The sequence below is a fragment of the Salvelinus sp. IW2-2015 genome, linkage group LG6.2 (genome assembly GCF_002910315.2).
Source record: "Salvelinus sp. IW2-2015 linkage group LG6.2, ASM291031v2, whole genome shotgun sequence".
Taxonomy (NCBI): Eukaryota; Metazoa; Chordata; class Actinopteri; order Salmoniformes; family Salmonidae; genus Salvelinus; species Salvelinus sp. IW2-2015.
The window spans coordinates 12,324,413-12,396,501 of record NC_036846.1 but is presented as its reverse complement, the minus strand read 5'-3'; the positions used below and the strand labels follow the sequence as shown (position 1 = coordinate 12,396,501).

Genomic DNA, 72,089 nt, shown 5'->3' with positions numbered 1-72,089 from the left:
TAGCTTGTTCCATCTCATCCCACAGATGCTCAATTGGATTGAGATCTGGTGACTGGGCATGCCACTGTAGTAAGCTGAATTCACTGTCATGTTCGTGGAACCATTCTTGGACAATCCTAGCCTTGTGGCATGGGGAATTATCCTGCTGAAAAAAAATTATTTGCAGAAGGATACACTGCTGCCATGAAGGAATGCGCCTGATTGGTAATGATGTTCAGATATCCTAAGGCATCCAAATGTTGCTCAACTTCTCTTTTTTTGTATTTTACCCACTTTTTCTCCCCAATTTTTTCGATCTTGTTTCATTGCTGCAACTCCCCAACAGGTTCGGGAGGCGAAGGTTGAGTCATGCGTCCTCCGAAACATGACCCGCCTAACCACGTTCCTTATTACCCGCCAGCTTAACCCGGAAACCAGCCGCACCAATGTGTCAGAGGAAACACTGTTCAACTGGCGACCGGGGTCAGTCCACAAGGAGTCGCTAGAGCGCAATGAGCCAACTAAAGCCCGGGCGATGTGGGACTTCTCCATACCCTAGTCCTCCCATCAGTGTGAAACAGCAGGAACAGGGATTCATCAGACGAGACAATGTTTTTCCAGTCCTCCAATGTCCAGTGCTTTCATTCCTTAGCCCACCGCAATCGCAGTTTCTGTTTTTTCGCTGAAAGAAGTGGGACTTTTTAAGGTCGTCGGCTGGCATACCCCATTCGTGTCAAGGTAAGACGAGTTGTGCATTCTTTTATTGGTGACACTTTTTCAACCACTGGCCTGCTGTTGGCTGGATGTTCTTTGGGTGGTGGACCATTCTTGATATACACAGGAAAYTATTGAGTGTGAAAAACCCAGCAGCTTTGCAGTTCTTCACACACAAAAAAATGTGTGCTCCTAGCACCTACTTCCATATCCCGTTCATAGGCACTTAAATATTTTGCCTTGCCCATTCACCCTTTGAATGGCACACACAATGTTGACGCTACCACCTATAATGACCGAAAATAACTTCTAGACATCAGGACTGCGATTACTCACCACGGACTAGCAAAATAATTTTTTCCCTTTCATGACTCTGACGAGCTGGAAGCGAAGGATATACTGCTTCCTCGGGAACAAGCCCTGATCCCCGTGATCTGCGTGAAGAGGAGGCGGAGAATCAGTGGCCGAAGGTCGTGCTGCCTTCTTAGAATTTGTAGGCGATCGAATAAACCCCACTTCCCGCTATTCTGCTAGAAAACGTGGAATCTTTGGAGAAGACAATCGATGATTTACGCAGAAGATTGAACTACCAACGGGACATTAAAAATTGTAACATCTTATGCTTCACGGAGTCGTGGCTGAATGACGACAATATCAACATACAGCTAGCTGGTTACAGTGGGGAGAACAAGTATTTGATACACTGCCGATTTTGCAGGTTTTCCTACTTACAAAGCATGTAGAGGTCTGTATTTTTATCACCTAGGTACACTTCAACTGTGAGAGACGGAATCTAAAACAAAAATCCAGAAAATCACATTGTATGATTTTTAAGTAATTCATTTGCATTTTATTGCATGACATAAGTATTTGATCACCTACCAACCAGTAAGAATTCCGGCTCTCACAGACCTGTTAGTTTTTCTTTAAGAAGCCCTCCTGTTCTCCACTCATTACCTGTATTAACTGCACCTGTTTGAACTCGTTACCTGTATAAAAGACACCTGTCCACACACTCAATCAAACAGACTCCAACCTCTCCACAATGGCCAAGACCAGAGAGCTGTGTAAGGACATCAGGGATAAAATTGTAGACCTGCACAAGGCTGGGATGGGCTACAGGACAATAGGCAAGCAGCTTGGTGAGAAGGCAACAACTGTTGGCGCAATTATTAGAAAATAGAAGAAAATAGAAGAAGTTCAAGATGATGGTCAATCACCCTCGGTCTGGGGCTCCATGCAAGATCACACCTCGTGGGGCATCAATGATCATGAGGAAGGTGAGGGATCAGCCCAGAACTACACGGCAGGACCTGGTCAATGACCTGAAGAGAGCTGGGACCACAGTCTCAAAGAAAACCATTAGTAACACACTACGCCGTCATGGATTAAAATCCTGCAGCGCACACAAGGTCCCCCTGCTCAAGCAGGCGCATGTCCAGGCCCGTCTGAAGTTTGCCAATGACCATCTGGATGATCCAGAGGAGGAATGGGAGAAGGTCATGTGGTCTGATGATTCAAAATAGAGCTTTTTGGTCTAAACTCCACTCGCCGTGTTTGGAGGAAGAAGAAGGATGAGTACAACCCCAAGAACACCATCCCAACCGTGAAGCATGGAGGTGGAAACATCATTCTTTGGGGATGCTTTTCTGCAAAGGGGACAGGACGACTGCACCGTATTGAGGGGAGGATGGATGGGGCCATGTATTGCGAGATCTTAGCCAACAACCTCCTTCCCTCAGTAAGAGCATTGATGATGGGTCGTGGCTGGGTCTTCCAGCATGACAACGACCCGAAACACACAGCCAGGGCAACTAAGGAGTGGCTCCGTAAGAAGTATCTCAAGGTCCTGTAGTGGCCTAGCCAGTCTCCAGACCTGAACCCAATAGAAAATCTTTGGAGGGAGCTGAAAGTCCGTATTGCCCAGCGACAGCCCTGAAACCTGAAGGATCTGGAGAAGGTCTGTATGGAGGAGTGGGCCAAAATCCCTGCTGCAGTGTGTGCAAACCTGGTCAAGAACTACAGGAAACGTATGATCTCTGTAATTGCAAACAAAGGATTCTGTACCAAATTTAAGTTCTGCTTTTCTGATGTATCAAATACTTATGTCATGCAATAAAATGCTAATTAATTACTTAAAAATCATACAATGTGATTTTCGGGATTTTTGTTTTAGATTCCGTCTCTCACAGTTGAAGTGTACCTATGATAAAAATTACAGACCTCTACATGCTTTTTAAGTAGGAAAATCTGCAAAATCGGCAGTGTATCAAATACTTGTTCTCCCCACTGTATATGATGTACAGGCAGGATAGAACAGTGGCGTCTGGTAAGACAAGTGCCGGYGGTCTATGTATTTTTGTAAACAACAGCTGGTGCATGATATCTAAGGAAGTCTCGAGCTATTGCTCGCCTGAGGTAGAGTATCTCATGATAAGCTGTAGACCACACTACCTACCGAGAGAGTTTTCATCTGTATTCTTTGTAGCTGTTTACATACCACCACAGTCAGAGGTGTCAGCTGTATTCCACCATAAGCAAACAAGGAAACGCTCGCCCAGAGGCGGCGCTCCTAGTAGCCGGGGACTTTAATGCAGGGAAACTTAAATTAGTTTATCCAAATTTCTATCAGCATGTTAAATTTGCAACCAATGGAAAAATAACTCTGGACCACCTTACCTCCACACTCAGAGACGCATACAAAGCTCTCCCTCGCCCTCCATTTGGCAAATCTGACCATAATTCTATCCTCCTGATTCCTGCTTACAAGCAAAAATTAAAGCAGGAAGCACCAGTGAGTAGATCAATAAAAAAGTGGTAAGGGGAAGCAGATGCTAAGCTACAGGACTGTTTTGCTAGCACAGACTGGAATATGTTCTGGGATTCCTCTGATGACATTGAGGAGTACACCACATCAGTCATTGACTTCATCAATAAGTGCATCGATGATGTCGTCCCCACAGTGACCATACGTACATACCTCAACCAGAAGCCATGGATTACAGGCAGCATCTGCACTGAGCTAAAGGCTAGAGCTGCTGCTTTCAAGGAGCGGGACTCTAACCCGGAAGCTTATAGGAAATCTCACTATGCCCTCCGACGAACCATCAAAAAGGATCGAATCGTACTACACCGTCTCTGAAACTCATCGGATGTGGCAGGGCTTGCAAACCATTACAGACTACAAAGGGTAGCACAGCCGAGAGCTGCACAGTGACACGAACCTACCAGATGAGCTAAACTACTTCTATGCTCTCGTCGAGGCAAATAACACTGAAACATGCATGAGAGCACTAGCTGTTCCGGAAGACTGTGTAATCACGCTCTCCGCAGCCGATGTAAGAAAGACTTTTAAACAGGCCGCAGGGCCAGACGGATTACCAGTACGAGTACTGCGAGCATGTGCTGACCAACTGACAGGTGTCTTCACTGACATTTTCAACCTCTCCCTGTTTGAGTCTGTAATACCAAAATGTTTTAAGCAGACCACCATAGTTCCTGTGCCCAAGAACACTAAGGTACTACCGACGCGTAGCACTCACGTATGTAGCCGAAAAGTGCTTTGTAAGGCTAGTCACAGCTCACATCAACACCATCATCCCAGAAACCCTAGACCCACTCCAATGTGCATGCCGCCCCAACAGTTTCACAGATGATGCAATCTCATTTGCACCCCACACTGCACTTTCCCACCTGGACAAAAGGAACATCTATGTGAGAATTCTATTCATTGACTGCAGTTCAGCGTTCAACACCATAGTGCCCTCAAAGCTCATCAATGTGCTAAGGACCCTGGGACTAAACACCTCCCTCTGCATCTGGATCCTGGACTTCCTGACGGGCCTCCCCCAGGTGGTAAGCGTAGGTAACAACACATCCGCCACGCTGATCCTCAACACGGGGGCCCCTCAGGGGTGTGTGCTCAGTCCTCCCCTGTACTCCCGGTTCACTCATGACTGCACGGCCAGGCACAACTCCAACACCATCATTACATTTTCCGATGACACAACAGTGGTAGGCCTGATCACCGAAAACAACGAGACAGCCTATAGGGAGGAGGTCAGAGACCTGGCCATGTGGTGCCAGGACAACAACCGCTCTCTCAATGTGATCAAGACAAAGGAGATGATTGTGGACTACAGGAAATAGAGGACTGAGCATGCCCCCATTCTCATCGCTGGGGCTGCAATGGAGCAGGTTGAGAGCTTCAAGTTCCTTGGTGTCCACATCACCAACAAACTAACATGGTCCAACCACACCAAGACAGTCGTGAAGAGTGCACGACAAAACCTATTCCCCCTCAAGAGACTGAAAAGATTTGGCATCGGTCCTCAGATCCTCAAAAGGTTCTACAGCTGCACCATCGAGAGCATCCTGTGGGTTGCATCACTGCCTGGCAAGGCACTACAGAGGGTAGTGCGAACGGCCCAGTAYATCACTGGGGCCAAGCTTCCTGCCATCCAGGACCTCTATACCAGGCGGTGTCAGAGGAAGGCMCTAAAAATTGTCAAAGATTCCAGTCACCCTACTCATAGACTGTTCTCTCTGCTACAGCACTGCAAGCGCCAAGTCCTGGAGCGCCAAGTCTAGGCCCAAGAGGCTTCTAAACAGCTTTTACCCCCAAGCCATAAGACTCCTGAACATCTAGTCAAATGATTACCCAGACTAATTGCAGTGCCCTCCCCCACCCCCTCTTTACACCACTGCTACTCTCTGTTGTCATCTATGCATAGTCACTTTAATAATTCTACCTACATGTACATACTACCTCAACTAACAGGTGCCCCCACACATTGACTCTGTATCGGTACCCCCCTGTATATAGTCTTGCTGTTGTTATTTTACTGCTGCTCTTTAATTACTTGTTACTTTTATCTCTTATTCTTATCCGTATTTTTTTAAACTGTTGGTTAAGGGCTTGTAAGTAAGCATTTCTCCTCCCCTTCATCTATACTGATTGAAGTGGGTTTAACAAGTGACATCAATAAGGGATCATAGCTTTCACCTGGATTCACCTTGTCACTCTACGTCATGGAAAGAATACTGTCCACTCAGTTTAATGTGCACTTTTGAAAACTATTATTTAAAGGACCTTCTCTAATAGAAACATTTCAAACAAGCATTGACATGATTAGGTTCATGTTTAAGTTGATGATTTAGTTCAAAAGTGCAAAAGTTGAACATGATTTGCCTAAGTTCTAAAATGTAAAAGTGGACAACAGCAGCAGGATGTGAATATGAAAATGTGTAAAAAGCAAACTGGGAACATTGTGTTCAAGGTTATGTGCCTATTTAAAATATGTCACTATTTTAAACTTCTGTTGACCTTCTGAAATGCAATCACTCCATATTACCACAAAGAAGAATGAACATGTCATTTAATGATGGTGGCTTCAAACACATCCCGGTTTTATCTCCACTTGCAGCTGGTAAGCTACAAAGGCTTCCAAATTATTGCGTTGCTACTTATTTCCACACATTTCCTTTCTCCATATCGCCTCAAATACATGGCCTCACTGAGGCCTGACCCAGAAATCTAATTCAAACACTAAAACACTAATGGGAATACATACAGTGTGTTGTTATACATGAGTTTGAGAAAGCAAACATACACATATTGCAGATACACACCCATACACAAACACACACATCTACACAGGTATTGTCAACCTGGCCATATATAATGAGTGCACAAAACATTAAGAACACCTTGCTAATATTGAGTTACACCCCCTTTTGCCTTCAGAACAGCCGCAATTCGTCGGGGCATGGACTCTACAAGGTTTTGAATGCGTTGCACTGGGATGCTGGCCTATGTTGACTCCAATGCTTCCCACAGTGGTGCCAAGTTGGCTGGATTTGGGTGGTGGACCATTCTTGATACACATGGGAAACTGTTGAGTGCGAAAACCCAGCAGCGTTGCAGTTCTTGACACACTCAAACCGGTGAGCCTGGCACCTACTTCCATACCCTGTTCAAAGACACTTAAATATTTTGTCTTGCCCATTCACCCTCTGAATGGAACACATGCAAAATCCATGTCTCAATTGCCTCAAGTCTTAAAAATACTTATTTAACCTGTCTCCTCCCCTTCATCTACACTGACTGAAGTGGATTTATCAAGTGACATCAATAAGGGATCATAGCTTTCACCTGGATTCACCTGGTCAGTCTATGTCAAGGAAAGAGCAGGTGTCAATGTTTTGTACACTGAGTGTACATGCATAAAACAGTGTCACTGACCACGTTTCCATCCATAGCTTTTATGTGAGTAAAGTCATACCATATAAAATTACGACAGCTGTGATGGATCAGAAAGTGTCGGTACGATTGTTTAAATGCCGACAGGTAATTTGTCCGTTCAACATGGTGTTATATTTTTGTAAAATGAATTATGTGAGAAATGGCGGTTGAAATGCCTTTATGCTAAAATATTTGCATAATAACCATCATATTGAAGTAAACTTGGAGTGATGTGATGATATGGTGTGTGGTCCTCCCACTACGACTCGGGAAACCATGCAGTTCTTAGGCTGCAGAGTACAAACAAAATAAGTTATGATGAACTTCACAGGGTGGTGAAAGTACACGGTGATGAGATTCACGCTCCTTTCCAATAAATATTGAGGGTCTTATTCTGGTGACATGATGATCAATGCTTGACTTGCGTTTGAAACATTTTAATATTCTTGCTCACAGTATCTGCGAGCTGATAGCTAGAGCAGGGGTTCCCAACTTTTTGGAGTCGGGGACCCCTTTTGTGATAGCAAATTCATCAGGGACCCCCTCATAACTCAATTGTGATAAAAAATAGCATAAAAGGGATTTTACTATGAGTTCGGCAGTGCATGGCCGGATGAACCAAGTCTCAGGCCCTGGGAAGGAACATTTTATAGGCATTGGAGAGAAACATTTTTAAGCAAATTTCATGTAATTCTACACATTTTGCCATTAGACAGAGAGAAAATATTTCAGTTTTAAAGCTTAAATTACAGTGCATTTATGTAAAAAAAATGTTTAAACAGTGTTAAGTTGAACATTTGTTAATTGGTGGAGTACAGTACTGTGGATACCAATATCCCTACGAGATCCCAGGCCCATGTTGCCCAGGGTTAAAGAGCGACTGTGCCTAAAAAACAACTCATCCCTTTGAAAACACCCAATGTGGCATCGATATGAGTCAGAATAATTTATTATAGTGTCAAAATTGACTACAAAGTGTAAATAGTATAATTTTGGTCATAAAGTCAGTCTCGCATAAAACGGAGTTTGGAACCTGAGTCGTCACGAGTAAATTAAGGTTGGTTTTGGATTACAATTATGTCAACAATTCATGCCCCCCTTTGCCAAGCTCCACATGCAAATCGCCGCTCCGCTTCCCTTCATTGAATGAGGCTCCTTTGTTTCATTGCCCTCAACATGTTTAAAGGATCCTGGCCGTTTGAGACCGTAAAGCCCTATATGGATTTGACCAGTCAAATGTTGTTTGCATGCCCTGCTGAAGGACCCTAGTACCCTACCATGCAGAGTAGGTGGTTGGAGTTCATTGGTCCCCAGTAGTGGTAATTACACCACTAGCTAGACCATAGACTGCTGGTTTTTGTAGCTTGTTATGTATGTTTTGACAATCATTACCACTATCATCAGCTGACATTAGTTAGCTAGTTACCTAACTAACTCGCTACCTACCTACCCCTTGATCATGACTCTCAGTTCCATTGCATTAGTCAGTGGACGAAGGAGTCTTCTGTACGGTGGAATTTTGTTAAAAGCCCTGACGCTCGGTCTGAACATTAACACGCATCACTTGCGGTATGGTTTTCGAAGCATAAGGACCTTATCTTTCATATCAGTGAGAAATAATAATACAAAAAAAGGTTAAATTGATACATGTTTATAGGGTTAGGGGATCCATATCTCAGCGCATGTTTACAGAAAACAGACAGTGGACTACCTGTGCTAATTAATTATCTGCGTCTCCGAACACCTGTGTGTAAATGGAAGACGGACGCCACAAACGTGCTTAAGTATTTAAAACAGTGTACAGTAAGTACGGTTTTATTTTGATGTGTAATGAAAGTGCAGGGATGTACTGTATGTTTCTAGAACCGTACAGCAACCAAGAATCGATTCACGTTTAGATGGAGTATTTGGCTGTTTCGGCTGCCAGAGCCAATTTACCTTTAAACAGAACAGTAAGGTCCTTGGACTATAAGGATTAATTTTAGGCTCCTTTAGTCTAGCTAACATTAACCTACCTCAATACAACTCGGATTTGGCTTGGAAACAAGATAACATTTCAAAAGAAGGCAAATAATTAGTAGGAAAACATTTTGTAACGATTGTGGTGTTGACTTTAGATGCAGTATAACTTTAGCCAGCTAACTAAGATTGAGGAGGCCTCCCGAGTGGACGCAGAGGACTAAGGCACTGCATCTGCTAGCTGTGGCTCTAGAGAACCTAGTTTGAGTCCAGGCTTTGTTGCAGCTGGCCGCAACCGGGAGACCCATGGAGCGGCGCACAATTGGCCCAGTGTGGTCCGGCTTAGGGGAGGATTTGGCCGTGAGGGATGTTCCTGTTCCATCACGCACTAGCAACTTCTGTGGCGGGCCGGGCGCAATGCACGCTGACACGGTCGCCAGGTGTACGTCACTTCCTCCGATACATTGGTTCGGCTGGCTTAAGCGGGCATTGTATCAAGAAGCAGCTTGGCTTGGCTGGGCTGGGTTATGTTTTGGAGGACGCACGGCTCTCGACCTTCGCCTCTCCCGAGAGTTGCAGCGATGGAAAAGAACTGTTATTACCAATTGGATACCACGAAAAAGGGGGTAATAAAATAAAATAAATAAGATTGAGGGGACCACTGCATTTTTGCTAGCAAACATTAGCATTGATAGCTATTTTGAAAAGCTTTGCTAGTAACAGTAATGGAAACATTTCCATCTCTCTAAAGTCAATTTTACGACATCATAATATGGCAAAGTTGTGTCGTACAAATGATTTSCCTACTTTAGCGATGTCATCGCGATGTCACCATGACCACTATAAGTTTGTGTAATTTAGACATAACCTCTGAGGTGCAACCCATGTCTAGGGCACAAATAAACATTGGATGCAGCTATGGTGGAAATAGCTAACTCATGTCTGACTACAACAGCATACTAACTACCTGTCATTGTTGATGAAGCCAGATCACTATCAGAGGCGGCAGGTAGCCTAGTGGTTAGACTGTTGGGCCAGTAACCGAAAGGTTGCTGGATTGAATCCCCGAGCTGACAAGGTAAACATATGTTGTTCCCCGGTAGGCCATCATTTTAAATAATATTTTTTTCTTATCTGACTTGCCTAGTTAAATAAAGGTTCAATTTAAAAAAACAAATATTTTTTAATAATAGCAACAAGCCCAAAGCAAAACATGTCACGGTTGGTTGCGTAGTTTAACGGCGTCACCGGCCTGAATTTAATCCAATCTGGAGCCAGTCAGCCTAAACATACATTTAGCTTCCAAACGAGATTACTTTATTTCTCAAGCTATGTTCATAATTGAGGGATGATCATGCCAATGCCTGAGCCTGTTTTACTGCTAGACAAAGTGCACAGATGGGTGCCAGACTGATCCCCTGGTCATGAACGGATGCCAGGACCTACCAGAAGAATCAAAGGTGCGTATCATAACATCTCCAGCAATGTAATTGCAATGGTTTAGTGACATCCAAAAATAATTTCATTCACTGTTCACTTGCCATTTTCACAGCTTGTCAGGCAACATCTCATGCGACACAAGTACCCTTATGACACCTCCTCTGTTCTTGTCAGTACCAATACCACATAATGACAATACCACATCATGTCAAAGTGGAATTATGTTTTTAGAAATATTTCCACATTTATTAAAAATAAAATGTTGAGTCAATAAGTATTCAACCCCTTTGTTATGGCAAGCCTGAATAAGTTCAGGAGTAAAAATGTGCTTAACAAGTCACATAATAAGTTGCATGGACTCACTCTGCGTGCAATAATAGTGTTTAACATTATTTTTTAATGACTACCTCGTCTCTGTACACCACACCATATAATTATCTGTAAGTATCTCAGTTGAGCAGTGCATTTYAATCACAGATTCAACCACAAAGACCAGGGAGGTTTCCAATGCCTCGCAAAGAAGGACATCTATTGGTAGATGGGTTGAAAAAAAGCAGACGTTGAATATCCCTTTGAGCATGGTGAATTTATTAATTACACTTTTGATGGTGTATCAATACACCAAGTCACTACAAAGATACAGGCATCCTTCCTAACTCAGTTGCGGGAGAGGAAGGAAACCGCTCAGGGATTTCACCATGAAGCAAATGATTTTAAAACAGTTAGAGTTTAATGGCTGCGATAGGAGAATGGATGGATCAACAACATTGTGGTTACTCCACAATACTAATACTAATGACAGAAAGAAAAGAATAAAACATATTCCAAAACATGCAAAAAGTAAAACTGCTATTTTTTTWAAATAAAAAATGTACTTTATGTCATGAATACAAAATGTTATGTTTGGGGCAAATCCAATACATCACTGAATACCGCTCTTCATATTCATATTTTCAAGCATGGTGGTGTTAGGGGTATGCTTGTCATCGGCAAGGACCTGGGAGTTTTTTGGAGGGGAAAAATAAAACGGAATAGAGCTAAGCACAGGTACATTTTGTACAATCCTGGTGTGCAAAGCTCTTAAARACCTGCCCAGAAAACCTCACAGCTGTAATCTTAAAAAAAAAATGATTTTAATATATTGACTCAGGGTGTGAATACTTATGTAAATGAGATATTTATTTTCACTTAATCATTATGGGGTATTGTGTGTAGATGAGTGAGACGTTATTATTATTATTTTTACATTTTGAATTCAGGCTGTAAGACATCAAAATGTGGAATAAGTCAAGGGGTATGAATACTGGCCCTGTACATCACTTCTGTAATTGTATTATTGTCATATTACTCTGTARGCTACTGACCTATTCAAAGCTTCCTTTGGCATCTCACCATACATCTGCCTGTAGTTACTGAACTTTCTTTTCTTGTGATTGAGTGGGGGTAACAGATGGCTTCTGACAGATGGGCGTCTTCGTGGTGACAAGGACACACCCAAGAAACACCCACATCAAACCACAACCCCAAGACGACTCACGTTTGGCTAAAGGAGCAAACCCAACTTTTTTGCCAAATCAGCAGGTGCAGTTCCCCTTTAAGAACATCATTTGTAGATTAATAATATTACATTGTGTTGTTTTCTACGCTTTAAACTTATTCCATGGTTCCCTTGGCCAAATGCATTACATCTGTGGTTGTTAATAAATAAATAAATACAAATGTAATGTATTTCTTTTTAATAGTATATGTCAATATTTTGAGATCAGGCTGCGGACCCTGCAATACTTCCGTGGCCAGTTTGAGAACCCCTGGGCTAGAGACCAGGTGCCGAGACCAGAGTAGGCACAAGTGCTATTTAACGCAACAGTTTTTGTGACAAAACTATCCGTAGAGTTGAAAATGCAATAGAAACACATTGAACTTTAGATTTTCATTCGGTACATGAACATTTAAGCGAAAAATATAATTTTGTGAGCACTACGTCATCACACACCGATATTTAATCTGCAACAAGTCAGACGGTGGAAACACACCACTGGTGGGAAAATGCGCATATTGTCAAATTTTCTCATGAAAATCTGTCGCCTATTGGATGGAAACCTATCATTCAGTCTACAGTATGTTCCTCGTTGATATAGAAAACCCATCTTTCCATACAATTAATGGTGAAGTGCGAGTGGTCATTTCAAGAAATTTCCCTGCTTTCTTATTCTTTCTTACATCATTGTACTATTCCAGTTACCTTCCAAAATATTTACAGCTTATGGTCCATGATAAACTGCGGTCATTGTCAGAAAAAACTGTCTGTGAGGAGAAAAAAACTGACATGTTTTAAATGGGGATGACGTCTTCATAACTAATTTGACTAATTTYCAAGAACTTTGAACATAATCATGATTTACCAATAAGAAATATGATGTGATTAACAACTAACAGTTGGACTAAATATACATGTACAGTATAACCCCAAGCCACCTGGCATAGAGCTAACCCGTAGAAATGCAACACATGCCCACCTAACATTCGTTGACTCTAAAAACTGAATTGACAGTAGCATACGGTGTTATGTAACTAATGTCACTGCCAATCCATACATCCACACACATAAATGACACATTGGTTGTTCTAACCCCTATATTTACTTCCAACAGTAGCTTTGTAAGTGCTGCCAGGACATGTACTTGTCAATGCTTCAGGTAACACCCTCCGGTATACCTTGTTGAGGGTATTGATTGAACACAGCTGTAAGCCCTACCTACACTGTGTCTTGTCAACAACTATTATGTATAGGGACATCTATGTTATATCTCCCCCTGAGGCCCTGCAATATGATACACTGCGTGTGTTGATGTAGAAGTTGGAGGTGAGGGGTCATTATGTTGCCATACCATGGTACTCTCACCTTGCATGTACTATAACTAGCTACCATCACTGTTCCAGTCCTGTACTGTATGTACTATAACTAGCTACCATCACTGTTGGCGGCTTTCCTTTAAAGGATACTATGTGGATTGGAGCACATTGGGTCCTCTCTTCATCTCATTACCCACCCCTATGGACCCCGTATGGCCATGTTGCTGGGATACAAACAGATCCATGGTAAATGTGTTTCTCCCTGTCCTAGCTCTTTCGACGGAGATGTACACGTGTATCGGAAATGTGATGTGTGGGCTATTACGGAATATAGATGTCCCCACGCAGCAGCCAATCTCCAGCCCTTTCACTCCTTCTAATACAATACACCTCTTCTCTCCCYATTTATAGAGGTACAGGCCCCTCMATTCCAGAGTATCCTCCCCAAGCTATCGCCTCGTCTTTTAGTGGTTGCATAATGTGTCCTGTTGGGTCATTGTAGTTGCAATTCAAGTTGAGTGGTTCAGTGTTCTTGTTTGTATTCAGGTTCACCTTCCATATTTCGCCCTTGCTACGCAGATCTAAAAAGTGTGAAGGTTGGCAAATATTTGCAGTTTTTAGTATGATAACAGATGATCAATGGGCCACACCCTGCTTACTATAATTTTAGATAGCTGGCCACTAGACTAATTTACCAACATTTCTGGGCTGACCTGGGCTAATTGAGTGACTTTGGATGCACAACCACATTTAGAAATTGCACCTTCTGTATTTTATTATTCTAACTCTCAACAGTAAGTTGAGACCTAAACTGAGTTCCCCCAAAATTATATATACAGTACCAGTCAGAAGTTTAGAAGATTTTAGATTCTTCAAAGTAGTCAGCCTTTGCCTTGATGACAACTTTGCACACTCTTGGCATTCTCTCAACYAACTTCACCYGGAATGATTTTCCAACAGTCTTGAAGGAGTTCCCACATATGCTGAGCACATGTTGGCTGCTTTTCCTTCACTCTGCAGTCCAACTCATCCCAAACCATCTCAATTGGATTGAAGTCAGGTGATTGTGGAGGCCAGGTCATCTGATGCAGCACTCCATCACTCTCCTCCTTGGTCAAATAGCCCTTACACAGCCTGGAGATGTGTCGTGTCATTATCCTTTTGAAAAAAAACAAATGACAGTCCCATTAAGCGCAAACCAGATGGGATGGCATATCGCTGCAGAATGCTATAGTAGCCATGCTGGTTAAGCGTGCCTTGAATTCTAAATAAATCACAGACAGTGTCACCAGCAAAGCACCGTCACACCTCCTCCTCCATGCTTCACGGTGGGAACCACATATGCAGAGATCATCTGTTCACCTACTCTGCGTCTCACACGGCGGTTGGAACCAATAATCTCAAATTTGGAGTCATCAGAGCAAGGACAGATTTCCAAAGGTCTAATGTCAATTGCTCGTGTTTCTTGGCCCAAGCAAGTCTCTTCTTCTTATTGGTGTCCTTTAGTAGTGGTTTCTTTGGAGCAATTCGACCATTAAGGCCTGATTCACGCAGTCTCCTCTGAACAGTTGATATTGATGTGTCTGTTACTTGAACTCGGTGAAGCATTTATTTGGGCTGCAATCTTAGCTGCAGTTAAGTCTATTCAACTTATCCTCTGCAGCAGARGTAACTCTGGGTCTTCTTTTCTTGTGGCGGTCCTCGTGAGAGCCAGTTTCATCATAATGTTTGATGGTTTTTACAACTGCACTTGAAGAAACTTTCAAAGTTCTTGAAATTTTCCGGATTGACTGACCTTCATGTCATTTTTCTTTGCTTATTTGAGCTGTTCTTGACATAATATGGCCTTGGTCTTTTACCAAATAGGGCTATCTTCTGTATATCACCCCTACCTTGTCACAACACAACTAATTGRCTCAAACGCAATAAGAAGGAAAGAAATTCCAGTTAATTGAAATGCATTCCAGGTGACTACCTGATGAAGCCAGTTGAAGCTGTCATCAAGGCAAAGGGTGGCTGCTTTTAAGAATCTGAAATGTATTTTGATTTGTTTAACACTCTTTCGGTTACTACATGATTCCATATGTGTTGTTTCATAGTTTTGATGTCTTCACTATTATTCTACAATGTAGGAAATAGTCAAAATAAAGAAAAACCCTTTGAATGAGTAGTTGTGTCCAAACTTTTGACTGGTACTGTATATACTGAACAAAAATATAACAACAACAAAAATATAACAACATTTCTTCGATATTACTGAGTTACAGTTCATATAAGGAAATCAGTCAATTGTAATAAATTCATTTCGCCCTAATCTATGGATTTCACATGACTGGGCAGGGGAGGGCATATGGCCACCCACTGGGGAGCCAGGCCCAGCCGATAAGAATTAGATTTTCCCCACAAAAGTGCTTTATTAAAGACAGAAATAATCCTCAGTTTCATCAGCTGTCTGGCTGGCTGGTCTCAGATGATCCTGCAGGTGAAGAAGTCCTGGGCTGGCATGGTTACACGTGGTCTGTGTTTGTGAGGCCGGTTGGACTTACCGCCAAATTCTCTTAGCATGCCAGTTGTACGCTCCCTCTAATCTTGAGACATCTGTGGCATTGTGTTGTGTGAAAAAACTGCASATTTCAGAGTGGCCTTTTTGTTCGTATGGAACATTTCTGGAATCTTTTATTTCAGCTCAAGAAACATGGAACCAACACTTTACATGTTGTGTTTATACTGTATTTTTGTTATTAGTATATTTTATTTGTATATATTTTATTTTTGTGAAATTGGTCTGCAGGCTTACAAAAAGGGGGGCCGCGGGCCGCATCTGCCAGTTGCCCATCCCTGRTATAGGGAGAAAACGTGGAACAAAAATCTTGCTCAATTTGGTCAGATGCTCGATTAGTGTGTCGACCGCGAGAGATAAGCACAAAACTAATCTGCTATGAGGAGAGTTTAGAGATTTGCCTCAAGTTGGAACTTACTCAAAGCCAATCCATGTAAATCATTTCATGTTCATAATTTGATGTAAATCATCAACAATTGAAAAGAGAAAATGGCATGTATGAGTCATAAATATCCTGGAAGTACTTGCTGAATGAATTGATATCATTATATACATAAATCACAGGAATCCCTAGAAGCAATAACAAATCGCATGTTTGTTGTCAGTAGCCATACAGTATTTCAATAAGATATTCAATGAATGGTAAACCTGGTGCTGGTTTGTTTGAAATACATGCATACAGCCCTATTGAGCTACGCCTTGCTGTACAGGGCCTGGGATATGAGAAAACTATTTGCACTATTTTGAAATGTTATGTACAGGAAATGATGTACGATGCTTGAATTCTTACTATTGGAAATACTTGACTATAAAATACCACCACAAGTCCTTACACCAGACATCTTTCTCCATAGAAATACTTGAAGTAAAGCTATCGATGATATCCATGTTTAGATTGGTCACAAGGGACCAATCTAAACAGGATATATGAATCCAAACTCCAATTTCACACAAATATCCCCCACTGACTTCAATGCATGATTTGAGAGTGCATCTGAAGGGTATCAGCCAAACTGCCTAACAGCTAACTGCAGCCCAGCATGCATTGGAAGAGGTCCTGAGATGGAGAGATCAAGGTCTCTTAGGAATGCAGACCAGCCATGATGCAATCATATGTGACCATGGCTCCAGAGAGGCTGGCTCATCAGGCAGTACTCTAATGAGTTGCCATTGGAATGGCAAGGCATTACACAGAATACATTCATTAGCCAGTGTTTGGACTTCCCATACAGAGGGAGAGATTACTCGCTTACTAGATTTCCAGTAAAAAAAACTGAACTGTTCACTACTGTATAATTTCAAGAGTGTCAAGAGTTGGGCTCATTGGGCTCGTTTGAAATTAAATGTGTTCCAATTACTAAGTTGACTTTAATAGGAATCATGTGCCTAGCTGGCTGGGAATTAAGGTTGTACTATTATTGAATACAGTTGAAGTCGGAAGTTTATATACACCTTAGCCAAATACATTTCAACTCAGTTTTACACAATTCCTGACATTTAATCCTAGGAAAAATTCCGTCTTAGGTCAGTTAGGGTCACCACTGTATATTAAGAATGTGAAATGTCAGAATAATAGCAGAGAGAATGATTGATTTCAGCATTTCTTTCTTTCATCACATTACCAGTGGGTCGGAAGTTTACATACACTCAATTCGTATTTGGTAGCATTGCCTTTAAATAGTTTAACTTGGGTCAAACGTTTCGGGTAGCCTTCCACAAGCTTCCTACAATAAGTTGGGTGAATTTTGTCCCATTCCTCCTGACAGTGCTGGTGTAACTGAGTCAGGTTTGTAGGCCTCCTTGCTCGCACACGCTTTTTCAGTTCTGCCCACAAATTTTCGATTGAGGTCAGGGCTTTATGATGTCCACTCCAATACCTTGACTTTGTTGTCCTTAAGCCATTTTGCCACAACTTTGGAAGTATGCTTGGGGTCATTGTTCATTTGGAAGACCCATTTGCGACCAACTTAACTTCCTGACTGATGTCTTGAGATGTTGCTTCAATATATCCACATAATTTCCATCCTCATGATGCCATCTATTTTGTGAAGTGCACCAGTCCCTCCTGCAGCAAAGCACCCCCACAGCATGATGCTGCTACCCCCGTGCTTCACGGTTGGGATGGTGTTCTTCGGGCTTGCAAGCCTCCACCTTTTTCCTCCAAACATAACRATGGTCATTATGGCCAAAAAGTTCTGTTTTTGTTTCATCAGACCAGAGGACATTWMTCCAAAAAGTACGATCTTTGTCCCCATGTGCAGTTTCAAACCGTTGTCTGGCTTTTTTATAGTGGTTTTGGAGCAGTGGCTTCTTCCTTGCTGAGCGGCCTTTCAGGTTATGCCGATATAGGACTCGTTTTACTATGGATATAGATACTTTTGTACCTGTTTCCTCCAGCATCTTCACAAGGTCCTTTCTGGGATTGATTTGCACTTTTCGCACCAAAGTACGTTCATCTCTAGGAAACCTAACACGTCTCCTTCCTGAGCGGTATGACGGCTGCGTGGTCCCATGGTGTTTATACTTGCGTACTATTGTTAGTACAGATGAATGTGGTACCTTCAGGCGTTTGGAAATTGCTCCCAAGGAWGAACCAGACTTGTGGAGGTGTACAATTTTTTTTCTGAGGTCTTGGCTGATTTCTTTTGATTTTTCCATGATGTCAAGCAAAGAGGCAGCGAGTTTGTAGGCCTTGAAATACATCCGCAGCTACACCTCCAATTGACTCAAATGATGTCAATTAGCCTATCAGAAGCTTCTAAAGCCAATACATCATGTTTAAAAGCACAGTCAATTTAGTGTATGAAAACTTCTGACCCACTGGAATTGTGATACAATGAATTATAAGTTAAGTAATCTGTCTGTAAACAATTGTTGGAAAAATTACTTGTGTCATGCGCAAAGTAGATGTCCTAACCGACTTGCCAAAACTATAGTTTGTTAACAAGAAATGTGTGAAGTGGTTTAAAAATGAGTTTTAATGACTCCAACCTAAGTTTATGTATTCTTCCGACTTCAACTGTAAATGGCAAATTATGTAGGTTGATTTGAGCTGTTTCTTTCAAACTCTCTTTCAAACTTCATCTGAAAACTAGGAGGTTTGGGGATGTATGGCTCTTCTGGAGGTGGATAAGACAACTTGAAAATATGCTAAGATCTCAGAAAGCTCTCTGCATGCTGCAAGTGGAATAGGTGAACTGATCTTCAAAGAGCTTCTCTTCTCCAAAGTGGAGAAGTATCCTGGCGTAATTTTTGCCCAGCCTCTGGCCATAAAATACATATACAGTATGAACTAGATTTGGAAGGAATGAAGGAATAGTGTGATCTATAACATCTTTGGCCATCAGACGGACCCAAGAACATCATGCACCCCCGAAATCTGAGGGGGCACAAAGTACGTGAGGATGGCTGGGGGGTGGTCCAGAAAGGGGCTAGGCCCCCCGTCCTGAAGTTGGAGAATTGTGCAACACCTGGAAATCTAGAGCCATAATCATTATTCTTAATTAAATGTAAAAAGTATGTTTATTTTTCTGCATATCTAAGCATACCTCTTGAGCTGTCTGTAAATATGCATCTCTGCATCTCTGCTAAAATCTGGGTAAAAGATTGAAAGGAATGTGAGTCTTATTCATAACATTACGTTATTGATTGCTTTTCTAAAGTCTACCAACCTTGCCAGCAGGCATGCCAGCTAAGTTAGTTAGACAAGCCAGCGACACTAACTTGATTGATAGCCTGAAATTTATTTTTAGTAGCGAGTTATGAAGTTGGGAGAATGGGAGAATTGGAACTTATCTGGGCTAGCTAAAGCCAACTACATAAAATTGCTAGGTGGCTAATAGTATTACAGAGAAAATAAATAATTAATTTACATCTTCTCCCAGACTCATCTAATACTTTAAGCTCTGTCTAATGGAAAGACTCTCCACAAATTACCTTCAAGAAACTCTTGATTTTGCCCACTGTGAAGTTTCATCGAAGGAAACTAATTTCAAGAGGGAACATTCTCCACTTTGTGGGCCATTACCTATGGTGAGGAGTAATGCCATTACCTGTGGTGAGGAGGAATGCCATTACCTGTGGTGAGGAGGAATGCCATTACCTGTGGTGAGTAGGAATGCCATTACCTGTGGTGAGTAGGAATGCCATTACCTGTGGTGAGGAGGAATGCCATTACCTGTGGTGAGGAGTAATGCCATTACCTATGGTGAGGAGGAAACACTTACTGTTGATGTCACATATTGCAGAAAATAACAGCCACTCACTCTAGGTGGGAAGTCTGTTATTTTCTTGTTATTGCATCAAGGTCTTAGGTTACATAAACTAAGGAAATAGTGCAGTATTAAAGCAATCATGTGTCTCCAAGGCAACCTTCCCCTTGGGGACAATAAAGGATTTATCTGCTAAACTTTTTTCAGACCATCGCTTCATTAAGATAAAAACATGAAACTTAAATTTCCTGTTTCAACAATAACCGCCCCCAAAACCCATCAGTTTTGACAACTTCCAACAAAACAAATTGGTTGCGGTGTCATCCCAAGAAATCCATGCCTCTAGTCATATTCATTGGATATGTTGTTTACCAGGTGCAGTCTGTTTTCATTTCATATCAGTAACTGTCAAACGGCTTAATGTGGTGCCTTCAGAAAGTATCCATACCCCTTGACTTATTCCACATTTTGTTGCGTTACAGCCTRAATATTTTTTCTTACCTATCTACACACACTACCCAATAATGACTAAGTGAAAACATGTTTTTTTAAGGTTTTGCAAATGTATTGATATTATTATTATTGTCAAGGAATGTATGAAAATGTTAAATATACCGGTATATGTTAAATATACCGTACAAAAATATAAATGCAACATGTAAAGTGCTGGTCCCATGTTTCATGAGTTGAAATAAAAGATCCCACAATTTCTTTTAGGCACAAAAAAACGTATTTCTCTCAAATTTTGGAGGAGGTGTATTTCTGTCTGTAATAATACCCTTTTGTGGCAACAAACTCAAACTCATTCTGCTTGGCTGGGCCTGGCTTCCAAGTGGGTGGGCCTATGCCTTCCCAGGACCACCCATGGCTGTGCCCCGTCCAGTCATGTGAAATCCATAGATTAAAGCCAAATACATTTATTTAAATTGACTGATTCCCTTACATGAACTGTAACTCAGAAAAATATTTGAAATAGTTTTTGCGTTTATATTTTTGTTCAGTATGAAGTCATGTACACTATATATACAAAAGTATATGGACACCCCTTCAAAATTGTGGATTTGGCTATTTCAGCCACACCTGTTACTCACAGGTGTATAAAATTCGAGCACACAGCCATGCAATCTCAATAGACAAACATTGGCAGTAGAAGGGCCTTACTGAAGAGCTCAGTGACTTTCAACGTGGCACCGTCATAGGATGTCACCTTTCCAACAAGTCAGATCATCAAATTTCTGYYCTGCTAGAGCTGCCCTGGTCAACTGTAAGTGCTGTTATTGTGAAGTGGAAACGTTTAGGGACAACAATGGTTCAGCCATGAAGCGGTAGGCCACACAAGCTCAAAGAACTGGACCGCCGAGTGCTGAAGCACAGCGCGTAAATATCATCTGTCCTCGGTTGCAACACTCACTACCGAGTTCCAAACTGCCTCTTGAAGCAACGTCAGCACAAGAACTGTTCGTCGGGAGCTTCATGAAACGGTTTTCCGAATAATGGTCTGGAGCTGTTTTTCATGGTTCGGGCTAGCCCCTTTAGTCCCCAATGCTTTTGTGGCTAATTGGAAGCAAGTCCCCACAGCAATGTTCCAACATCTAGTGGAAATCCTTCCCAGAAGAGTGGAGGCTGTTATAGCAGCAAAGGGGGGGCCATGAGATGTTCGATGAMGAGGTGTCCACATATTTTTGGTAATGTAGTGTACTTACCTAAGATCACCATGCGCAATGCCAAGCGTCGGCTGGAGTGGTGTAAAGCTCGCTGCCATTGGACTCGGTAGCGGTGGAAACGCATTCACCATCTGGCAGTCCGACAGATGAATCTGGGTTTGGCGGATGACAGGAAAACGCTACCCCAATAGATTTGCTCCAACTGTAAAATTTSGTGGAGGAGGAATAATGGTCTGGGGTTGTTTTTCATGGTTCGGGCAAAGCCCCTAAGTTCCAGTGAAGGGAAATCTTAACACTACAGCAAACAATGACATTCTAGATGGTTCTGTGCTTTCAACATTTTGGCAACAGTTTGGTGAAGATCATTTCCTGTTTCAGCATGACAATGCCTCGATGCACAAAGCGAGGTCCATACAGAAATGGTTTGTCGAGATCGGTGTGGAAGAACTTGACTGGCCTGCACAGAGCCCTGACCTCAACTCCATCAAACACCTTTGGGATTCATTTGAACGCTGACTGCGAGCCAGGCCTAATCGGCCAACATCAGTGCCCAATYTCACTAATGCTCTTGTGACTGAATGGAAGCAAGCTCCCGCAGCAATGTTCCAACGTCTAGTGGAAAGCCTTTAGAGAAGAGTGGAGGCTGTTATAGCAGCAAAGGGGGAATCCACTCCATATTAATGCCCATGATTTTGGAATGAGATGTTCGACAGGCAGGTGTTCACATACTTTTGGTGATGTAGTGTATTTATTTATAATTTATACAGGTGATTCCATCATCCAGATGGTTCTGAGGTTTAAACAATGAGTTTGTAAATGAGTGGGTCAGTAAGCAACAACGATGGGCCATTTAACAAGATGTGAGACCCAGTTCATAGCATGGAACAGGTAATAGGGTGAAAGAGTATAATATCTGAACTCAATGACCTCCCTGCTGTCAAATGTTGATGCTGTTGCACTTTTTCAATACATTATTCAGCTTTGACATTGGATCTTTTGATCCGTATAACCCACCTTTCATTTGAAACAAGGTAGCCATTTCAGTTCAAAGACGCTGGATCTGAATACAAGCCTTGTCTTAAGTTTACCTTGAGACTGTCCTCCTTTTGACTTTGGGCAGTCTGAGCATTGATGATGAAGGCGGACTTAGAGTTTTTTTTAAATCAGTGGACAAAGTGCTTTATGGCACAGGATATCTAGGCAACTGGAGAGCAGAGAGACTTGTGTCAATAGAGGGGATGGAGGGAGAGAGAGATGATGGGATGATACAATCATATGGTTGCCATCTTTCAATGGTGGCATTTCTGCAAAAATACACAAGAAATAGTACATCAATCAGAACATCCTGAACATCCTCAGTATAAATTGGATGTATTGTCACATTATATGTACATGAAAGATTGAACAAAATTGTTTGATGTCAGGCTCTTTCATCAGGTCCAATCTTTTGATTTCCGAGAGATCAGTGTCTCAGAGTAGGAGCGCTGATCTAGGATCAGTTTTCCCTTTCAGATCATAATGAATAAGATTACATGGACGGGGGGACCTGATCCTAGATCAGCACTCCTACTCTGTGACGCTTTGTGAATGTGGGCCTGGTATCCAGTGCTTTGAGCCTGCCAAAGCACTCATTTAGCAAACACACTGACTTGCCCTAAAATTGCTGCCTTAAAATTAACATTAAACATGAAATGAATTGTAGCTCCATTYTAACTTCATTGTCCCATAGTTTGAGTTTATCGTGTTTTAAAGGAATAACACAATTTTGACAGGAATTCATTTTTTAATCTGAAAGCTCTTGGCTAAGGTGCGAGGATGCATAGCATGGCTATTCTATTAAAGTACAGTCTTTTTTCCAATTTCATGCCTCATGCTCAACGTAGAAATAAAATAAGCTGAACGCATATATGAAATATAGAAAGTTGCCTTTACAAGTTCGACAAGAAAAGCGTTCCGCAGAAGTATTTGATCAGTATTATGTAATGTCCATTGTGAGAAGGGATTACATTTTTGAGTGCAGATCCTTTACACAAAATCGTACTTTTTAGTTTTGTGCCCGTTTGGAGTGCAGTGGTTTGAAGTACCTGCAGGTGGATAAAATGCCATGGATGCAGTGGCGGTTCTAGCTTGTATGGCTCCCTGGGCGAACCCCTCCTTCAGCGCCATTCTGCACTAACTGTCATTTTTATTCAGACATTTGGAACAACACAAATAAAATAATCATAACATTTAGAACTGTTTAAATATAAAAATATATACAAAAATTAGACTCATAAATATCAAAAAGAAATAACAAAGACAAATAGAAACAAATTTGTGTTGATTTGGCACTCAAGCATCAATACATTACCCATCCCCCAACACTGTCAACCAAGAGTCAAGACTAAACCAATTCCCCTTGGTGGTGTGCAGACAGGTTTTATATTATTCTTAACTATTTCGCACAAACCCAGAAAACAATGCAACAATATGTCTGTGAAACTATGTATTCACAGTATTATGAATGAATTGTGGTTTATTTGGTAGCATTTCGAAGTGTGACTGATTTTACAAATTGCATTAGTACTGTACAAAGTTAGAGGTGTGCTATTGGGCTTCCATCTCGTACTTCTGAGTGGGAGACCTTCCCAGGCAGTAGCCTGCCTAGCTCACCAACTTGAATCAGGGCGCCCACTCCGACAAGGTTAATTGACCCACAGTCCCACACGGTGACATGATATCATTGACGTGACGTGCAAATGAGCGATAGAAAACCGATCGTGCAAATGTCACCATTCCAAATTTTCTGGTCCCGGCAAGATGCCGCACTGGGCGGCTGCCCATGTCGCCTATACCTAAATCCGCGACTTCATGGATGTATTAGTACAGTAGTATCATTATATTCTACTGTAGTATCATTGTATTCTACAGTAGTATCATTATATACTACAGAAGTATCATTATGTCCTACCAGTGGAGGCTGCTGACAGCTCATAATAATGTCTGGAATGGAGTAAATGGAATGGTAACAAACACATGGTTTTTATGTGTTTGTTACCATTCCATTCACTCCATTTCAGACATGACACAGTTCCCATAAAACCATAAAACACAGTTCCAGCCATAAGACTCCGTTCCAGCCATAAGACTCCGTTCCAGCCATAAGTCTCCGTTCCAGCCATAAGACTCCGTTCCAGCCATAAGACTCCTTACCAGCCATAAGACTCCGTTCCAGCCATAAGACTCCGTTCCAGCCATAAGACTCCGTTCCAGCCATAAGACGCCGTTCCAGCCATAAGACGCCGTTCCAGCCATAAGACTCCGTTCCAGCCATAAGACTCCGTTCCAGCCATAAGTCTCCGTTCCAGCCATAAGACGCCGTTCCAGCCATAAGACTCCGTTCCAGCCATAAGACGCCGTTCCAGTCATAAGACTCCGTTCCAGCAATAATACTCCATTCCAGCCATTATTATGAGCCATCCTGAATTATTGGACTATATGAAAGACAAAAGTCTTGCTGCTTTTAATCAAGTAGAGTTCTTGGTCAATTGTGTTACAATGATGTGTTATGCTCTTGATCAGTGGTAGGGTATTAAGCTACATTATATTTACAAAAGTGTGTGGACACCAATTGAAATTGGTGGATTTGGTTATTTCAGCCACACCCGTTGCTGACAGGTATTTAAAATCGAGCACACAGCCATGCAATCTCCATAAACAAACTTTGGCAGAAGAATGGCCTCACTGAAGAGCTCAGTGACTTTCAAAATGGTACCATCGTAGGATGCCACCTTTCCAATAAGTCAGTTTGTCAAATGTCTGCCCAGCTAGAGCTGCCCCGGTCAACTTTAAGTGCTGTTATTGTGAAGTGGTAGGCCACACCACTAGGAGCAACAACATCTCACATATTTTTGGTAATGWRGTGTACTTACCATCTACTATTCTTTTTATTCAGCACTTCAAAAAGAACAGTTATGAAATGTGTGTCTTGTGTTTTTGGTATTGGATTAAATGGTAGTTAAAAATACTAAATGGTGAGCCTATCATTCATTATCTTATATATTTKATGGATTTTCCATATCTATCCCCATCACTAGTAAATTTCAATGTCCGCACTAACATAATACAACTATCTAGTTGRTGTTTTTYCAAACCATTTTCCACACTGCTGAATTTCCTATTTATTGTTGAACAATCATTCAGCCAAAACAAGAAAATATCTTGTGTGGCCTACCACTTCGCGGCTGAGACGTTGACATATCTTGACAACCTAGGGTATAATGCTATGTCATCTTATAACTGTACATCAAACATCGTGATCTTAAACGTTGACACTCTATATGACATGAGTTTTATGATATGGAAATGTGTAGTGCACGTTTCGATTCACGGATGTTTGGCTTGCTTGTATGGCACCAAAGCGGTATTTATTATAATCCTCAACGTCGGGGGTGCCAACCCAGACAGGAAGACCACGTCAGTGACTCAACCCACTCAAGTGACGCACCCCTCCTAGGGACGGCATGGAAGAGCACCATTAAGCCAGTGACTCAGCCCCTGTAATAGGGTTAGAGGCAGGGAATCCCAGTGGAGAGAGGGGAACCGGCCAGGCAGAGACAGCAAGGGCGGTTCGTTGCTCCAGAGCCTTTCCGTTCACCTTCACACTCCTGGGCCAGACTACACTCAATCATATGACCTACTGAAGAGATGAGTCTTCAGTAAAGACTTAAAGGTTGAGACCGAGTCTGCGTCTCTCACATGGGTAGGCAGACCATTCCATAAAAATGGAGCTCTACCCTTTATTCGACCCTTGAATGAATAAGAAAAAGACATGAAAGCATGCTTTAAACAAATATTTTAGTTTTATGGAACTGTAAAACAAAATCAATATATACACTGAGACTTAATGATTATGAAAAACACTAATAAATATAATCAAATCAGCAACAGCTAAATCTTTCAGAAAAGTGACCATGCCTGTTATCTGTATGGAGTAATGTTAATACAGATTCTATTATAATGTTTGTGTTTTGTCTGAATGATTGTTCAACAGTAAATAGGACATTCAGCAGTGTGGTAAAGTGTCTGAAAAAACACCAACTAGATAGTTGTATCATATTTGTGCGGACCTTGAAATTTACTTGTGATGGGGATAGATATGGAAAATCCATCAAATACAGTATATAAGATAATGAATGATAGGCTCACCATTTAGTATTTTTAACTACCATTTCATTCAATAGTAATAACACAAGATACACATTTCAAAACTGTTCTTTCTGAAGTGCTGAATAGAAAGAATAATAGGTGGTAAATATAATTGTTCATACAGTATTTGACTATAACTTGACATGCACAAGTTCTTTTCAATAATTTGTATCCAATGGCAGGTTGTGAGCATGTTGAGAAATGTTTTAGTTGTATTATCCTTATATAGTATATATGTTGGACAAATCATCAGAAATAGTGGTATTGTAAAACAGTTGTTTTACAAAACTGATACAGTATCGCCTGTTTCTCTGCTTACAGTGTATCATTGAAATTCAGATCATTATTATATATAACCCAGGTATTTCAGCAGTGCATTGTACACTACACTATAATCCCAAACGGTAACACATAGAGTGACTTTTTACACTTTGTCCTACTGGAGCACTTTGTCCAACTGGAGCACTTTGTCCTACTGGAGCACCTTGTCCTACTGAAGCACTTTGTCCTACTGGAGCACTTTGTCCTACTGGAGCACTTTGTCCTACTGAAGCACTTTGTCCTACTGAAGCACTTTGTCCTACTGAAGCCTTTGTCCTACTGAAGCACTTTGTCCTACTGAAGCACTTTGTCCTACTGAAGCACCGATGGAGAATGATAATTCAGCCACAGGCACTTTAACCTAATTGCTTCTGTTAGTCGCTCTGGATAAGAGCGACTAAAATGTAATTGTAAAATGTAAACATATATTGGTGTTATTTTGATACATTTATGGATTATAAAATATAGAAATGTAGTGTTCTTCAGTTATCAAACTATGCACGTTAACTAGGCACTACATAATTATGGTTAAATTGTTATCAGTTTTGAGTAGTTTGATTAAGTGATAGTTAATTGTACTGTTAACATGACAAGTGTCACGCCCTGACCATAGTTTGCTTTGTATGTTTCTATGTTTTGTTTGGTCAGGGTGTGATCTGAGTGGGCATTCTATGTTGTATGTCTAGTTTGTCTGTTTCTGTGTTTGGCCTGATATGGTTCTCAATCAGAGGCAGKTGTTAGTCGTTGTCTCTGATTGGGAACCATATTTAGGTAGCTTGTTTTGTCATTGTGGGTTGTGGGTGATTGTCWATGTGTAGTGTTTTGTATCAGCACTTTTATTCGATAGCTTCACGTTCGTTGTTTGTTATTTTTGTATAGATCGTTCAGTGTTCTCTTTTGAAATAAATATCAAGATGAATACTTACCACACTTCCAACTACTCCTTCTCAGAAGAGGAGGAAGATGAGCGTGACAACAAGAAAATCAAAAGTAAAGTGAACATTGCATTTTGAAAAGCAGTTTTGAAACATGATCCATTTTGATGATCTCTTCTGAAAACGTACCACATACTTGTGAAAATTGCAACAAATTGATTGAAAAAGAAAACTAACTTGAAGACTTTGTGAAGTCCGGACAACTGCTTGTTGACTCCCTATTGGGACAGGTGTGAATTCTCTGGAGGTTTACCAGTGTGAATACAATGAAGAGCCCATCAACCATAAGTTGAGAGCCTTCATGAAGGTTTGTGAGAGAGATTTGTGCCTACAGGAAGTTATGAAATATATATAGTGTCGTTTAAAAGAAATGATAAACTGATATCACAATAAGCCTTGCTCATATCGATATGAAAAAAATATCAACAACATATTTAAATAGCGAAATCGGTGCCTAAAATTTACATATTGAGAAGTAATTGTATTGATCGTAACATGCTTGTATGCTTAGCGTTGTTTTGCTTGAGTGCTAGTTTTTTTTTTAAACAACAGTCTGAATGGGGAATTGTAGCAAATACATATAATTGTATGTTTGAATTACCGATGATATATAGAGGTCAGAGAAATAAAATATCACGATATGCCTCGCTCATCGATATTGAAAGATATCAAAAACATATTAAAATAGCGATATTAGTGCCCACTAATATCTAGGATGTAAAATATCATCCTTAATCCTAGAAAACGAATGTCTGTAGCATCAGTGAATATAATATTTGTGTGTGTGTGTGTGAGAGATCGTTCTTGATCTTAAATATATAAGCTACCATTCAAAAGTTTGGGGTCACTTAGAAATGTCCTTGTTTTTGAAAGAAAAGCAACATTTTTGTCCATTAAAATAACATAGCATATATCAGAAATACAGTGTAGACATTGTTAATGTTGTAAATGACTATTGTAGCTGGAAACGACAGATTTTTTATGGAATACCTACATAGGCGTACAGAGGCAAACTGGCTCTAACCAGAATAGAAAGAGGAGTGGGAGGCCCCAGTGCACAACTGAGCAAAAGGACAAGTACATTAGAGTGTCTACTTTGAGAAACAGACGCCTCACAAGTCCTCAACTGGCAGCTTCATTAAATAGTACCCGCAAAACASCAGTCTCAACGTCAACATTGAAGAGGCAACTCCAGGATGTTGGCCTTCTAGGCAGAGTTGCAAAGAAAAAGACGTATCTCAGACTGGCCAATAAAATGAAAAGATTAAGATGGGCAAAAGAACACAGACACTGAACAGAGGAACTCTGTCACCAGCACAAGTATTTATACTCTACTATTAGGCAGATGTCTCCTCCCTTCACATTTCGACAGCCAATACATCGTTGTTGCTAGTCAGGAAGTTAAGTGATGTGTGTAATATAACTGTTCCTTCTCTGTACCTGACCTACCTCAGCCCACATTCCCCACTAATCCACAGCTATCCAACCTGATCAGTGACACCACAATATACATTCCTCATACATGTAATCATTAACTTCTAGTATAGCAAGTATTTCAAACTAGAACCCCAAAATAGAATGTATAAGCTGGAAGTAAAAGCCTAAGAGTTCTTGTCCATTAGTATACTCCAATTATGGGAAGATGGTAGGGTTAGGGGAAAATAATATAAATAGAAAGTACTCAGACCGCTTCACTTTTTCCACATTTTGTTACGTTACAGACTTATTTTAAAATGGATTAAATCGTTTCCCCCCCTCATTAATCTACAGACAGTACCCCATAATGACAAAGCAAAAACAGGTTCATAGAAATTCTAGCAATTTAAATAAATATTACATTTACATAAGTATTCAGACCCTTAGTACTTTGTTGAAGCACCTTTGGCAGCGATTACAGCCTTGAGTCTTCTTGGGTATGACGCTACAAGCTTGACACAACTGTATTTGGGGAGTTTCTCCTATTCTTCTCTGCAGATAATCTCAAGCTCTGTCAGGTTGGATGGGGAGCGTCGCTGCACARCTATTTTCAGGTCTCTCCGGAGATGTTCGATTGGGTTCAAGTCCGGGCTCTGGCTGGGCCACTCAAGGACATTCAGAGACTTGTCCCAAAGCCACTCCTGCGTTGTCTTGGCTGTGTGCTTAGGGTCGTTGTCCTGCTGGAAGGTGAACCTTCACCCCAGTCTGAGCACTCTGGAGCAAGGTTTTCATTAAGGACCTCTCTGTACTTTGCTCCCTTCATCTTTCCCTCAATCCTGACTAGTCTCCCAGTCCCTGCCGCTGAAAAACATCTCAAAGCTCTACGGACAATTCCTTCAACCTCATTTTTTACCTTTATTTAACTAGGCAAGTCAGTTAAGAACAAATTCTTATTTTCAATAACGGCCTAGGAACAGTGGGTTAACTGCCTTGTTCAGGGGCAGAACGACTGATTTTTACCTTGTCAGCTCGGTGATTCGATCYTGCAAACTTTCGGAAAACACATGGCTTGGTTTTTGCTCTGACATGCACTTTCAACTGTGGGACCTTGTATAGACAGGTGTGTGCCTTTCCAAATCATGTCCATTCAATGTAATTTACCACAGATGGACTCCAATCAAGTTATAGAAATATCTCAAGGATGATCAATGAAAACAGATGTCTCATAGCAAAGGGTCTGAATACTTATGTAAATAAGGTATCTGTTTTTGCAAATTTCAAAAATGTCTAAAAATGTTGCTTTATCATTATGGGGTATTGTGTGTAGATTGATGAGGGAAAAAAGTATGCAATATATTTTAGAATAAGGCTGTAACATAACATAATGTGGAAAACATGTAGGGGTCTGAATACTTTCCGAATGCACTGTATTTTATATACAATATATAAATATATTTACAAAAAAATKTATGGGGGATTGGAAATAATGCAGAAAATTACATTGATGGAAGCCACAATCTATCTGCAATATTAAAGCTGATCTACCCTGCTAAAAAATATATTATGCAGATTCAACCTGTGTAATGGCTTCTGGGGGTGATCTACTGTATCCCGTCCAAATGTGCACTTCACATTTCCATATCATAAAACTCATGTCATACAGTGTCAGTATGTTTGATATACTCAGCCAATTGAAAATGTGATTAGTTTTGAAACATGAGCCATTTTGATGATCTGATTGGATATTTGTGCTAAGACTTGAAATAATTTTCCAGACTTGTAAAAAAAGCACCACAGTTATTGGGGAAGAAAACCTTTAACTTCCAAGGCTCTGTGAAGTCCAAACAACTAGTAGTGAATTCCCCACTGAGCCAGGTGTGAATGCTCTGGGAGGCCTACATTGTAACGGGTGTTCTCCTCYTCTTCGCTTGAAGAGGAGGAGTAGGGATTGGACCAAAGCGCAGCGTTGTTATAGGACATAACGATGTTTATTAAAGATAAAGACGAACAYGAAAAAACACTTGAGAATTTACAAAATAATAAACGAAGTCAACAGACCTGAACAAACGAACTTACATAACACGAAGAACGCACGAACAGGAAAATAGACTACACAAAACGAACGAACAAACGAAACAGTCCCGTGTGGTGCAAACATACACAGACACGGAAGACAACCACCCACAACAAACAATGTGAAACAACCTACCTTAATATGGTTCTCAATCAGAGGAAACGTAAAACACCTGCCTCTAATTGAGAACCATATCAGGCAACCCATTAACCAACATAGAAACACATAACATAGAATGCCCACCCCAACTCACGCCCTGACCAACTAAACACATACAAAAACAACAGAAAACAGGTCAGGAACGTGACATACATCTACCCCCAACCAGTTTGATTACAATGTTGGATTACAACCCAGACCCCCAAAACACACCCCATTAAAAAGAGTTTCAGCAAGCTCCCCAACAAAAACCCTACCCTCCACACCAAAACTGTGTGATATTCACATCATAGTGTGAAGTCCCGTCCCCTCACAAATCACAGTATTTGATTGACATTTTGACAGTTTAAGCCTGATACTAACTACTTATGTGAAATCAACAGAGAGGTATATTTTCTGGATGACCTAAATATTGTCTGGCTTTCATCAAGCTGTCCACTCAAGAAAAAAGTGCCTGCAACCTTGTTCACTTTATTGGTCAACCTACCAGGGTATTTACAAACATAACAAGAATGAAATCATCCACATGTATCAATCACATCATTACTAATGCTGCAGAAATCTGCTCTAAATCAGTATCCACATCCATCGGATGTAGTATTCACAAACTGTCAGACACCGTCTCAGGGAAGCTCTTCTCATCGTCCTCACCAGGGTCTTGACTTGACTGCAGTTTGGCGTCGAAAACGACTTCAGTGAGAAAATTCTCACCTTCGTTGGCCGCTGGCACGCTGGAGAAGTGTGCTCTTCATGGATGAATTCTGGTTTCAACTGTACCGGGCAGATGGCAGACAACGTGTATGGTGTTGTGTGGGCGAGCGGTTTGCTGATGTCAACATTGTGAACAAAGTGGTGGTGGTGGGGTTATGGTATGGGCACGCATAAGCTACAGACAACGAACACAATTGCATTTTATCGATGGCAATTTGAATGTATAGAGATACCGTGATACAATCTTGAGGCTCATTGTCGTGCGATTCATCCGCTGGCATCACCTTATGTTTCAGCATGATAATACACAATTTCTGGAAGCTGAAAATATTGTAGTTGTAATATTATTGTAATATTATATATTGTAATATTGTAGTTCTTCMATGGCCTGTATACTCACCAGACATGGATACGTCARGCATACCCATGTTGTCGCATTGAATAGATGTTTCGGCGGTTGTCGGTATTCTTGTTCAAGGCTTCGTACATTTCTGGGTGCAGACTATTAGATCGACGGCCTAGTATTTCTTACTTCTGTAGTGAATCGATAGACTCAGAGTTGAACCATTTCCAGCCGTGTGGCCAATGCTCCACGCTGTATTGTCTTGTCCTTTGGTAGAGTTGAAGTGCCAACCGTTTCAACATGTAACTACTGCTTCATATTTTCTTTTTGCAACCTTAGCTTACACCGTGGTTTGCGTGTTCTGGTGTGAATTGCGTCAAGGGGACTTTTATACTTGGGTAGAAAAGAGCCGTCTCATCATGTTTGTGCCCACCTGGGAATGGCTACTAACTGTGCATAAGTTACCATAAAACATTCATCTTATACTACCTTCAGATGTAAACCTGACAGCTGGGAAATGTACACTTATGTGTACACTGAAAGCAATGCTAATGTATGTAAATACACCCGCGTTGTGAAAAGCATCTAGTTGCACAGATCAGATGAGAGGTTATTTTTCCAGTTAAATGATATTTATTACTCATTATTCCAATTGATATCAATGGCAAAAAGGTACAAAAAATGGTATGACATAAAACAATTTAAACGGTAGAAACTGTAACTACATGGCATCTTCCAACTCCTCAGGCTCCAACACCTGTCCTAATTAGTGCTACTGACACCATCTTTACCAATAAGCCTTAATGCTCTATTCTTACAGGTAAACCATATGAGAACCCAGGTGTCACAATAGCATCCATAAAAGTTGTATATTATACATATTTACCATAATGAATAGTTTCCATACATTCCTCTACAATAATACGCATTTTCTATGCATCTTTCATAAATCAACCAAAATAAGTTCAATACATGTTCTTTCTTACATCAAAATGTCTCTAACAATCTCATTAGACTACACGATAACAAGTGTGGGCTCAGTTTTAATCCGCTTAATGGATTTATGTTGATTTACCGCAGTATTTTTTAAATCCTGGTCCTTGGGATGCAGTTTTTGCCCAAGCACTACACACCAGATTCCACTAACCAAAGGTTTGATAATGAGTTGATTAGTGGAATCATGTGTGTTAATGCTAGGGCAAAAACTGTGTATCCTTTTGGATCCCAGGACCAGGATTAAGAACACTGATTTATGCCATTAAAGATCTTGGACAGTTCACCTTCCAACAGGACAACGACCCCAAGCACACTGCCGTACAAGTCTCTGAATGTTCTTAAGTAGCCCAGCCAGAGCCGGACTTGAACCCGATCGAACATCTCYGGAGAGACCTGAAAATASCTGTGCAGCGACTCGCCCCGTCCAACCTGACAGAGCTTGAGAGGATCTGCAGARATGAATGTGAGAAACTCTCCAAATACAGGTGTGCCAAGCTTGTAGCGTCATACCCAAGAAGAATCAAGTATGTAATTGCTGCCAAAGGTGCTTCAACAAAGTACTAAGTAAAGGGTCTGAATATGTATGTAAATGTATATATATATATATTTTTTAAAGATATATATTTCTAACAACCAGTTTTTACTTTGTCACTATGGGGTATTGTGTGTAGATTGAAAAAACAATTTAATCAATTTTAGAATAAGGCTGTAACGTAACAAAATGTGGGAAAAAAATCAAGGGATCTGAATATGGGATCCGAATGCACTGTATGTGCAGGGACACCAAATGCAAATTCTGAGCAATTAGAATGTCCCAAAGAACTTGAGCCAACATTGTCTTCCGTATTTAAAAAAAAAAAAGATAAATACAGTCAATAATAAGCCATCAATGTGGGGTGCGTATATCTGCAAATAAAGTTCATTCATTCGATATCTCAACACTTCTGTTTGGACTCCACTAAGTACATGGCCACTATACTGTAATGTATTGTACATTATTCTATATCCTGACACCCCACTATACAGTAGCCACAGGTTATTTCAGGATCTACTCTTTTGTCCCAGTGGTAAAGCATCAAACAATGTCTGTTGTCCTGATGTAAACATCTCACAATTATCCGGGAGGTTTTGAAAGTAGAGGGTCATGCAAGTTCTTTTCAAACTCATTACTAATAAGTTCTAATTTACATAATGAATACATAGAGGGGACTTTAATCCTAGGATTAAAGCTGAGGAACAATAAGCTGTCCCTGGGGTCCTAGTCAAAAGTAGCCTGGGGATGGCTGCTATAGCTACACAGATTCTGAAGTGTGTTATTCCCTGATTCATCACAGTCTAACAAAAGTACAAAAAAGATCCATTGTCATATACCCCAAAAAGTCATTAGTATTCATCAAGTACTGGTCTTTTACATTTGAATAAAAAGCCCATTGTAGATTCAGAAGCAAAGAGCGGAATAAAAGCACGTTTCACCTTCTATTCAAGGGTAACTTTAACTAAATATTTTTAGGTTAGTTCCCATCTCCATGCATTAACATAGAAATAATCAGATTCAGTCCCCCAAGTTCCACTTCAAAATACACTGAACTAAAATACAACATTTGACAGTTACAGAGTTACAGTTCATAGAARGAAATCCGTCAGTTGAAATAAATAAATTTGGCCCTCGTTTATGGATTTCACATGACTGAACAGGGGTACAGCCATTGTTGGGCCTATGACAGGCCCACCCACTTGAGAGCCAACGACCAGCCAATCAGAATGAGTTTTTCCCCCTCAGATGTTCCCGCAGGTGAAGAAGCTGAATGTGGAGGTCCTGGGCTGCGGTTGTAAGGCCGGTTGGACTTACTGCCAAATTCTCTAAAACGATGTTAGAGGTGGTTTGTGGTAGAGAAATGAACAAATTATCTGGCAATAGCTCTGTTGGACATTCCTGCCGTCAGCATGCCAATTGATACGCTCCCTCAAAACTTGAGACATCTATTTTGTTGTGTGACAAACTGCACATTTTAGAGTGTCCTTTTATTGTCACCAGCACAAAGTGGCACCTGTGTAATGATCATGCTTTTTAATCAGCTTCTTGATATGCCACACCTGTCATGTGGTTGGATTATCTTGGCACAGAAGAAATGCTCACTAATAGGGATATAAACAAATGTGAACAAAATGAGAGAAATAAGCTTTTTGTGTGTATGGAAAGCAGTCTTTTTGAACTTTTCAGGAACTAATTATAATGTAGATTAGCATACCAATTAGGGTTACCTGTGTGTTCCAATATTAGGATTTTAATATTTTAAGTTCATAGATTTTCACATTTCATTAAAATGTTTCGCTCAAATTCAGAGAAAAGTGCCAGAGACAACACCACAAATTGATATCAGCACTGTATAAACATTGTGGAAGTTATATATACATCTTCCCTGTCAACATATTCTGAATGCAATTGAATTAATCTATTGAGAGTTATTTAAAACATGACAACAGAAGAGCGAGTAGCAGCAACAGCTGAACCCTAATTGAACAGGTGCTCCATTAGACGCACGGACAAAACTGAAGGACTATCACAGACATACTTCACCATCCAGGGCTCTGATCAGAGGGTGTATTATTATTATTAATTTAACCTGCCAAGTCAGTTAAGAACAAATTCTTATTTACAATGATTGCCTACCAGAAGGCAAAAGGCCTCTTGCGAGGACGGAGGCTGGGTTTAAAAATGCAAAATAAATAAAAATATAGGACAAAACACACATCACGACAAGAGAGACATCACAACACTACATAAAGAGACCTAAGAGGACAACATAGCATGGCAGCAAAACATGAAAACAGCATATATTTCAGATAGAAATATATGTTCTCGAACAGATATGAATGTCTGAGGTAGATGAATAGGGGACTGTGAATTGGTTCTGTCCTTTCAAATCRGTAACATTCAGAACATTTCACCTCAGGAATACACCCCAGGCCTCCTCCAGGAGGGCCATTGATGTATAATGTTGCCACCTAGTGGTGTATTGAGTGTTCCACTACACCTTGGAGAAGGCCATCAGCAGTGATCCAGTCAGGACAACACAGGACGCTACTATGAAGATGAAGCAGTTTACCAGGCCCTGAAAAGACACAAGCATTAGTTAACACCACAAATATCTGATGGCATGTCACACCGAAAACAGTGTCAAATTACTTTAGGGCAGGGTTATCCCAAACTCGCCCCCCCAACGACTGCACATTTTGTTTTTTTCCCTAGTACTACACTGCCGATTCAAATAACCAACACATCATCAAGGTTTTTCCGAAGGACCGTTGTTAGGTTCTCCACTTTGTGTTACCATTCCTGGTAATGCTTTCTCAAAGAAATGGGCGAATAGCACAAATTCTATTCTGTAAGAGGACAAGACGGAATCTCAAAGTCAAAACCTAAACACAGACACAAGCTGTGTGCTACGCCAAGTATGAGTCATCTAACGATGATATGTCAAGGGGCATCCTTGCAGAGACAATGGGAAAGGTGACCACGGCATTAAGGTAGTGGTTAGCCAGTAACCAGTCCTTGGCCAATGTCCACATCAGACCTGACAAAATGCCTGAACACAGGAGAAAGAGATTCAGAAACACCCTCCTTTACAAAATAAAATCATATTGTACATTACGTTATCAAACCCGGCCCAAGTCTCTTACCCAGCACAATTCTCTAACCCAGCCCTTGACCCACTCCCCTTATGGATAAAAACAAATTTGACTGGTGGTGTGAAATAATTATGATAGAAACCCCCATGATTGCATCAATCCAATACTTAAAAATACAGGAGGGTGAGTGAGCAATTTAGGGCACAGTTCAGGAAGAAGGGGAGAAAATTAGAATGCCTGGGGGGGTATCATTTTGAGTGGAGAGACTGAGCACCTGGCAGGATGGCTCTGGACAACACCCCGTGTCTGTTCCTCATGGCTGCACAGTAGATGGAGAAATACGCTGTGCTGGTTAGGAAAATGCCACAGCACATTGCAAACACATAGTCAAGATCCAAGAAAATAAAAGCACATTGGGTTCATGATAAAGTATTTGTTAACTTAGCACATTGTTGTCGAGACCTATCCCTCTTCAGCATTACACATAGGCTACGGAGTTCAATGTGCGGCTGGCTACTGTCCCACTCTCCTAGTACCTCCTCACCGTGTAGACTGGCTCCATAGAAGATGCTGTCATGGACCGAGGCATGGCTTTTGATGTAGAGGATTGGAACAAAGGACATCCCATAAAACAGCCCTGAAACAATGGCCAATAAGCAGCCTCTACAGAAGTAAAAAAAGGAAGATGTGAGTTTCTATGACCGCATGGGAAATTGCAAGACGTGTAACTAAGTTTGCTGCAAATGTCCATGTCTTCTTGATTAAGCCCAATGTCAGTCCCTTGTCAAGTCAAAAGGAAGAAAAAAAATCTGTCCAAATCAATTGACTTTAATCATGACCTTGTGTAGGCCTGCTTCAGTCCCAGCGTATGATAGCAGGAGTGTTTTAGGAGCGTATTCACACACAGTGTTTGATCTTTGGTCGCATGACATCCACCCAGGACACTGAAAACCCATAGCTACCAGAGTTCCCCCTCTCAAGTACAGATAAAATCGTCAGTACAGTACATAAGAAAATCACCACAGCAGTCACCCACTGTCATCTCAACGCAAACTTTAAAATACATCTCTGGAGTTTTGACAAGTCTGTTCTGTGGTGGCAGGTGCATTGATCATTCAACTCACCGAACAGTGCTGTTTGTGCAGCACTGATATTTCTAGAGATCAGTTAAAATCATGTCATGACATACTTTTTAGATACACCGGTCATTAGCTGCTAATGTATGTGTGGTAATGTATTGGGCATTATATCCGGCGTTATCTTGCTGTGAAGTTGCTGTGTATGGCATGTAATTTGTGGTATGCTGTCATATCGTCGTTGCTGCGGTCTGACGTGTCCAAAGTAATTGCCCACTGGGATAAATCGTTTTTAAAAATGTAACTGAATTGATACTTCTTTACTCGCTTTGAGGACAACATAGTGCCACTGACACGGCCCGCTACCAAAACCTGCGGGCTCTCCTTCACTGCAGCCAACGTGAGTAAAACATTTTAACGTGTTAACCCTCCGCAAGGCTGCCAGCCCAGACGCATCCCCAGCCGCGTCCTCAGAGCATGCGCAGACCAGCTGGCTGGTGTGTTTACAGACATATTCAATCAATCCTTATCCCAGTCTGCTGTTCCCAAATGCTTCAAGAGGGCCACCATTGTTCCTGTTCCCAAGAAAGCGAAGGTAACTGAGCTAAATGACTATCGCCCGTAGCATTCACTTTCCGTCATCATGAGTGCTTTGGAGAGACTGTCAAGGACCATATTCACCTCCACCCTACCTGACACCCTAGACCCAACTCCAATTTGCTTACCGCCCCAATAGTTCCACAGACGACGCAATTGCAATCACACTACACACTGCCCTAACCCATCTGGACAAGAGGAATACCTATGTAAGAATGCTGTTCATCGATTACAGCTCAGCATTTATCACCATAGTACTCTCCAACCCGTCATCAAGCTCGAGACCCTGGGTCTCGACCCCACCCTGTGCAACTGGGTCCTGGACTTCCTGACAGGCTGCCCCCAGGTGGGGAGGGTAGGTAACAACATCTCCACCCCGCTGATCCTCAACACTGGGGCCCCACAAGGGTGCGTCCTCAGCCATCTCCTGTACTCTCTGTTCACCCATGACTGCGTGGCCATGTACGCATCCAACTCAATCATCAAGTTTGCAGACAACACTACAGTAGTAAGCTTGATTACCAACAATGACGAGATGGCCTACAGGGAGGAGGTGAGAGCCCTCGGAGTGTGGTGTCAGGAAATAACCTCACACTCAATGTCAATAAAACAAAGGAGATGATCGTGGACTTCAGGAAACAGCAGAGGGAGCAGCCCCTATCCACATTGATGGGACAGTAGTGGAGAGGGTAGTAAGTTTTAAGTTCCTCGGCGTACACATCACGGACAAACTGAAATGGTCCACCACACACGACAGCGTGGTGAAGAAGGTGCAGCAGCGCCTCTTCAACCTCAGGAGGCTGAAGATTCGGCTTGTCACCAAAAACCACTAAACTTTTACAGAGGCACAATCGAGAGCATCCTGTCGGGCTGTATCACCGCCTGGTACGGCAACTGCTCCACCCACAACCGTAAGGCTCTCCAGAGGGTAGTGAGGTCTGCACAACGCATCACCGGGGGCAAACTACCTGCCCTCCAGGACACCTACACCACCCGATGTCACAGGAAGGCCAAAAAATCATCAAGGACAACAACCACCCGAGCCACTGCCTGTTCATCCCGTTATCATCCAGAAGGCGAGGTCAGTACCAGGTGCATCAAAGCGGGGACCGAGAGACTGAAAAACAGCTTCTATCTCAAGACCATCAGACTGTTAAACAGCCATCACTAACATTGAGTGGCTGCTGCCAACATACTGACTCATCTCTAGCCACTTTAATAATGAAAAATGTATCACTAGCCACTTTAACAATGCCACTTTATATAATGTTTACATACCCTACATTACTCATCTCATATGTATATACTGTACTCTATATCATCTACTGCATCTTGCCTATGCCGTTCGGCCATCGCTCATTCATATATTTTTATTTACATATTCTTATTCATTCCCTTACACTTGTGTGTATAAGGTAGTTGTTGTGAAATTGTTAGGTTAGATTACTTGTTAGATATTCCTGCATGGTCGGAACTAGAAGCACAAGCATTTCGCTACACTCGCATTAACATCTGCTAACCATGTGTATGTGACTTGATTTACTGCATGGCTATTACTGAGCAAAAGTATTTAGACTTCCCAAATGTCAAGCAGACTTACCYTGTGAAATCAGTACGGGGGTTGATTCCGAATGTTCTCCAACATCAATCTTCACAAACAAAAAGATGATTCCACTGGAAACTAAACAAGACTTTGTATATGCCATATGATTGTCATGAGAGCTTCAAAGTATTTAAGTGATGCTCCAGAGCTTTTGTATAATTTTTCCAGTAGTTTTGAATGTGGTGCTCACGAGCCAAAACCGATCCCAGTTTGTGTACTAAGTCATCCAATTGAGTACTACGTCATCCATGTTCTATGACAGGGTTCCCCAACTGGTGGCCCACGGCTTCGGCCCGCAGGTGGTTTTATTTGTCCCCTCAAGTTCTGAGCAAAACATAAGACTGTAAAAACACCAGGAAATCAGCTCGAAGTGATTTTAATTTAGGAAATATGTTCCCATGTATTCCCACGCATAATAGCGAGACATGAAATGCCTTGAGAAAGTATTCACACCCCTTGACTTTTTCCATGTTGTGTTACACAACACCTCATAATGTCAAAGTGGAATCATGTAAAAAAACTAAAACAAAAAAAAAAAACATTAAGAGCTGAAATGTCTTGAGTCAATAAGAATTTAACCCCTTTGTTATGGCAAGCCTAAATAAGTTCAGGAGTAAAAATGTGCTTAACAAGTCACATAATAAATTGCATGTTTGCAATAGTGTTTAACATGACTTTTAAATGCAGGGCCGGTCCTGGCCGTTCTGCCACCCTAGGTGAGACAAAAAAAAAATGTCTCCAAAAGAAGTGGGTCGGTGCTAACTGGGGTGTAGCCTACCATGTCGGCCCCACAGTGGAATTTTAGGAATTCTCATCCATGTGGTAGACCCACCGTTTGTAAAACAGGCCGTTCCATTGGCTTTATTAGTCCTGATTCCTGTGACTAATCAATTTGGCTATTTAAACTCTAAATATCAGCTACTCAACATCTGGAGGAGTTATCCTGAGCCTATTTGCAATGTGTTTACACAGTGGTAAATGCAGAAGTATTTTATTTTTTCGCTATGAACAGCTTGTAAAACATTGACTAATAACAACATGAAACCACAATTTAGCCCACATGGGATGAAACTCCTGGACAGCAGTTGTTAGTAGCTTGATTGTCCATTCCATATTGTCCATTTTACTTTGAGATTTGGATATATTGTTTGTTAATATGTCAGCGTTTCATTTGATTGTGCGCCATTTAGGTTAGGCTATTTGATCAGAGAAATCTGCATGATGTAGCCTAAAAGTTTCCGTCTCATTATATTGTCATACATTTTATCTCCAACCTTTAGGCTGCAGAAAAGACCACATACTTTTTCTACCATATCCTATATCTGCTTCATGGTTTATGTTAATTATTGTTTTGATGGAGTGCTGGTAGAGCGGCAAAGCGATGCGTCTCTCCAACAGCACCCTGGAGAGTCGCACTGGGAATGGACAAGAAATATTGTGTGACCCTACCTTTGACAAAGTGGGCACTGCTTATCATAGGGCGGCATCAGCGCTAACCTAAAAAGTATGCCACTGGTTGAGAGAAATTGTCATTATTTTTGGCCAAAATTATGTGACATTTATGTGTTATTGGAGGTGTGTCTTGGTCAGTTTAGCTCAGAAAAAGCTGTAGGAGGGCGCCTAATCCTACCTAATGAGGGGGCCGACCCTGTTTGAATGACTGCCTTATCTCTGTACCCCACACATACGATTATCTGAAGGTCCCTCAGTAGAGCAGTGAATTTAAAACACAGGTTCAACAACAAAGACCAGGGAGGTTTTCCAATGCCTCGCAAAGAAGGACAAAAAAAGAAGTAGACATAGGATATTCCTTTGAGCATGGTGAAGTTATTAATTACACTTTGGATGGTGTATCAATACACCCAGTCACTACAAAAATACAGGCATCCTTCCTAACCCAGTTGCCGGAGAGGAAGGAAACCACCCACGGATTTAACCATGAGTTCAGTAGTGACTTTAAAACAGTTACAGAGTTTAATGGCTGTGATAGAAAACTGAGGATGGATCAACTACTTTGTAGCTACTCCACAATTTTAACCTAAATGACAGAGTGAAAAGAAGGAAGCGTGCATCCTGTCGGGCTGTATCACCGCCTGGTACGGCAACTGCTCCGCCCACAACCGTAAGGCTCTCCAGAGGGTAGTGAGGTCTGCACAACGCATCACCGGGGGCAAACTACCTGCCCTCCAGGACACCACCCGATGTCACAGGAAGGCCTTAAAGATCACCAAGGACAACAACCACCCGAGCCACTGCCTGTTCACCCCGTTATCATCCAGAAGGCGAGGTCAGTACAGGTACAACAAAGCAGGGACCGAGAGACTGAAAAACAGCTTCTATCTCAAGGCCATCAGACTGTTAAACAGCCACCACTAACATTGAGTGGCTGCTGCCAACATACTGACTCAACTCCAGCCACTTTAATAATATAAACATTTATGAAAAATGTATCACTAGCCACTTTAAACAATGCCACTTCATATAATGTTAACAAACCCTACATTACTCATCTCATATGTATATACTGTACTCTATACCATCTACTGCATCTTGCCATCTTGATGTAATACATGTATCACTAGCCACTTTAAACAATGCCACTTTTATATGTTTACATACCCTACATTACTCATCTCATATGTATATACTGTACTCGATACCATCTACTGCATCTTGCCTATGCCGTTCTGTACCATCACTCATTCATATATTTTTATGTACATATTCTTCATTCCTTTACACTTGTGTGTATAAGGTAGTTGTTGTGAAATTGTTAGGTTAGATTACTCGTTGGTTATTACTGCATTGTCGGAACTAGAAGCACAAGCATTTCGCTACACTCGCATTAACATCTGCTAACCATGTGTATGTGACAAATACTATTTGATTTGATTTGTTTGTAACAAGGCACTAAAGTAATACTTCAATAAATGTGGCAAAGCAATTCACTTTTTGTTCTGAATACAAAGTGTTATGTTTCCGGCAAATCCAATACAACACATTACTAAGTACCACATTACTGGGGATTTGTTCAGGATAAAAAAGAAAACGGAATGGAGCTAAGCACAGGCAAAATCCTAGAGGAAAACGTGGTTCAGTCTGCTTTCCACCAGACACTGGGAGATGAATTGAGCTTTCAGCAGGACAATAACCTGAAACAAGGCCAAATCTACACAGGAGTTGCTTACCAAGAAGACACTGAATATTCCTGAGTGGCCAAGTTAGTTTTGATTTAAATCTGCTTGGAAATCTATGGCAAGACCTGAAAATGGTTGTCTAGCAATGATCAACCACCAATTTGACAGAGCTAACAATTTTGAAAAGAATTACAATTGGAAAATGTTGCACAATCCAGGTGTGGAAAGCACTAAAGACTCACAGCTGTAATCTCTGCCAAAGGGGCTTCTACAAAGTATTGACTCAGGGGTGTGAATACTTAGGTATATTAGATTTCTGTATTTCATTTTCAATAGATTTGCAAAAGTTTCAAAAAAACTGTTTTCACTTTGTCATTATGGGGTATTGTGTGTAGATCAGTGAGAAAAAAAAATAATTTAATCAATTTTGAATTCAGGCTGTAACAACAAAATGTGGAATAAATCAAGGGGTATGAATGCTTTCTGAAGGCACTGTATGTGATCGTATACAAGGTTTGAAATGATTATGTTTAGGTCAAATATTACATCTGTTTGGGCTTCTTGCGGTCATTTTGCAATCTAAAATGTATTTGTAATTATATTCCGACCCCCCGACCATCCGCTCAAGAAAAAAAAAAAAAAAAAAGAGAAAGCAACAGAAAGCATGAAACTTGCAGAAGCCCAAGTAATGGTCCAGAGTCTTGCACCTAGTGTCCATATTTCTGAAACTCCCACTCCCTGTTGTCTAGGGGGCACACCTACCTGGTCTTCAACCAACGGGAGATACAGTGGAAATGGAATGCATGATTGCAGACTCCCCAGGCTACGGTGCACTCCTCTGACGTGGCAGAGGCCTGGTTAGCCTGGCACTCTATGCAGAGATCCCTCATGTGATTGCTACAGATGGCACAGTTGTCCACCACAATGTCCCAGGCCCAAAGTACCACTTCATTCCACTTCTTCACTTCAAAACGTTTGTTGCTTGCTCCACTATTCATGGCGCTTGGGGTATCAACATCCATTACTGCCGCCATTCTATCCATGCTGGCTTTCGTGGGCTACCTGAAACATGAAATATACAGGCTGTCGCCAATTTATTGTTGGGCAATTTGCCTAAATGGGTAATGGAACACTTCAACCACTACATTTATGTTCAACACTGTAGTTTTTTGTTGTTGGTGTGACATCACTACATCCAGCTGTTTCCTTCGACATAAGAGTCAAATTTTGAATGAAAACGCACCCTAGCAGGCAATTGTCGCATCTATTTTCTATATGTTGACAGAATAATAACAAAATCACTGGACAAGTGAATGGAAACATAGCTAGTGATAATTTCAATGGATATCAAGCAATATGCATTGTTGATTTTAGGACTGCAGATCTAGGATTGGACTTTTAGATAATAAAGAATATAATTACATGGACAGGAGGGGACCTGAGCCTAGATCAGCACTCTTACTCTTTATGAATACAGGGTCTGGCTCCCTCGTGTGCTTAGGGTCAGAAAAATTCAGTCAGAGATATTTTGCATATTTTATCAAGATGATTGATATACCTTTTAACACTTACAAACGCTCGACTACAGGAAATCCTGCATGGTCACAGAGATTGTTGCTAGTGCTAGTCTACATCATTTAAGTATATCTAATCTGCTCAAACCAACACTTCCTGGCAGGTGTGATGATGCTGATGGACTGTTTCCTGTTTTTACATTCTGCCCTACCTTGCACATCCCAAGGAATGTTTCCTTTTCCCTTCTGTCTTATTGTTCTGCAGCGCTGACATCACAATAGAGAAGGTATTTCTGACCTTCTATTTTGTTATCCTAGTACCACTGACCAGGTTCAACAGTTTTTCCACATACTAGACAATAGGCTAGACCAGACAAACAGGCACACACACACACACTTTATCACATCGCTGTGTGAAACTACACCAGCAGATGTCGCCTGAGGGATGTTACTTTTACACAGATTCAAACCACTGACCAATGTAATATTATATGCTGTTAATATAGGTGAAAATAGGTGATATGGATTGTTTGGGCTATTATTGGCATACATGTATGATAGATGGGGCTATGTCATTCATTTATTCATGTCCTGACATCTGTTTTGACAGTTGTCCCTACTAATTCTCTATAGCAACAAAGCCACCCTTCCTCTGTTGCGATGACACATAGACCTAAACAAGGGTTACCACAGCCCCTCTCATCGCGTTCTGATTTTGGACATCACTTTTTTTCAGTTGAAAAGTACTTTCGGGAAGTTATGCGCCGGCAGCGCCGCCGCTGTCCTTATCCTTATTTGAGCTCCGGGCAAAGACAAACAGAAAACCTAACCATGTCGGATCACAAGTTCTAATGGAGACGTTAATACGTCCTGGAGACATCAAAAAGTCTCTCATTCTTTGGTCGTGTTCGTCTTTTCTGAGGATATCTAACTGCGTTCGGAGGTATCCCCCGTCGAAAAGGAATTTGATCATCGTGGGTGCATGTTGTGTGTACCTGTTTTTCGTGGTTTCCCAGGTTGGACATTCGTTGCTGCACCAGGATAGACGGTTGGGCAGACACGGGTACAAGAAGAGTCTGGGACTATACACTCTGAAGTTCGATGATGATAGCCCGTCGGAAACAGCCGACTCACCAACCGGTGCTAACGACGACTCTTTATTACCCTCAGTGGTTCCAACGCGGTCCAATGTGGTGTACATAACACTAAAGTCAAGGCGCATTAAACCATCTATTATGAGGGGAACAGTGAGACCGAAACTAAGGAGAAAAGCGAGGAGAACCAAACCCAATGAGGGATTTACGCAAAATAAAATTGGCACATTGAAGAGGGAGGAATGGAGACAAAAGCGCACTAACCGAGTCGACATAACTTGGAAACAAATTAACACCATAAATCATGCAACAGGAGATGTAAGCTCGAATTTAAAGATGCAAACAGAACCTCACGTCAGTTCTATCCGAATATACAGTGAGAGGGCACCGCCGTGGTTCAGCAAAGAGGACATTAGTGCCATGCGCTTTCTTGCTGATGGTAAAGTTTCGCATATTCATGAAGTGTCCCATAAGGAATTTATCCCCCTTTTGCTGTTTGAAAGCACATCATATTTGTCATTGATCCATTCTGACAAACAGAACGATTTCAAGGCACATAAAGTGTGTATAGGACAATGTGGAGTTATCAAAAGTCCAGTGGACACGAGCGAGGTTTTCGCTTTCCATTTGGATAGGGTCTTGGGACTGAACCGGAGCGTTGCCGCTGTCAGCAGGAAGTTTCCGTTTGTACAAGGTAGGCCCATTGCCCACCGACTAGGGTTGAAAAGCTACCGGAAATTTTCCAAAGTAACCGTGACCTTCAGTAATTTTGGTTATTAACAGAATCTATGGCAACCAATGGTACTTTTGGTAATTTATACTTGAATAACAAAAATTATAAATGTATGGTATTAATGTATTATATATTTGTCCTTATTGTCCATGGATTTGTTGTAGATAGACCATATGGTTCAAGAGAAAATACTTTAATTAATGAAAAAAGCATCTAATCAACAATGGCATTATTTTCCAATTAACTGTGCAACTCTTCCAACTATTGACTGTGTTCACAACTGCCACTAGTTTGAAGTCAAAACATGACGACAAATACATATTGACATAGTAAAATAAATATAAGTATAAAAGGAAATTTCATGCTAAAACCCTCATATAAAACACCAATTGTTTTCACTAAGTTTATGGTTTATATTTAGGATAATGTTTTACAGATTTGTCATTCTATTTTTTTAAATCATATTTATTTATTTTATATTTTACATGTGATAAGGCTAATGAGAGGGCCAGAGATTAGACACCTGTAATAATCTGAAGTACTCAAAAGGGCCACTAGATGTCTTGTGATAGATTATTTTACATTCTGTCCCTGCAGCACTGAAGCATCACTTACCCCTGTTTAAAGATTTTGCAAATGAGCTAAAGGCGACCTGGGATTCCCCTCATTCAGCCAGGCCGGTGCTGCCATGAATGTAGACAGTATGGAGAAAGTGGGGCTCGATTGCACACTGCCGATGGATGGAAAGCTAGCAAGTTATTTATCTCCAGAGCCTAATAAGGGGGCTAATCCGAGCCTGGAGCTTCTGAATAAACAGTGCCGATTTTTTTGGTGGATCAGCAGAACAAAGTGTACCAGGCTGGGGGTGTGGTGGCTCAGTTGTTGAATGTGGTCATGATACTGCAGATGTATCATATTGATTTGCTGCAGGATCTAAATAAAACCGGTTTCAGAGCTTCTCTACAAAATCTGCATTGCGGCTCATTTTGTGCTGCGTCTGTCCTGGCTGTATGGAAAGGTACGGGGGCAATGGTGGTGGCTCAGCGCCACCTCTGCTTGACGTTGTCCCAGATTCCTGAGAGGGACAGGTGGATGTACTTGGAGGAGCCAGTTTCGCCAACAAGGTTGTTTGGCTCGGCTATGGAGTCTTTCCAGGCCCGTTTCGAGAAGAAACAAAAACAGGACTTCGCATCTACGGGTCCTTTTCCCACGAAAATACTTTGTCGGGGGTGGCTTGGCAGTTCCCGAGGCATGAAGGAAAGGGTCCAGGCCAGAGGCTGATTGCTCCAGGCCAGGGGTGGCTTCGAGGTCCGTTTCTGACCGTCTTGGTTCTTTTGGGTAGTGGTGGATTTCTTGGCACAGTCACCGCGTTGGGTTTAAGGATAGCGGGGTGAAAGCAGACTATTCTGCGGCGCAGGGGAAGAAGCAGCCCTCGCCACCCTAGCTGGATGCTGGGGGAGGGGGCATGTTCTCGAGGCCCTCCTCCCCAAGCGTTTACTGTGGCAATACTGCTCCCAATGGGGGCAAGTTACTTTTTGCCGAAATCCCCGATCCCGGTGTGGGGCAGGTATTAGAACAGCGGTACCACATTGCTTCTACCCAAGGTTTCTCTGTGTTCAGGGGTATAGAGAGTGTGGTATTGTCCAAGTGTGGGCATAATAAACACAGTTCCTTCCCCACATTCAGACTCACGGTTGTCAAGGGTGGTGGATATGGAAACAAGTGTGACAGAAAAAAAGAATTATCCCAGTCCTCAGGGTGGCGCTCTGCCCCTTCAGAAGATAATGTGGGGAGACTGTCAGCATGCTCCGTCCAGTGGCAGGTATGTGCAGTTTCACCATGGGTGATGAGGACTGTGACGAGGGGGTACGGTCTGTAATTTGCTGTGCGTCCTCCTCCTTTTGGTGGCGTCATTACATCAATGGTCCTCGAGGTGCTACCGCTTGTCTTGAGAGAGGAGATTTACTCTTTCCTTCAAAAGCAGGCTATTCGGGTAGTTCCCGTGTCAGAAGTACACAGGGGCCACCCGTGTACTAGTACTTCTTAGTTCCCAAGAGGGATGGAACRTTGCATCCCATCCTGAACTTGCATGTTTTAAACAAGCACCTCAAAGTTTGCAAGTTCAAAATGCTCAGACTTCGCCGGCTATTGCAGTCCCAGCGATTGGTTTAGGTCCATGGATCTGAAGGAATGCGTATTTTCATGTGCTATACATCCTCCCCACTGAAAGTTTTGGATGTTTCATTTAGATGGTGTGGCCTATGAGTTTCTGGTGCGGCCTTTCGGGCTCTCCCCATTACCCACAGCCTTTCTATGGTGGTGGAAGCGGCTTTGGAACTTGTGCGGTGCAGGGGATCAGAGTATTGGCCTATCTGGACAATTGGCTGGTCATATTGGAGTCGAGGGAACAGCTGGAGCTCCACACTGCCATGCTGGTTTCCCATATTCAGTCTCTAGAGTTCATAGTGGATCACAAGAAAAGTTGTTTCGCTCAAGCTCTGCGCATCCTCCTATCTCTACGGAGTGGAGACTGCACCCCTCTGCGGTTGCCCCAGATATGGGACCGGTTCAGCAGGGCTGATGTAGGTCTTTACGAATCGTGAGAAAACATGCATTGTCGTCTTTTCTTCTTAATGGGGGATCTGGGCACTCCATTGGGAACGAATGCTTTGATGTGTCAGTGGCCTCAGACCCTGCTTTATGCGTTTCCTCCGATGGACCTGATTAAGGCCACCTTGGAGTGGCTCCACATTGGCCCAGACAACTCTGGTTTCTGGATGTCATCTACCTGTTGGGCGGGAATCTGTGGAGGAATCCATGTCATTGGGATCTATTGTCCTAGGCGCACGGGAGAGTTTGGCACCCGTGACTAAAGATATAGGATCTATGGGTTTGGCTCCCGAAAGGTTGAATTTGATGGCTAGGGATTATAGGGCGCATGCGCCAACGATACAGTCGGCACATGCTCCCTCTACGAAAGGGTTGTGTACGTATAAGGGGTGCTTGTTTGAGGGTTGGTGTCAGGTTGAAGGAATGTCTCCTTTTCAGAGCTCTTTGATGGAATGAACTTATCACTCTTTGATTATTTGAATCAGCTGTGTAGTGCTATGGCAAAAACAAAAGCATGCACCCCTTGGGGTCCCCAGGACCGATTTTGGGAAAGGCTGGTCTAAGCCTATGGCACTGACCTAGGACCAACTTGTGTGAGCCTCCTTTTGAACCATTGGAGTCTGTGGACCTGAAGGTCCTTTCCTACAAGACTGCTCTGCTCATGGCCTTGGCCAAGCACGTTGGAGATCACCACACGCTGTCAGTACACCCTTCCTGTTTGGAGTTCGCGCCTGGCTACTCCAAAATTATGTTATGTCCTAATCCAGCTTTTCCTCCCAAGGTTATGCCTATTGTATGTCTTACAGGTCCCTGGCTTTCGAGCTGTTCACTTTCTCACCTCTTCCATTTGTTTGGCCTGTGTCCAGTGCGAGGTTTACACACATATACAGATAGGACCAAGGATATCCACGTTTGTGACCAGCTTTTTGTCTGTTTAGCTAATACAGCTAGGGGTAGAGCGCTTTCTAAGCAGCACCTTTCTCATTGGATTGTAGAGGCCATCTCCTTGGCATATCACAGCAAAGGACAAGTGTTGCCTAGAGGTGTGTGTGCTCACTCCAGTAGGGGTGTGGCCGCTTCTTGGGCATTGTTCAGGAGCATGACATTTGGTGACATCTGTGCTACAGCGAAGTGGGGGTTCCTCACATTCCTTTGTGAGGTTTTATTGCTTGGATGTAACTGCTCCCAGTGTGGCTCATAGTGTTATGGCTGGGTCCTGTAGTGGGTGTTAGGCAGCGTACATGTTGCGCATTTATCCGGCTTGCCACAGTTCCCTGTGGGTTTGAGCCTTGGGCTGCCTTGGGGTGTGGCAGCGTGTAAAGTGTGCATTATCAGGGTTACCACAGTTTCTTGTGGATTTCAGCCTTGGGCTATCGTGACATCGTACAGTTTCCAGGTTCTATGCAGCATGCATGTGCCAAGTCACAACAGGTGTTCTGTTGTTTTGGACTTGCGGTTCCTTGTCTGAGTTCTGACATTTCAGGCTCGCAAGGTAAGTATTGTTCTTGGAACAGTGGGGTCTATGGATATGGGCTGCAGTGGCAGCGTGTCAGTGTGCATAGCCAAGTTGCAGCAGGTTATGATTCCCTATATAAGGCTCTGGCAGTTCAGGCCTCATGAGGAACTGACTGTTCAGGCTTCTCGGGTAAGTATTAAGGAAAAAGGTGGCTTCTGTAACCCATTTTTGGAGCTGGTGGAACCTTTGTGCTTGGGTAACCGTGGGCCTCCCAGTTTGGTACTCTCTGACCCGGGTTGGGGCATGATTGTATGTCCCCATAGTATGTTATACCGAGTGTCCGATTGAAAGGTAACATACAGTTATGAAAATAACTACTGTTCGCTGAAGGAGGGAACCCGGTATAATATATTTTGGCCTCGCGCCATCAGGGCTCGTTGAAGAGCAGTACTGAATTGAGGAAATTCATGTGGCCCCAGGAAGGCGGAGCTTCGCCATCCATTGGCCCTTTGGGTGTGATTCTTCAGGTGAATATGATTGGTGATTGACTTCCCATATTATGTTATACCTCATTCCCTCCTTCATGGAACAGTAGTTTTATTCATCACTGTACGTTTTATTTGTCACATGCAGTGAAATGTTTAACTTGCAAGTCCTACCCAACAGTGCAGTATTCAATATTAAAATATAATAATTGTATTTGTATTTAGCTTTACGACTAGACTAATTTACATGTCAATGTTAAGGTGACAATTTAATAGCATTTAGGCTACGTCACGTCTATCTCTTCCCAAATCAGCATTCCAGGAATGTTGTAGCCAATGTAATATTATAAGGCCAAGCATATTTGTGAGCAGAAGTATCAGCCCTGGAGCTGCGAGTGCTCGCTCCTTTAGCCAGCAGAGCATGCAGCTGTCTGAGTCCTCATAAGTCTGTGGGAGAGATTGAGAAACAGAGGTGCAAATGCATAACGCCATGATATCAATCCTCAAAGTGTAGGATCTTTAATCATAGCTTTGCACTGGCTATGTTTGGGCGTCAGTTGACGTTCTTTATACGGCCGCCCTTGACCCGAATTATATCTGTAGCCCTCATACGTATATTTGTTTCCCTGTTGCGTTTTCGTGGTGTCTGGTCCTCCTCAACAGGAATACACTCATGAGCCTTCGTCTTCCTCCTCCTCAGTGTTGTATGCTAATGCTAGTTAACAGTGGTAAATTAGTGAACTATACATGTGTGATGACTAACCTTGTCTGGGACGTGAAGATGCTCTTTAGCTTAATGGACTGAGTCTAGAGTTAACTCAAAGAGCCAACACAGACATTGCAGATACGGCCCATGTTCAAAGCCCGGTCGGTCACACTAACATTACCTCTGGATCCCCCTCATCCCACAGATGGCCAGCCCTGCCCCGTGGTGCTGTGGGATGGTTATCTCTCTCCAGGGGACAATGTAGAGGGCCAGTCCACTGTGAGGATGACATGGGGGGAGTACCAGAGCTCCCTCAAACAGAGGTGCTGGAACAGGAACGTCACGCCCAAGCCTAACTCTGGCTGCTCCAGCATTCACCATTATGAGTGGAGCAAACTAGCCCTGTTTGATTTCCTGTTGCAGGTATTGTACGATCACACGTGTTTGGTCTTTCAAATGAACTACAGTGTTAAATGTCTTCAGAAGGAAGCTTGTCAAACTAGGACGCTGTTGGGTTGAGATAATTGGCAATGGCATCACTCTTTTGAGGTAATAGCTTAGGTGAATAATGTTTGTCTCTTCAGATATACAGCCGATTGGACCGGAACTGCTGTGGGTTCAGGCCTCGTCAGGAGGACGTGTGTGTGGAGCAGGGCCACCATCTGGAATGTGGGGACATGGACAGTTTGACGCTGGCCAACATCATCCACAGGGATCACGACCCCAGGCACTTGGTCTTCACTGAAAACAAGGGCTTTTTCGACCGCGACGAGGACAACTTGGACTACAGACTACTGGAGGGAATCAAGGAGTGAGTCCACGTCGAAATACAGTACCAGTCAAAAGTTTGGGTACACCTACTCATTCAAGGGTTTTTCTTTATTTTTACTATTTTCAACATTGTAAAAATAATAGTGAAGACATCAAAACTATGAAATAACAGATATGGAATCATGTAGTAACCAAAGAAAAGTGTTAAACAAATCAAAATATTTAGATTCTTCAAAGTAGCCACCATTGTCTTGATGACAGCTTTGCACACTCCTGCCATTCTCTCAACCAGCTTCAGTTGGAATGCTTTTCCAACAGTCTTGAAGGAGTTCCCACATATGCTGAGCACTTGTTGGTTGCATTTCCTTCACTCTGCGGTCCAACTCATCATAAACAATCTAAATTGGGTTGAGGTCGGGTGATTGTGGAAGCCAGGTCATCTATTGCAGCACTCCATTACTCTCCTTCTTGGTCAAATAGCCCTTACACAGCCTAACGGTGTGTCAGGACATTGTCCTTTTGAAAAACAAATGATAGTCTCACTAAGCGCAAACCAAATGGGATGGCATATCACTGCAGAATGCTGTGGTAGCCATGCTGGTTAAGTGTTTCTAGAATTCTAAATAAATCACTGACAGTGTCACCAGAAAAGCACCATCACACCACCTCCTCCATGTTTCACAGTGGGAACCACATATGCAGAGGTCATCCGTTCACCTACACAGCGGTTTGAACCAAAAATCTCAAATWTGGACTCATCAGACCAAAGGACAGATTTCCAATAATGTCCATTGCTCGTGTCTCTTGGCCTAAGCAAGTCTTCTTATTATTGGTGTCCTTTTAATAGTGAGGCACCAGAGGCATCACCACAGTCCCTGGTTTGATTCCAGACTGTGTCCATGATTGGGAGTCCCATAGGGCGGCGCACAATTGGCCCAGCGTCGTCCGGGTTTGGCTGGGGTAGGCCATCATTGTAAATAAAAATGAGTTCTTAACTGACTTGCCTAGTTAAATAAGGTTCATGCAGTCTCTACTGAACAGTTTATGTTGAGATGTGTCTGTAACTTGAATTCTGTGAAGTATTTGTTAGGCCTGCAATTTCTGAGGCTGGTAAATCTAATGAACTTATCCTCTGCAGCAGAGGTAACACTGGGTCATCCTTTCCTGTTGTGGTCCTCATGAGAGCCAGTTTTATCATAGTGCTTGATGGTTTTTGCGACTGCACTTGAAGAAATGTTCAAAGTTCTTGACATTTTCTGGATTGACCTACCTTCATGTCTTAAAGTAATGATGGACTGTCGTTTCTCTTTGCTTATTTGAGCTGTTCTTGACATAATATGGACTTGGTATTTTACCAAATAGGGCTATCTTCTGTATACCACCCCTACCTTGTCACAACACAACTGATTGGCTCAAAAGCATTAAGGAAAGAAATTCCACAAATGTTATTTTAACAAGGCACACCTGTTAATTGAAATGCATTCCAGGTGACTACCTCATGAAGCTGGTTGAGAGAATGCCCAGAGTGTGCAAAGCTGTCATCAAGGCAAAGGGTGGCTATTTGAAGAATCTCAAATTTGTTTAACACTTCTTTGGTTACTACATGATTCCATATATGTTATTTCATAGTTTTGATGTCTTCGCTATTATTCTACAATGTAGAAAATAGTAAAAATAAAGAAAAACCCTTGAATGAGTAGGTTTGTCCAAACTTTTGACTGGAACTGTATATAGACAGCATAGTGAATTGATAATTAGTCGGATAATACAGTGATTCTTCTGAATAGTACTATGGTCTTTGCAATATGACTGTATTATCTTACAGCAATATTACTGTACAGTGTGCAGAATTTTTTTATTCTCAACTTTCAAATCAGCAACTATCTACAATGTACCCCCTGCATACAATTTGTGGTTGATTCAGCTCTTAGTCTAGAGATTCCTCCCTGTTGACTTAAAACTGTGGGAAAATACTGCATTCTAACACGTAATCGCCAAGTGCATGCCTTTGTTAGGAAGTCTATTATACCCACCCATAGGCATGGTGACACACCCAGGGACATTCCCTGTGTTTCATCTTCATTTTGTGATTAATAAATCAGTGGAACAAACCACTGGGAGGACCTAGCGGAGGGACTTTCTGGCACTGACAGGTGTCACCTCTCCTCTTACATGGCTTGTAGTGATCTTCTTCAAAGCAGAGGCTTTCAACTGGATTTCACATTAGTTAAAGATTAGAAGGCTCCGGCCTGGATAATGTACTCTAGGCATGGGCAGAATTAGATTATATTACCTTGAATTACATTATGCCATTGTAGAATTTATAAATTTTGGGAGTACATCTTTGTTAATTAAGGAATATATTATTTCTTTGCATTTGCATATAAATGTACAGTATATGCATATGGATCAAACAGTTGTGGTCATAGTTTGTTAAACAGTTACTGACTATCCAAATAGATCTAACCAAATAGTGTTGCCAACTGTCCAAGTAAATTAAATTACCAACCTCTTCTCCACCCAGGCTTCCAGAACAGGCAGTGGCTGTGTTGATGAGCCAGAAGCTGAGGGAGAAGCTCCTCCAGTCACTGTTCCTGGATCAGCTGTACTGGGAGAGCCAGGGAGGACGGCAGGGCATCGAGAAGCTCATCGACGTCATTGAGAGACGGGCCCAGGTTCTCCTAACATACATCAATGCCCACGGCATCAAAGTGGTGCCCATGAATGTATGACGTCACAGGGTTTGGAAAAGGAGAGAAAATGGAGAGTAGATATAGACATGGAATTTGATCTTCCACAAAGACCAAGCCATTTGTAATTTTTTTAAGTTCCCTTTCCGAAAGCCAGAAAAACAACGGGCCCAGGTTCTCCTAACATACATCAATGCCCACGGCATCAAAGTGGTGCCCATGAATGTATGACGTCACAGGGTTTGGAAAAGGAGATAAAATGGAGAGTAGATATAGACATGGAATTTGATCTTCCACAAAGACCAAGCCATTTGTAATTTTTTTAAGTTCCCTTTCCGAAAGCCAGAAAAACAACTTCCATTCCTCGAATCAAAATATTTGCCAGTGAAAGAACTACCAGGGTCTCGAGGGTTTTCACTCCAACAGGACATACTGTATTGGTTGATTTGGTATCAAGCCAGAATCTCACAGCTCTGAATTGTCAAGCTGAAACATTACTCTTAGTATTCATTATACAAAGTGGCTACAGTTCTGTATTCAATAACCCACCAGTCTTACTGTAGTCTTTTGCTTTGTTATTATAATATTTAACGTTACTCATCTCTAGTATAACTGTAATACAGTAAACAATTATTTTTAGCATTTCTTTGGGCCTTATTCATGTACCATAGTGCTCCTCCGACTTCACCTTACAGTAGCCTACAACTCTTTGATGGTTTAACATCTGTCTAACTTGCCATAAGAAAAGGACATTAGTTAGAAATTATGTTTCATTTGTACCGCTTAAGATGTTAGTCCTCCAACATTACCAATTTCATTGTTTATATTTATTTTAATATTATTTCAAATGTTGATCAAAAAATACATGTAAATGAAAATAAATGTACTTTTACTTGAAATACATCAGACTTTGACCCAGAAACAAATTAGCATAACATATACAGTAGGCTGCCCCCTCTCTGGTCTTTCAACCATTACATCATCAGCCTTAAAAGTGTCAGACAAATCAAGGACAGAAATAGTTGGTGCCTATGAAACATGAGCCAAAGCACTGTGTCTGTTTTGCAAGGCTGTTATAAACAGGGTCTTGCGATTGAGCCTATATAGACTATGAAGCTTTGTGGGGTCATTTTCCATGTCAGTGCCGGGAGTAAGAGCGGTTGTTGTTTTAACTCCTTTGAACCCTCATTAACACAGCCCTCAGTGTGTGTTTTTCATGGAGGGCCCCACTCTTTCCCAGTTAGTTTCAATGAGTCTAAGCCAGTGCTTCCAGGCTCACACGCATACATACCTATACCTCCATTGACAGTTTTCCCCTGCCTCTTTCTGCATATGGGTGGCAAGTAGCCTAGTGGTTAGAGCGTTGGGCCAGTAACCGAAAGGTTGCTAGATCGAATCTCCAAGCTGACAAGGAAAAATCTGTTGTTTTGCCCCTGAACAAAGCAGTTAACCCACTGTTCCTAGGCCGTCATTGTAAATAAGAATTTGTTCTTAACTGACTTGCCTAGTTAAATAATAATTTTTAAAAATTGAACGTTTTGGGGATCTTTTATTTTCTGCTCATGAAACATGTGACCAACAATTTACATGTTGCGTCTATATTTTTGTTCAGTATATTGTTTTTTAGGCCAAAACATTCGGACGCTACAGACGTTTTCGTGAGAAGACCGATTTTCGGTCTTCTCGGCCACCTTCCACCGCAGATGCGGAAGGATTGAGACACAGCCCATGCAAAAATATCTTGAGCTTTAACTGACAGATTTTGATGAGGATTTTTTTATGTTACTTGGGGTCACTTAGAAATGTCCTTGTTTAATGTTGTAAATGCCTATTGTAGCTGGAAACGGCAGATTTTTTGGGGAATATCTATATCGACGTACAGAGGCCCATTATCAGCAATCCAAATTGATCATTTTAAAGGCTAATTGATCATTAGAAAACCCGTTTGCAATTATGTTAGCACAGCTGAAAACTGTTGTTCTGATTAAAGAAACAATTAAACTGGCCTTCATTAGACTAGTTGAGTATCTGGAGCATCAGCATTCATGGGTTCGATTACAGGCTCAAAATGGCCAGAAACAAAGACTTTCTTCTGAAACTCAAGTCTATTCTTGTTCTGAGAAATGAAGGCTATTCCATGCGAGAAATTGGCAAGAAACTGAAGATCTCGTACAACGCTGTGTACTACTGTCTTCACAGAACAGCGCAAACTGGCTCTAACCAGAATAGAAAGAGGAGTGGGAGGCCCCGGTGCACAACTGAGCAAGAGGACAAGTACAAATAATTATCATATCAGCTACAAGCAGCCGATCTAAACCAAGTGTGGAGCATTTCTGAATAAGTAAGATGTGATCCATGGTGTCAAAAGCCTTGGACAGGTCATTGAAGGGGGCAGCACAGCGTTTCTTCATATCAAACAATTTATGACATTTAAAACCATAGAAGTAGCAGAGATGTTACTATGACCTGGTCTGAAATCCTGACTGTTGTCTGGTATTTCTAATTCAGGCTATAGGGCAATGATAACCAAGGTCACTTGCAAACACACCAAAAGACTTGTACTTATGAGGGTTATTTGTGGGAATGACATCTAATAATGAGGATCTATCTAGATTTTTCACATTTAACTGAGTGGGTTTTGTGATTAGCTGGGTTAAATGAAGATCAAGACAAATGTTCTTAAAGTTATCTGAGATAGGTATCAGCGGGTCCAGGTTAAAGTCACCTAAGACCACCAGTTCAGATGATAGCTGAGCATTTAAAATATTTTCTATGATTCTAATTGCATCAACTAAAGCAGCAGGAGGCTCATGCACTCCAGCAACAAATACATGCACGTTTTGTCTTATGGTCACATCTAAAACCAGGATTTCACATTTCTGGGGTATAGTGATATTAAGAACACAAGATGCTACAAAAGCGGATTTCACATCGCCACCCTCAACCTTTTCTCTGCCTATCACATCAAAAATGTTGAAATTAGAAATGTCAATGTCCTTATCCATGATAGAATCATTTAACCACGTCTCTGATAAAACAAGAATGTCTGTGTTCGTGTCATGCATCCAGATATCGATAAAGCCCATCTTTGACATCATACTTCACACATTTAAATGTAACAAACCCAGCCCTTTACGAGACCTAAAAACAGCAGGGGTGTCCATATTTACCCTAACCAGGTCGTTATAAACTTGATCATTAGGTAAGTCAGAAGATTTCATAGGAATAAAAATTAAGTTATCAAAGCTTGCCCCGATGGGCCTGTGGCTGCATCTATTTGGTGGCTGTTTAAAACCTATTGAAATTAAGACGGGTAATGTAGATTTCCTTGACTTGACTAGAGTATTTAACGTCAGAAACAGTTTGATGTGTGAGGGTGGTTGGGATAACATGGGTAGAGTGCGGGTTATATCCCAGTCAGTTTCTCAGAGCAGCCTAAAAATAAGCCCCGGGATAGTTTGGGTGAATTCCATTCCTTTGTTATCAATAAAGACAACATTGACAGAGTTACAGTAACTTTTTAGCCAGATCTGAAGTGATAGCAACCAACTGAATCTACTGTATCCATGTCTCATCGTGAGTATGGGACCCGATATAATGGGACGCTTGTTTAGGTATTGCAGTTTTGCAATTAGTTCCGGTGTCCATACGACCTGAGGAAGACAGCAGGGACAGTGGCTCAAAACAATTTGAGAGTTTGTCACGACTCTACCAGAAAATGGAACCCTGGGGTGCAGGTCTCTTCCTCCTCCTGGATCCAATCACACTCCATTCACGCCCGTCAGGGGTAGAGTTGATAGTATCCGACTTTTGGCTAGGTTCAGAAGCCCGTAAGGTGGGGAAATGCTAAAGATCCATAAAAGTTCCATTACAGTCGTGTCTTTGAAAAGAGGCATCAACAAATGGGGTTAAATGTGAGGCGTCCTTATTCAAACTTAGACGCTTGTCTAGATGTTTAATTTCCTCAAGTAAAGTAATGATCCTCTTCTTGGCAGCATTTAGTTCGTGGCATTTGACACTGGTGAAGTTTTCAGAAACATCCTTAAATCAAATAAAATGTCACATGCACCGAATACAACTGGTGTAGACCTTACAGTGAAATGCTTACTTACAAGCCCTTAACCAACAATGCAGTTTAAAAAATACCTGCAAAAATAAGAATAACAAATAAAAGTAATAAAAAGAGCAGCAGTAAAATAACAATAGCGAGGCTATATACATGGGGTACCGGTGCTGAGTCAATGTGCGGGGGCACAGGTTAGTTGAGGTAATTGAGGTAATATGTACATGTAGGTAGAGTTAAAGTGACCATGCATAGATAATAACAGAGAGTAGCAGCAGCGTAAAAGAGGGGGGCAATGCAAATAGTCTGGTTAGCCATTTGATTAGATGTTCAGGTGTCTTATGGCTTCGGGGTAGAAGCTGTTTAGAAGCCTCTTGGACCTAGACTTGGCGCTCCGGTACCACTTGTCGTGTGGAGCAGAGAGAATAGTCTATAACTAGGGTGGCTGGAGTATTTGACTGTGATTTAATGGCCTTATGGTCGGCAATAGCGTCAAAGGAGTTTTCACTGATTTCTGGAGAAGCAAGAGAACACCCTTTCCTCAATTCAGCCATTTGCTTGCTAGCCAAATAGGCTACTAATTAATAACTTCACCATGCTCAAAGGGATATTCAATGTTTGCTTTTTTCACTTTTACTCATCTATCAGTAGGTGCCCTTCTTTGCGAGACATTGGAAAACCTCCCTGGTCTTTGTGGTTGAATCTGTGGTTGAAATTCACAGCTCAACTGAGGGACCTTAACAAATAATTGTATGTGTGGGGTACAGAGATGAGGTAGTCATTCAAAAATCAAGATAAACACTATTATTGCACACAGAGTCCATGCTACTTATTATGTGACTTGTGAAGCTATTTCTACTCCTGAAGTTATTTAGGCTTGCCATAACAAAGGGGTTGAATACTTCTCAATACATTTCAGCTTTTTGTTTTTAATCAATTTGTAAAAACGTTGAAAAACATAATTCCACGTTGATTTTATGGGTGTTGTGTAGGCCAGTGACACAAAATGTAAATGAAATGCATTTTAAATTCAGGCTGTAACACAACAACATTTTAAAGAAGTTAAAGGGTGTGAGTACTTTCTGAAGGTCCACTTTTTCATACTAAAATGACGCAGAAACACATACATACAGACATAGATAGATACATAGATAGACAGATAGGCCCATGCTCACATGCACAGGCTGTGTCGAGTTAATACAGGGAGGAGGAAATACCTGCATATTTAATCATGCCCCTTCATGTGAGTAACTCTAATGGCCTACAGCTAGTGGTCTAAGGCACTGCATCTCAGTGCAAGAGGCGTCATTACAGCCCCTGGTTCGAATCCAGACTGGTAGCAGGATTAATAATAAACAATATAGCAGTTGGCCCCATTACTGACTTGTCTTTCTTGCCTCTCTATATCCCCCTTGCCTCAAGTTCACACTCAAATGTGCTGAATTGGCATGACTGTTAAGGGTCCAATAGGGTTGCCAATTATTTCTCTCTCTCTCTCCCTGTGTGTGTGTGAGAACAGTATTTGGGAGGGCACAGTTCATGTGAGTTCCAGACAGCTGGGCTCACCCAGCACAGACTTTACACCCAAACAGAGAGGTTCTTTCTTCTCTCTGTATTCAGCCCAGTACTGATAATCACTGCATTAAACCATGATGTCAATTTTCCCCATTCACAGCTCTCTCTGCTCAGCCAATGACCCTCACTGAACCCACAGGGGGAAAAAATATAATCTTGTGTTTCAGTGTAAGCCCGATGGATAGTTTTGTCCTATACTTTAATAGATTGGGATTGTTTTTCAAAACCAGCATCGTCCTTAGCTAAATGTTGTTAAGTTATCATAATTGTGCAGAATATGAACCTGCAATGTATGCTTGTGTGGAGTATAATTATCCTCATGATTATGATCAATTGAACCATGGTGTTGTGTGTATTCAGCTTATTTTTGCATTGAGATATACCATGGGAAACTGCATCTTATTAATGCCAAAGGTGTAACTTCCAAAGTTAGTGACACTGCATTTGTTTCAGGAGTTAAATGACTATACCATAAAAGACAAGATATGCACTAATTGTCCCATCCCTGTGGTTAGGAACACTAGCTGCCTACTCAGGCAGTGACCTAGTTAATTCTTCAACCATGTGGAATCATAGCGCTAGCTGGAATTTTGCACCGCCTTGACTTTCCTTCCAACGCCAAAATGGTTTTGAGTGCCTTGACAACATCACACCTGGGTGGCAGACAGCACATGGAAAGTGGGGCGACCTCAACGGAGAGATGGAGAGATAAAAGGCCAACATAGATGGGACTCTCGTTCTTCTTCAAAATACAGAAAGGTAGACACAACAGAATGTCCTCCCAAGTTGCTTCCCATTAGCTAGAGGAAGCGGTGTTCTTGATAAGGACTCACATCCACTTGTGAGGGAAATAATAAGAAGGTCAACAAGTGTCAAAGAAAATGTTGCATTCAATTCCTGCTCATTCCAGAGGCCTTTACTTTTGAAATAATATATAGACCTGGAATTTGAATCCTCGATAATGTATCTTTGTGATGTTATACTCTGTTATGCTCTATTTCGTGGAGTTTGGCGTGAAGATATGGTTTCTGCATGTACACACAGCTCTGGCTCTGGGCATACAGCCAGGTTATTTTCGTTTATTTTTTCACTTTGTCAAGGCCACAGCTGTCTTGTCTGAAAGGGATGTGTCCTCCTAACATTTAACTCTTCCCTCACTGCTCTGGCCAGATAGTCCATCTTCAGTGTAGGGGAGAGTGGGGTAAGTTGAGATATTTTTACATTCAGCATCACTCTGTCAAGGTAAAAATAATATTAATTCTAACAAATATATCTACATATATTTCAGGATGTTGTGTATCCCTGGAAATAATCAGAATGAATGTAAACACTACAGTTTTGAAAACATAGCTTATACAAAAAATGCAGTCTCTTGGCACAACTTACCCTGAGTATGGCGTAAATTTTGCGGAGGGACAGGGTAAGTTGATCCACCAACACATTTCTGTACTGAATAGAATTTTTATTTCTCAAACACAATAACTTGGTCTTTTAATAATTGTAAGAATATTTGACCACAGGCTTAACAACTAAACAAACACTTTGTTCTTTTAAAAACCCTTTTAACATAGGCGAGGCCCTGGTGTTACCTCATATCCCAGCAATAATGCCTTGCATTACGCCTGGGAAGAAACACTTCAATTTGCTCAATTTGCCATTGGCTCAACTTACTCCAAGGCAAACTTTTTAGCCCACACAGCTACAAGAAGGGACTTTCATGCTAGGTTTAGGACCTCATATTGGAGCTTATAGAGACACAAATGGATGTATAGAACAATCTTAAAATTAGATATTTGGGTTTAGATACAAACATCATGAAACCTCTAACACAATAAATACATTTTACTTTGTGACCTAACTTGCTCACCACTTTTTTTCCATGTGGTTTCTTCCTTCACAGACTCCATGAAATGATGACCTCTTCCAAAATATTTGGTCAAATTATTAATTTTGTGTATGGCTCCCTAGAAACAAGGGGTGGCTCAACTTACCCCATTCTCCCCTACCATAGCATAAAGTGAAATTAAGAAGAGACAGTCATGTTCACTTTGTGACTGAACTTGACCCATAATTACATTTCCAATTGTAGACACAAAGAGGAATGCGTATAGGCCTAAGGTTTTCTGTCAGGTTAGAATGCAAGCAAATGAAAAGGTTTAGCCAGAGGCGTTCTGTGCACAGCCAAAGTCAATAATCTTTTAAAGCCGATTTAATGAAAGCTTTGGGTCGCTAACTAAACACTTTGCCTGAGAACCTTTCTGAAACAACAAACAGGGATTTCCAGCACAGGATTTAGATGGGAGTGATACAGAAATTTGGCACAGATCTTATGATCACTGGACCCCCGAAAGGCCTGTTGCACCGTACTCGTTCTTCTGTCTTTCTCTCGCGCACACACACAGACATTTACATTTAAGTAATTTAGCAGACACTCTTATCCAGGGCGACTTACAGTAGTGAGTGCATACATTACATACTTTTTTCCCTTCTCCATACTGGTCCCCCGTGGGAATCGAACACCACAACCCTTGCGTTGCAAGCGCCATGCTCTACCAACTGAACGCACGCACACGTCACTCCTGCTTTTCAGGTCACTCCTCTCACTCATAGACTGACCTGCATGGAGCTGTATCCAACCTAGCAATGACCATGTAACACTTAGTTCCTAGGGTTCACACTCTTTCACATGGAGTGATGAAAGAAGGTAAAAGGCAGTGTGAACCCAGACCTAACACAAGCGGCCCATACGCCCATCCATAAATAAGGGTGTATGGGGTGAGGCACCACCGCCATGCACTGGAATGCCAAACATCTGCCCTGGGGATATCTAGGGCAATATGACAACTGCCCTGGGGATATCTAGGGCAATATGACATCTGCCCTGGGGATATCTAGGGCAATATGACAACTGCCCTGGGGATATCTAGGGCAATATGACATCTGCCCTGGGGATATCTAGGGAAATCGGACAGTTGTCTGTCTATTATGTCATCATCTGTAAATAGATACCTTGTGATGGGAAAAGGAGACAGAAGAATGCCAGCAAAAAAATCTAATGAGGCCAATGAGAATGAGCGCCCATATGATTGAAGAGACATGTCAACCTATCACGAGGGAAATGTCCAGAAGGGTTTACAGATGTAGGATCTTAATTTGAGCCAGTTTGCTACAGCAGGAAAATAATTCTGCAGCAACAGAAAATTTTAATTATTATGTGGATTATAGTTAATATAGATTTTTGTAGGGGTTGATACATTTTTCGTTTAGGGCAACTCAAAGTGGAAATTGCATACTTTAGATTCATTTTTAAAACTCAAATACACTTCAAGTTTAAGCAACAAGATTGATCAAATTAAGATCCTACATCTGTAGTCAGTTGGTTGGTTTTTGTGGCTTCAAACAGCTTTCTCAACAGAGGCAAGGTCAGAAAGAAAGGGACTATTTGAGCTAGCCAGAGTTGAGGTATTTTATTCATAATAAATTTATATGAGGTTCGTTTTTTGGGGGCCATTCTGAAATGGCAGACTACACCCTAATCTCAAACCACAATTACAGCTCTCATGAGCTGAATGATTGAGGAGAGAAAAAGCTCAGATTGCTCTTTTTCTCTTTGTGTTCGTCTTTTCCTTTTTGACCATTTACTATACTGATACAGTGGATAGATAGATAGATTTCAATGGTGCTGTAATAATCCTCCAATGATTTCTCCATGGAAAAATATCTGCTAAAATACTCACCACCAGGAAATCAAACGAATGGGAAGAAAAGGGGCATAATAAGAGCAAAACAAGAGCTCTTGGATCCATTTGGTCTGGCAGTCTGCAGCTTATGACCGGGCCAACGACAGACATTTTGTTAAACTGACAACATACTCTACTATTAGCACTAAGGGGACACACATGCAGAGAAACCACAGGACAAGGCCTAAATAGACTGCTAAAGACAGTGTTAAAAACAGCTTCAGTTCCTCCTGGGTCAAAGGATTCCTACAATCTTAAAAATAAAGGTTCTTAAATGGTTCTTCGTTGATTTGTAAACGTTATTTTTGTGGAAAATATAGTTCTTAAGAATGTGAAGTTTCCTGACCCCTGTATTGGTGTGTTGAGATACGATTCTGACATTTAGCATCAAATATTTTCCGTATTAGGCTACATCATGGTCTGAATTATAATGTTAAGAGGTAGTCCTATAATAGGCTAATGTAAATGATGGCTTCACTTTGGGCAGGCTATTCCATCTGCATGTGTAGCACATGGAGATGTGTGAAACTTACTCCCCAGCCTGAAGTGTCTGTGGCACTTTGGGAGGGCGGTTACATGTGCTAGTAAGGCAGAGGTCCTGGGTTCAAGCCTCATTGGAGGAAGTGATACTTTCTAAGCAAGCAGTGTGATGTCTTTTACACATAAACATATTAGCGTTTAGGCCAGGGGTACTCAAATATTATTCGAGAAGGTCCGGTCACACAAATTTGCGAACATGCTAGTGCTTTCTCATTTCACCACAATGGGAACGAGAAAGCATTCTCACACACATATCACTCGAGTCCAACATGTTGCGGATAAAGTTCAGAATTACACAATTTCATGTGCACAACATCTAAATACCTTTATCACTATACTGAGAGCTTTGCCATTTCTAAAAGGACATATTTGGGTGTTTTTGGACAACACAACGAGGATGAGGAAGTCTATTGCGGGTGCGGTACGTTTCTCAAAACCAAATGATTTTTTTTTTTTTTAAGTGTCTGGACCCTTCTATAACATGCCATTTACATCAACAATAGAGATTTGATTTAAAAAATAGTGAACCACTTATTTAATAAACTAGCAAAATACTGTATAATAAACATCAATCAGATTTTAAGAACAGTGACTGAATAAAAGCCACCACCAACATAAGCATATAATGCCTCTGTTATTTTACAATAATTTGCTTTAAATTATATTTAAAGATTGCGTGAGGTCATACACATCAACCTTTTCTCCATGTCCTCCTCCTCCTCCTCTTCCTCCTTGACTTTCTATATTTGTCCTGCAATATAGTGGAATAGCCTAGCCTGCTAACCTGACTGTTTAGGGGAGTGCAGGCCCACTAGATTTCGGTGGCCATCCTTCCACCAAATCCAGATAATATATTATATTACCACAGAGTTTCTTAACCCAGTTGCCCAACATCGCGATACTTCTGGGAACGCTTCGCAGAGCAGACTGGACAGACAAGCCTGGGGTTTGGGAATCAAATGAGATACGTGATTTTTTCCCCTTAATTCTTCCTTAGTACTAATTCTTCAGACTGGCAGACTGGCATTGTATCCCTGTGGAATATTGTAGGGATTTGTGTCCTCTACAACTTTACTAAGAAAGTCATGAATCCACTCCAATGGTAGTGCCCAGGCCTTTTATGGTCTACCCTTTTGTGGGCCCTAAGCTCCATTTTGTAATCTAATTTCATGAAATTCTAAAAATGTTGACATGGGTCAGAGACAAAAAAAAATGTTTTACAGCAAATTTCCTGAAATTCCACACATATTGTCATAGGGTGGAGATCATTTTTTTATTAAAAAAATATATAATTTCCTGCAATTCAACACAATTTTCCATAATAATATGATATCTGAGAGTGACTAACAAATTCTATGTGGGCACCCTGGAGGTCATGATTACTACAACTTTAGATAGCTGGCTAGACTCATCTAAAAAAATGGGCTGACATGGGATAATTGAGTGATTATCAGTGACAGACATAAGGACTCCTGAGTGGCGCAGCAATCTACGGCACTGCATCTCAGTGCTAGAGGTGTCACTACAGAATTCCAGGTTCGATTCCAGTCTGTATCACAACTGGATGTGATTGGGAGTCCCATAGGGCGGTGCACAATTGACCCGTGCGTCATTAGGGTTTGGCTGGGGTAGGCTGTCATTGTAAATAAGAATTTGTTCTTAACTGACTTGCCTAGTTAAATAAATAAGAGAAAAACTGCTGATGTACAACCAAATGTCAAATTTACACCTTACAACTATTCTAACTCTCATCAGTAAGTTGAGACCCGACTGAGTTCAACATCAATAATAATGCATTTTAAAAAATGGGTCGGGGGCCCATTTTATGCCCATGCTCGGCCCTGTTAGTAGCCATTGACGGCAGTAGCTATTTTAGCATGACAGTCCTGAAGTTAAGGGAAAGGTGAGGTCATGTACTGTACATTCAATGTGTCTATTTAGGAGCCTTGACCTTGGCTAGCTCTCTTTGGGAGAGAAATGGACCATATATCAAACTCAAGAGACAGCTGCTAGGCTAGCTAGCTGCCACAGCCTATTAAAATGTGCGAAGGGACTGCTACTGAGTGACAAACGTAGTCAAAATGTCAGTGGGAGAATAAAACAAAGTTGCAGAGGGTGAGCACAGTGAGGCAGACATGAGTAATTGAGGGATGGAGATTGAGGGAGACAATGGAGATATTGTTTCCTAAATTACAAGTAGCATGAGTTGGAATGTAAGGAAGCTTGCTATGACATAGATTTTCTTTCCCTTGTGTGTTCACTAGAGCAGATTTCAAGTTTGTCATRAAATTACTTTTATCTTCAGATAGAGTATAGTGTGATGAAGAGCAAATTCCTTTCATGGGTTAATTAGGGATAGGCTGTTACGGGTTACTTTTTAACCCAAATATACGGTGTTGTGTAACTTTTTGGCCTTGGAGATATTGACTGTGTAGTATGTCACTATCGGAGCTGGTAAAACAATATTAAGTTTTGTTTCACCAGATATTGTGCTAAAAAAGTTGTTGTTCAAGTGAAGTTGGGGGTGTCCAGGCTCSTCTGTAAAACCATTCCAATCCAGGAATAATTCATATTAAATGAAACCATTGAGAACATACTAAGCAATAGCTACAAAACATACATTATGTTTTTGATTGTGCTTGTCTGGGTAAGAAAGAACACTGTTACATTTGGACCATTTTGTTGATGCCTTAACCATACACACCAACAGTTAATTCCAATGCCCTTCTCAACCTCCTTAACTACTAGCTAATGTCTGGTGGACAAATAGGGAAAGAACCTGGCACCACAGCAAACCAGGGCAGCACTCCAAACAAAATGTTCCATGGCGAATGTAGCTCTTCCTATAACAGGAATCCAAACAGGAACGGCCTGGTCAGGCCCAACATGCAGCCAGAATGGGCAGAGAGGAAATGACTAAAGACAAGAAAGGGCAGGGTGGGTAACTAATGTCCATCCCTGGACACAGGCACCATCTSAGCGACAGGGTTAGCACATTATAATGTGGCATTTTCAGTTTATTTTCTGTTACCCTCATTGACCCCAAAGTGGAGTTTTTGGATCTTAAAAATAGCAGTCTCCTAGTTTCCTATGATGATGTGGCGCCACATTACAGCTGTTGATGAGGCGCTGGACTTTAAATATCTGCTCTTAGCCAACCACAAAGCTTAAATTAGCCTCTTGGTCTCTGGAGATTGATCAATATCGCTCTCTGGTGTCTTGGSATTCCACTGAACATATGGACACTATTTGAAGGATGACGCCGTACTGTATGGCTGCCGTCTTGCGAGCTCTGACCCAACTTTGCTATTTTGTGATTCTTTTGGCGTTTATCTTTATTTTTTGGCACAAAATGTATCCACCATCATTTGTGATGATTGACAAAAACCTTTGAACAGCTTCTGAACATCAGATTGCCAGTTACTAACCCCAATTCCGGCTTCAACTTCAACTCAACTTACAACCCAATTTTTGGGCTATCCAAGAGGAAATGCAAATGAATACGCAGGAGAGCGGGAGCCCTGGTGAGATTAAGGTGAAGAGAAAACTGGCCACCACTTCCCTTCATTCTATTGGCCAATATACAGTCACTTGATAATAAGATGAATGACCTCCGATCACGGATTTGCAATCAACGGGACTCTCGTAACTGCAATATTCTCTGCTTTTCTGAAACATAGCTTTCAGACAAGATACCCCCCATGGCTATCCAACTCGATAGATTCAATATTCACAGAGCAGACAAGACATTGGATTCAGGGAAATAGAGAGGCGGAGGAGTATCCCTCTTCAGCAACCGCAAATGGTGTGCTGGCTCTAGTTGAATACCTGATGGTCAAATGCCAACCCTTCTACCTCCCAAGAGAGTGTTCAGCTGTTATTGTTACTGCAGTATATATTCCACCTCAGGACAAGAAAAACAACAAGCTGGGACTGAACAAATTGTAAGAGGCTATAAACAAGTAGGAAACCATACACCTGGAGGCTGCTTTCCTTGTTGAGTCATTAAGACAAGTAATGCCCAACTTCCATCACTGCGTTTTCTTTGCCACTAGGGGCGATAAAGTCCTAGACCAGTTTCTCTACCCCAGCGTTTCCCAAACTCGATCCTCGGGACCCAAGGGGTGCACATTTAGGTTTTTCCCTAACACTAAACAGCTGATTCAAATKATCAAAGCTTGATGATTAGTTGAATCAGCTGTCTAGTGCCAGGGCAGAAAACAAAACATGCAGCCCTTGGTGTCCCGAGGACCGAGTTCGGGAAACCCTGCTCTACCCACAAGCAAGCATACAAGGCCCTCCCGCACCCCATTTCTCCTGCTTCCTTTCTACGAGCAGAAGATGAAACAGGAAGTACTCATTACGTTCTCCGTTGAGGAATGATCCTACGAATCGGAGGCTATGCTACAAGACTGCTTTGCTAGCACTGACTGGAATATGTCCCGAGACTCCACCGATAGCATGGACGAGCTAACCACCTCCGTCATCGGCTTCTTTAGGGAATACATCGCCGACGTTGTCCCCACAATGAAGATTTTCTGCTTCCCCAATCAAAAGCCCTGGATTAACACTGAGGTTTGTGCTAAGCTAAAGGACAGGGCTACTGCACACAGGGCTATTGCAGTCAACCCCGAGGCTACAGCTGAGGACAGGAACAAGTACAAGAAGTCCCGCTATGACCATGACAGAGTCATCAAACGAGCAAAAGGACAGTATAGGAACAAGGTGGAATCCTACTACACAGGCTTACTTCCTCGTGTTCTTCTTATTTCTCAGCTCTTTTTGTTCTACCTGACAATTTTCTTCTACTACAAGCAAGAAAAGCGTTTCACTGTGCTTGTTGACGTGACAATAAAAACTTGAAAGTAATTAGTCCAATGCTAAGAGTACGGGAGGTTTGTGAACTGTTGTTCTCTAATGACCTGTTACTATTATACACCATTAGACATCATGTCAAAATGTAGTATTCTTAGCAGTAAGCATTTGATTTGAACATGGTGAGTTTTGGCTAGAAGGTATACACATGGTCAGAATTGACCAGAATTTACTTTTCGTGGCAGCCAGCAAGAGAGAGAGAAACAGAGAGAGAGAGAGAAAGAGAGAGAGAGAAAGCGAGCGAGAGAGAGAGAGGGTGCGAGAGAGAGAGAACATGATGAAAGAGAGAACTCTGCTGTCATCTTGTGTTCTGTTGGAGGACTTGTGTCTTCTCCCATTTACTCTTGTCTGTCCTCACCAAGACTTTGGCTGCATCTTAAAAGTCTAAAGTGGCTGTCTCTTCTCATCTTTCCCTCACTGATAATTGGAAAATGCCCCGTAGTTGTCTACCACATCGCTTTAACCTATCCTGTGTCTTCACATTAATTCAGGGAGAGAGGGAGAGAAGTCGAAGTTACTGATTTGGATTGAAAGACATTGTTAATTTGACGTGTTCTTGGCCAAACATATCCCCAAGGCAGACACTAAATATTCTGACATAAAATCATTGTCAGCATTTCCCAACAACAGCATGTTATACATAGAGGAAAATCCAAGGACAGCTGTGTGTTGAAAGAGAAAATGCATTTTACATTAAATAAAATGTATTTTTCAGCTAGCTACTCTAATCTGGTCTAAATCATCATAGTGATGSAGCATTTKGCACTTGTGGGRTTGTTTCCATGGCGACCACCTAGATGTGGGAAGTCGTGCTTCGATTTGAACACTCACACAGTCAAGACTTTTCCAGCATGGAGAATAACACTCACTATGAATCCACACTGAATATGTTGACACACAACAAAACATATAGCCTATCTCACAGTAAGCCTCCTTTCACACATATTCTAAATACCAAAAATACCCAACAAGACAAAATGAATAGAATTCTACCTCAAACAAAAACTCATTTGTATTGACAAATATGAGAAACAGAGACCTACTCAATGTATGTACAGCACAGTGTATATCAATCATTGAAAAACAGGGGATATGCATTCAATGAATGTCTTAAATCAATGAAGTTCCATCCTATAGTGTAAACCTATGCAGTTTTGTGGCTCTTCATGATTGCTAGCCTATTGGGAGGTGAGGGACTGGCGATGACGTGACGGTGACCTCCACATGTGATACGCTCCAATCTCCCAGGACTGTCTCCTTTTGTGCCATAAACTGACAGTGACAAACTGACAAAAACTGAATCCTTCAATTCACGTTTCTAGACCTGGATCTCGGAGCTTTTCTTCATTCTTTCTCTCTGTAGAATTGGGGAGAAAAATGGATACATTCAGTCGGTGCACTTTTATATCACCTTTGCTAAGATATGTC

General features: G+C 41.6%; 2 protein-coding genes across 2 annotated transcripts; one reads left to right on the top strand and one right to left on the bottom strand.

Annotated features, from left to right (window-relative positions):
• Positions 1 to 44,432: 44,432 nt before the first annotated feature.
• Positions 44,433 to 44,858, bottom strand: LOC111965561 (E3 ubiquitin-protein ligase RBX1-like). Its single transcript, XM_023989719.3, has one exon. It carries the CDS (start codon positions 44,850 to 44,852, stop codon positions 44,568 to 44,570), a length of 285 nt encoding a protein of 94 aa, XP_023845487.1. The 5' UTR covers positions 44,853 to 44,858; the 3' UTR covers positions 44,433 to 44,567.
• Positions 44,859 to 46,078: 1,220 nt separating this feature from the next.
• Positions 46,079 to 56,021, top strand: gask1b (golgi associated kinase 1B). The gene is made up of 4 exons (XM_023990183.2): positions 46,079 to 47,111; positions 52,613 to 52,830; positions 52,992 to 53,218; positions 55,703 to 56,021. Exons 1-4 carry the CDS (start codon positions 46,175 to 46,177, stop codon positions 55,908 to 55,910), a joined length of 1,590 nt encoding a protein of 529 aa, XP_023845951.1. The 5' UTR covers positions 46,079 to 46,174; the 3' UTR covers positions 55,911 to 56,021.
• The last annotated feature ends 16,068 nt before the right edge of the window (positions 56,022 to 72,089 follow it).

What these genes read in the sequence shown, in the direction of transcription:
- LOC111965561 (XM_023989719.3), bottom strand. Translation starts at nt 44,852, where the DNA reads ATGGATAGAATGGCGGCAGTAATGGATGTTGATACCCCAAGCGCCATG.
- gask1b (XM_023990183.2), top strand. Translation starts at nt 46,175, where the DNA reads ATGGAGACGTTAATACGTCCTGGAGACATCAAAAAGTCTCTCATTCTT. An exon ending in GAAGTTTCCGTTTGTACAAG is followed by an intron (nt 47,112 to 52,612) that starts GTAGGCCCATTG and finishes CTCATCCCACAG; the next exon opens with ATGGCCAGCCCTGCCCCGTG. An exon ending in TGTTTGATTTCCTGTTGCAG is followed by an intron (nt 52,831 to 52,991) that starts GTATTGTACGAT and finishes TTGTCTCTTCAG; the next exon opens with ATATACAGCCGATTGGACCG.